This window comes from Moschus berezovskii, chromosome 21 (genome assembly GCF_049115385.1).
Source record: "Moschus berezovskii isolate FMDL1 chromosome 21, NW_MosBer_1.0, whole genome shotgun sequence".
In the NCBI taxonomy this organism is placed as follows: Eukaryota; Metazoa; Chordata; class Mammalia; order Artiodactyla; family Moschidae; genus Moschus; species Moschus berezovskii.
The window spans coordinates 57,960,857-58,032,945 of record NC_142480.1 but is presented as its reverse complement, the minus strand read 5'-3'; positions in this window follow the sequence as shown (position 1 = coordinate 58,032,945).

Below are 72,089 nucleotides of genomic sequence, written 5' to 3'. Positions count from 1 at the left end.
CCAACCTAGACAACATACTAAAAAGCAGAGACATTACTTTACCAGCAAAGGTCCATCTAGTCAAGGCTATGATTTTTTCAGTAGTCCTGTAATGGATGTGAGAGTTGGACTATAAAGAAAGTTAAACACCGAAGAGTTGATGCTTTTGAACTGTAGGGTTGGAGAGACTCTTGAGAGTCCCTTGGACTGCAAGGAGATCCAACCAGTCCATCCTAAAGGAAATCAGTCCTGAATGTTCATTGGAAGGACTGATGCTGAAGCTGAAACTCCAATACTTTGGCCACCTGATGCAAAGAACTGACTCATTCGAAAAGACTGAGAAAGATTGAAGGCAAGAGGAGAAGGGGACGACAGAGGATGAGATGGCTGGATGGCATTACCAACTCAATGGACTTGAGTTTGAGTAAACTCCGGGAGTTGGTGATGGACAGGGAAGCCTGGTGTGCTGCAGTCCATGGGGTCTCAACTGAGTGACTGAACTGACTGACCGAATGTGTACCATGCTTGTCTAATCTGTTGATTCTTTTCCTGGATAAAAAGAAATAAGAGTGAAGAATTAAGACATTAAAGAATGACTAGCTCTCTACTTCCAGTTCCCTCCTTCCGCTTAGCAATCCTGTAGGCAGATCACCCAGGCAAGATAACATCTGGAGAGTCCAGCCACTCTGCACACAATCGAGAAGGATGGAGAACCCAACCTCTTGCCTTGGTGACTCACAGAGACTATTCCCCATTCCCCTGATTCCCTGACATTTTTCCCTTTAAAAACTGTCTTTGCTGAGAGGATCTCTGGAGTTGGTCTCATGACATGAGTCCACCTTGTCCCCAGATTGTCAGATCTTCAGATTAAAGTGACTTTCCTTTCTACTGACACTTGCCTCTCAAATTGCTGGCTTTTGAGTGGCAAGCAGTAAAATCTGAGTTTGGTAGCAGTTGGATGAAGCACCGGATGTCAAGCCAAACCAAGTTCTGAAGCAGCATAAGTGACAAGTAAGTAGAAAAGATTGGGGCAGAGTAAAGGGACAATGCAGATGATTGAATAGCTAATCCCACTGTGCCGGGCTTTGTCGCTCAGTAGTGTCCAACTCTGTGACCCTACAAACTGTAGCTGCCAGGCTTCTCTGTCAGTGAGGATTCTCCAGGGAAGAACACTAGAGTGGGTAACTAGGCCCTCTTCCAGGGGATCTTCCCAACCCAGGAATTGAACCCAGGTCTCCCGCATTGCAAGCAGGTTCTTTATCTTTTTACCACTTGTGCCATCAGGGAAGCCCAGTTAATCCCCCACTGCTGCTGCTGCTAAGTCTCTTCTGTCGTGTGCAACTCTGTGCCACTCCATAGACATCAGCCCACCAGCCTCCCCCATCCCTGGGATTCTCCAGGCAAGAACACTGGAGTGGGTTGCCATTTCCTTCTCCAATGCATGAAAGTGAAAAGTGAAAGTGAAGTCACTCAGTCGTGTCTGACTCTTAGTGACCCCATGGACTGCAGCCCACCAAGCTCCCCCGTCCATGGGAGTTTCAAGGCAAGAGTACTGGAGTGGGGTGCCATTGCCTTTTCCGAATGCCCCACTAGGGAATTGTAAGTAGAAAAAATATGGAAGACCCCTAAAGTTAATGATTACTCAAGAAAGTGGGTTTGCTTAATCACAAAACCAAGCAAGCTTGCTTAGCAATAAAACCATGCAATGGAACCACAAGACATGCTCCCAAAAGATGAAACAGTGGTGGTATGAGGCCAACTTCCTGCCCAGTGAGCTCAGTGGGTTAATGATTCCTAGGACATGCTCGCCGCACACGTAAAAAACAATAATTTGTGGACCAAGCTGTACTAGACAGGGACAAGAAACTTCCTGCCCAACCTGGAGGAGGAACTGATGATGGAAGCATGATATCTACTCAAGAAAGACAAAGACGGTCTTCTCCCCCTCCCCCGTTCCTTTGATTATAAAAATACAACCCATTAAGTACGCAGGCTGCAGCACCCTCTCTCCTGCTCTCTTGTAACCCTCACAAGCTTCCTATTCTAGTAAATCACTTCTTATCTATCACTTTGCCTCTTGCTGAATTCTTTCTGTGCTGAGATATGAACTACCAGCGCTCTTCGGAACCCCTGAAACAACACCTAACCATTTCAGAAGTATATTTAGTGAAATCAGTGTTCCAGAGTGTTCTCAGTTGTATCCTAACCTTTTGAGTTTGCTTTCATCTTATTTATTTTCACCTACAGTCAATAAAGCTGCGGTGAACCTCTCCATGCAAGTAAAAAAAAAAAAAAATCAGTATATTAGCAAAGAGCAGAGAAAATGAACAAACCATAGGGTGGTGTGGCAGGGATTTCTGGCTATGCATCTCCTATTTCCCAGTCCTCTTTGCACAGAAATTGTGTGTGTGTTACCCGTGGACTGGCAAGTTTAGGATAAAAAGAGATTCTTCTCTTTCTCCTTTTACATAAGCTAGACTCAGAAGCAGAGAAGGCAATGGCAAGCCACTCCAGTACTCTTGCCTAGAAAATCCCATGGATTGAGGAGCCTGGTAGGCTGCTAAGGGTCGTGGGGTCGCTAAGGGTCGGACATGACTGAGCGACTTCACTTTCACTTTTCGCTTTCACACATTGGAGAAGGAAATGGCAACCCACTCCAGTGTTCTTGCCTGAAGAATCCCAGGGACGGGGGAGCCTGGAGGGCTTCCGTCTATGGGGTACAGAGTCGGACACGACTGAAGTGACTTAGCAGCAGCAGCAGACTCAGAAGATCGTAAGGCTCCAAAGAGCCACAAGACAGAAAGAGCCTGATCTCCTGCGTCACTAGGGGAGGACTGATGCTTGCTGCCTGTGACTGTTTCCTTGGTGAATAGCAAACTTCTGTTGTATTAAATAGCCTTAATTTTTACAGAAATGGAAATAACCTAGAACTCATCAGAATGAGTAGTAGAGAAATCATGTGATTATGATCAGGGTAAAAAAGCCAGGAAGGACAAGCATATCTGCCCCAAATAGGGGCTTACAGCCACAGATTCTAGGCCACATGCATCCCCAAAACACGTCTCTATTTAGCTGAGGTGACTTGAGACAATCCTCTCCAACCCTTATATCATAGATATATATACACTTAGAGGAGAATTACATTTTTAACATTTTATACACATTTCAAATTTTCTAACATGAGCATATGTTTCCTTTATAACAAATATGTGCGCACACACATACATACACAAACAACTACGGCATTATCTGGCACAGCAAGATGCTTTCTTATTTATTTATGCCCTAAAACTCCCCACTAGTGCCATGCATCATCTTGATCTTCTTTGATAGAATATTTACTGTATGAAAAATAGAACAAATAAGTGGTCAAAGAGTAGCCAACACTTCTGAAAAAAGCAGTGTTTTTCTATAGAATGAATGCCTAAAGTTAGAGTTTTTATTTTCTCTGGAGGTGGTCATATCAATGATATTCTGGGCAGCTTCAGATGGTTACTTACCATTGAATCATGACTAGAAGTGAGTCGTTTATCAAGCTATTGTTATTCCTTAATGATTTGAACAGGTCATTTTTACACTGAATTTTTTCTAGCATAAACCCAGGATTAAAAAAAGAACATTTGTCAATTGAAACTTCCAACACAGGAAAGAAAAAACATTTTTTTCCAGGTCAATTAGGAGTTTCAGGAACTAATTTTGTGTCAAGAGGTGTTTGAGATTGCTCATGTGGCTCAAAAATTTGTCAAGAACCTTAAAGAAAGAGAAGAAAAAGGAAAAAGAAAAGAGGAAGGGAAGAGAAATCAAAGGAGCAAAAATGCAGAGCGATATTTTCCCTTGACACCCAAGGTCGCAGTATACAGAAACAGAGACAAGTGAGTGTCAATTTCTGTTGTGGCTACAAGATACAATAGCAAGTGGGACAACCCTAATTCAAATCAATGAACATCACAGCCAACTTTGAGTGTCCTTTGAAAGTCAGTGGAAAAATATGCCATCATATATTTTGTATGTGCGCAAAAGAAGGAAATAGGCAGTATATAAGCATATTTGTTGTAGCCAATATTTATCAGCTATTTTCTAAATATCATTCAAACTTATGGCACAAAGGCATGAAACAAATGAATTGCAGAATCTTTATCAATTAATCTAGTTTTTATTTTTTGCCTTTGAAATGTGAATTGAAGACCTTTCAGAGTTAACAATCTCAGTCCAAATCACATGAAGCAATTGTAAGACCCCGTACCTATCATCTGTTCCAAGGTATTGAATCTTCTTTGTAACATGATGTTCCTAGAACTCTTTGCAACTTCGCAAGCATGGGCTGGAATGAAGCATATCTGCATAGCATAGAAGGCCTGAGGTGCTTAATTTTAACAAAATTTATATTTTTTTGACACAGGCAGATCTTGCTGTATTTGACAAATATGTTCTAGGAGGAAGCTCAATCTAGATGCTGTGTGTAACTTTATCTTATTCCCCTTAGAGCATGGCGGTTCTTACCAAATGATCTCTCCACTGCCCAAAGTCATTACACTCTTTCCCTTTCACATTGTCCCTCTGTAAATGTCAGGCATAACTACATTTTTATTTGCAGAGATACCACTGCTATGAATGAGTAAAAATTTTCTGCTCCCCCGCCTCTCTCTCTTTACCCTCTGTGCATTCTACTAATATGATTTGTTGAACAAATTGTTCCATTAATCTGGGGCTGTTTGACAGAGTGAGAAAATAAGTGCCAAAGTGAGAAGATTCACAAGAATCGGAAATCTCAGTGCCTCTTTCTCAAGGTAAATAGTTATTATATCAGGGTGTCAGACTGGCGAAATGGATGTGCTTTCATTCTCAGTTTGTAAATGTCACTTTTCCTCAGCCCATCAGGGTGACAAATGAGGTGTGGGTTACAGTAAGAGTTCATTCTTTGACAAAGTTCTTAACAGTCTATTTCAACAGAAAGCATCCAGCCTTCCTCACTTTCATAATCTAAACCCTGCACCGCTGCCAGAAACTTCTCAGGTCTCCTCTTACTGCTTTCTCACAATTCTCCAAAAGAAAAATCTCTGTACCACATTTAAAGTCTCAGATAAAATAAAAGCAGATAGATTAGAAAGAAGCATGTAAGCCATAACACTGATTTTTCAGAGAAATTCCATTTACTGGTTCTCAAGATTTCATGATCCCAGGAAAATTTATTACATCATGGTCTTTGTTTAAATTTTCTTGCAGTTTTTCTATATACATTTAATCTTGAGATTTTGGACAAGTTTTTACCATGAGTTAATGAATAGGTGTATTATATATAAATATTGATAATTCGAGTAAATACTTTGCCTCAAGAGTGAATGAATGAGTAATGAGTGGCTGAGTGAATGGTAACCGCATCAGACTAAAACTCTTCCCCTACAAAATATGCTTCTTTGAATAACCTAGGATATAATATTTGAAAAGGAACTGAGATAGATTGGTTTTATTAGTAAAAGTTTAAGATACTCTGTATAAATAGACAGAAAAATGTCTACTATGTCCAAACAGAAGAGGATGAAAAATCAGTGTAGTGTGTAGGTTGGTGCTGTTGCCCGAGACATCACATTTATTTTTCTTGAGCTGAATATTTTGCCAATGGGGCCCATTGTCACTGCAAAGCATCTATCAGCCAATTTGCTACCTCAGCACTTTGGTGATTAGGAATAAAACTAAAAGATTCAATTACTGATTCAAAGGGATCTACTTAGTTACATACCACTAGCCAATTCAGACCAAGTTAGTGGCCTTACACACACATCCACCTCACCCATATCTACCTTCAAAGGAGGGCCCCCATTTGTGACCGCCCCCAGGGTTTATGGGACTCTGAGGCATTTTCTGAAAGAAAATAAAAATGCCATGCTATTTCCTTAAGCAGCCATGGGATATTTAAATCAAAATTATGAAAACTTGCCAAATTCTGGTAGACCCTGGAGCTACACTCTCTACTTCAAACACTCCTCGGAGCCTGCAGATGGGATCCTGGGAAAACTGGCAGAAGCCAGTGAAGTGTAGAAATTTTTACAAGATTCTGCTCTCCAGAATCTCAGTCTGTGATGCTTGGGGGAGAGAGAAAAATAAAATTTCACATTGTTCTTTCCTTTTCAAATCCAAGCCCATTGGTTACCAATCTTTAGTCTCCCAGAGGACAGAAGTTACCTTTCTATTTGTCTTGCTTGGAGTCCTGAGAACTTGGCTCTCTAATCATCAGGTTAGGGGCCCCAATAAATGGCCGGCCAGAAATCTGAGTCTCACCCATTTGCAGCTGGGCCCTACCAAACTGATGCCAGCCATCAGGAAATTATCAAAGGTTTTTTTTTGTTGTTGTTTTGTTTTTTATTTTGGCTGTTTTGATGAGTGGCTCTTGGGAGGGTAATATCTTTTGCACCCACTCTGGGGATGTCTCTTAAATCCAAGGAGATTCATTCAAAAACTGCAGAATTATTTACTATTTGTCCCAGCTGAAATTTAACAAGATATTTAAAGGGTTTTGTTTTGTTTTTTATTATTTCTATGGGCAGAAATTGGCCAAGTTAGAAGCTGATATTCAGAGCCTGATGGGAATATTTTTGAGGCGGCGGGGGTGTGCTCCCTCCTTAACCTAAAATGAAACTATGTACCCAGAGGGAAGGAAAAACCTTCTGAGGCCTTCGTGGAGATGATCAACTGAAATATCCACAAGACAAAGCTCTCAGTCTAGAACATAAGAATTCTTTTGATTTCTATCTTAGTCAAAGATCTTCTTCCTGATATAAAAAAGCACACTGAGTATAATATAGTTTGATGAGTGTGTCAACCTCAATACCAATCAGCCTGAGTGTGTGCTAAGTCGCTTCAGTATCATTGTGACCCTATGGACCATAGCCTGTCAGGCTTCACTGCCCATGGGATTCTCAGGCAAGAATACTGGAGTGGATTGCCATGCCCTCCTCCAGGGGATTGTCCCTACCCGGGAATTGAACCCTCATCTTTTACGTCTCTTGCATTGGCAGGCAGGTTCTTTACCACTAGCTCTGCCTGGGAAGCCCCCAATAGCAATCAGATTGCAGCCCAATTGACTGAGAAATTAGAAGTAGCAGTCTTTGTCTTGCAAATCGAAACTTCATACAGCATTATGGGTGCTGCTTCAAAAACAATTCTAAATCCAACAATACTTTTGCCAATCCAGAAACCTCACCAATTCATTTTATCTCAAAAGACTTATTAATTATAAAAATTCTGGCCTCAAGAAACAAAAGTCCTTCTTGTAGGTACTGGCATCCTTCCCCTGTGCTTTGAGATATAGTTGTTCTAACTGGTCTTCCCCAGGAACTATTATCTAGGCCACTTCTTTGCTCCCACTTCTCTAGGGAGATAATTCTTATCAGAAGGCAAAAATAAGGTGAGGGGGAAGTTATTTAGAATTTAGGGAAGTGAAAACTCTCAAAGTGTCTTCTCCACAAATAGTAATAAAAAGTTTCAGGTAAACTTATTCCATCCATCAGAAATATGATTTAGATAAAGATATTAGAAAAGTTCCTGATGTTGGGAAGGATTGAGGGCAGAAAATGAAGTCAAGTGGGCCTTAGGAAGGATCACTATGAACAAAGCTAGTGGAGGTGATGGAATTCCAGTTGAGCTATTTCAAATCCTAAAAGATAATGCTGTTAAAGTGATACACTCTATGTGCCATCAAGTTTGGAAAACTCAGTAGTGGCCACTGGACTGGAAAAGGGTCAGTTTTCATTTCAGTCAAAGAAAGGCAATGCCAAAGAGTGTTCAAACCACCACACAATTGTACTCATCTCACACGCTAGCAAAGTAATGCTCAAAATTCTCCAAGCCAGGCTTCAACAGTACATGAACTGTAAACATCCAGATGTTCAAGCTGGATTTAGAAAAGGCAGAGGAACCAGAGATCAAATTGCCAACATCCATTGGATCATCAAAAAAACACAAGATTTCCAGAAAAGCATCTACTTTTGCTTTATTGGCTGTGACAAAGCCTTTGACTGTGTGGATCACAATAAACTGTGGGAAATTCTTCAAGAGATGGGAATACCAGACCACCTGACCTGCCTCCTGAGAAATCTATAGGCAGGTCAAGAAGCAACAGTTAGAACTGGACATGGAACAGACTGGTTCCAAATTGGGAAAGGAGTACGTCAAAGCTGTATATTGTCACCCTGCTTATTTAACTTCTATGAAGACTATATGTGAAATGCCAAGATGAAGCACAAGCTGGACTTAAGATTGCCAGGGGAAATATCAAGACCTCAGATATGCAGACGACACCACCCTTATGTCAGATAGTGGAGAACTAAAGATCCTCTTGATGAAAGAGAAAAAGGAGAGTGAAAAACTTGGCTTAAAATTCAACATTCCGAAAACTAAGATCATGGCATCCAGTGCCATCACCTCATGGCAAACAGATGGGGAAACAATGGCAACAGTGAGAGCCTTTATATTTTGGGGGCTCCAAAATCACTGCAGATGGTGACTGCAGCCATGAAACGAAAAAACGCTTGCTTCTTGGAAGAAAAGTTATGACGAATCTAGAGAGCATATTAAAAAACAGAGACATTACCTTGCCAACAAAAGTCCATCTAGTCAAAGCTATAGTTTTCCCAGTAGTCATGTATGGATGTGAGAGCTGGATTATAAAGAAAGCTGAGCACTAAAGAATTAATGCTTTTGAACTGTGGTGTTAGAGAAGACTCTTGAGAGTCCCTTGGATTTCAAGGAGATACAACCAATCAATCCTAAAGGAAATTAGTTCTGAATATTCATTGGAAGGACTGATGCTGAAGCTGAACTCCAGTACTTTGGCCACCTGATGCGAAGAACTGACTCATTGCAAAAGACCCTGACGCTGGGAAATACTGAAGGCAGAGGAAAAGGGGATGACAGGGGATAAGATGGTTGGATGACATCACTGTCTCGATGGATATGAGTGTGAGAAAGCTCTGGGAGTTGGTAATGGACAGGGAGGCCTGGTGTGCTGCAGTCCATGGGGTTGAAAAGAGTCAGACATGACTGAATGACTGAACTGAACTGAACTGAAGGCAGAAGGGAAAGAGGACATCAGAGGATGAGAAAAAATGGACGGTACCACCAATGCAATGGACATGAACTGGGGCAAACTTCAGGAGATGGTGAGGGACAAGGAGGCCTGGTGTGCTGCAGTCCATGGGGTTTCAAAGAGTAGGACATGATTGGGCAACTGAATAACCACAGCATTCTTTTATAAGAGTTCCTGGTGACTCAGACAGTAAAGAATCTGCCTGCAATGAGGATATCTGGGTTCATTTCCTGGGTCAGGAAGATTCCCTGGAGAAAGGAATGGCAACCCACTCCAGTATTCTTGCCTGGAGAATCCCATGGACAGAAGAGCCTGGCGGGCTACAGTCTGTGGGATTGCAAAGAATCGGACATGACTGAGCGACTAATACTTTCACTTTTATTCTTTTATAAGGGTTTCCCTGGTGGCTCAGCAGTGAAGAATCTGCCAGCAATAGAGGAGATGCAGGAGACTCGGGTTCCATTCCTTGGTCAAAAAGATCCCTTAGAGGAGAAAATGGCAATCTACTCCAGTATTCTTGCTAGGATAATCCCATGAACAGAGAAGCCTGGCGGGCTACAGTCCATGAGGTCACAAAAGAGTAAGACACGACTGAGCATCTAACACTTTCACTTTCAGAGCTACCAGAAATAATAAGGATGAAAGTAGATAAGGTCAGTAAAATGATTATTCTAAAATGAAAGAGAGAAAAGAAAATAGGACAAAATTTTAGAGGATTTGCAGAAAAGCAGTTTTTGGAAAAGAATATTGTGTGTGGTCAAGCTGGCTAAGATTGGAATAAATTTAAGATAAAAAATATAAATTTTGATATAAAAATACATTGGTGCAAAATTAGAATTGATTTTCTGTTAGAAGAACAGAAGTTGTTTTAGACTGTTGTTCTGCTCTTATTATGAGATTATGAAAGGTTTTTCTTAACCTTTTAAACTAACCTGTTAGAAAACATTCCACATTTTATCAAAATATTTTTTTTTGTTTCATGTTGTGTTTATCAGGTTTTTGATTAATTAAGAAAGCTAAATCTCTTCTACTAAAAGAGCTAAGTTTTTTGGTAGGAGTAAGGAGGAGGATTCACAGCTGTTTAGTGTTTTTATTTGCCTGCTGTAGCTTTTGGAGAAGGCAGTGGCACCCCACTCCAGTACTCTTGCCTGGAAAATCCCATGGATGGAGGAGCCTGGTAGGCTGCAGTCCATGGGGTCGCTAAGAGTCGGACAAGACTGAACGACTTCACTTTCACTTTTCACTTTCATTCATGGGAGAAGGAAATGGCAACCCACTCCAGTGTTCTTGCCTGGAGAATCCCAGGGACGGAGGAGTCTGGTGGGCTGCCGTCTATGGGGTCGCACAGAGTCAGACACGACTGAAGCGACTTAGCAGCAGCAGCAGCTGCGGTAGCTTTAATTGTCAAATGGTGTTCAAATGGATAACTATTTTTTGTTTCACAGGGACCTATGAATCCGTTTGACCAAGTGTTTTTAAAAACAGTTAATATTTTTTACAAACTTCCCCAATTCAGATTCTAAGTGAAGTCTTTTGAGCTTAAATTAACTTTGGGATTTTCCAACGGTTCCCTGGAACATCTCAAAAGATTTGTTCTCTCTCTGTTATAAAAAGACAGATGTTAAACTAATTAAGCTTATCTGTTATGTTAAATCACATGACATGGAAAGCATTGTTAAATAAGTAGTAATACTAAGCCTTCCTTATTCTGTATTTGTGTTTGTATAAGTGTCCCAGAAATTGTATGAAATTTCTGGCAATCTTCTATGCCCTGGTATAATGTTGTTAGTCGTATATTCCAGTTATTATGTTAAAATGTGTATCACAGAAATTACTATATTTTTTAATCAAATAAGGCCTCATTAGATCTTCAACAATGGACATTTTAAGTCTTGTCATTTTCAGATACTTTTTGTCTGACTCTGATGCTTTTGCAAAACCAGAGTGAGACCCATAGAAAGGAACTTAGCATGTGCTCTTGGCCACCAGCACTGTTGCAAAACTAGAAAGCCTTGAGCTTTGGGCACGTTTCTCACAACTGAAGAAGGCTCCATTTGGCATCTGGTCCTGTGAATACACTGGAGACCTCCAAACCCAACTGACTAGGAAAGGAAGTAGCCAACACTGAGGCATATTGTTTCCGCCAAGACAATAGATTAAGTCTTCATACTTTAACTAAACGTGAAACTCTTTCTTCTTTGGCTTCTCTGTTTCACTCTGGCATTGGCCAAGAAAGATAATGCCATCACTTATTATGCCCCAGACAGATGCCAAGGAAGGTAACCTTTCAGACGCCTAGATTTGTCATAGGAAACTGATTTACCCATGGTGTTAGAGGCCCCCTGATCTGCTCTGTGACCAGTTCTCTTCTTTGCCCAATGTCCCTGTCAACTACAATCAACCCTTCTTTGGCATCCCTTATAGAGTGACTTTTGTGTGTAAAATGCCCAGAGCCTTGAGTTTACCTTTCTCTGATTTTAATTGTACCTGCCCAATTAGACACAAAGACCTGTGCAAATAGTAGCGCCATTTGCTTGTCTTCATTCTATGATTATCTAAATCAGATCTGCCCCTATTCACAAATAGATCTCATGTTTGCAAGGAATTTATAACAATTTTCTTTTTTGGCTGTCCCACACAGCTGGTGGAATCTTAGTTCCCCAACCAAGGATTGAGCCCAGGCTTTCAGATGTGAAAGCATGGAGTCCTAACCACTGGACTGACAAGGTATTCCCAAAATGTTTTCATTTTAGGCTGGGAGATTTACTTTCTGAGTGTCCTGAAAACCTAACCAATCCCTGGCTTGAATGGGTAAATGCAACAATTCCTGTGAATGAATCCAGTAACAGTGCTGTCTTCGTAGGAGTGATCTGGTCCCTATAGGATTTATCTTTGCTGTGATTGTCATTCTTCTTAGATCCATAAATGCCTAGATGGACAATGTCTCTTAGGTTATCTAAGTGTGTCTCTACCTGTTCACAATTAAACTGAGATATGATTGCATATCATAAAGTTAGAAAGAATCTACAGGAGGAGTTCATGATTAGAATTTTCCTCCTTTGGCAGACCCCTACTTCCCTGCTTGGAAGAGAGTTCAGTTGAAGCTATGATCAGGAAGGGGTCCTTAATCCTTGAATGTATTATGGAATCTACTGCGAAAGAAATAACTGTCAAACAAAAATCCTTAGATTCGCTTCTCAAGGTTGTTCCTGATAATAGGAATAACCCTTGATTATCTTTCGGGTGTGCAAGGAGGTGTCTATGCTGTGGTAAACACCACTTGTGCCTGAAAGAACACTTCAGGGAAATTTAAAACACACCTACATAAACTCACTGAATAAGCCACTTGACTTTAAAAATAAAAAAGAAATAAAAAATGAGTCCTTCGGTGGGAACTTTCTTTGCATTATTTGATTTTGATTGATTTGGGTCTTAAGGTCCATGTTTCCAAAGTACACTCCAAACACTGGGGATCATCCTGCTTATAATAATAATAATAGTCTTCCTGGTGCACTGCATTTTCTCAAAGGTTTTAAATGCACGTTCACAGCCACTAACCACCAAGGAAATGATCTTCATAAAAGACTGGAACATCAGAACAGCTGCAAAGAGATGAACCCACTTTAAAAAATGAAGTTGTAAACTATGAATACCACACAAAAGTTCAGCAAAAACTGTGAAGAATTTGAGAGCAGTGGCTAGGAATGATCACATCTCTCAAACTGAAAGTCTGATCAAAGTATGGGGGAATTGTTGAAAAGAACACAGGCCCCAAATGGAGAAAATTTCTAGTAAATTCTAAGTCATCTAATTGAGACTTAATACCTAACTTTAGCTTCCCTGGTGGCTCAGATGGTAAAGCGTCTGCCTACAACGCGGGAGACCCGGGTTCAATCCTTGGGTTCGGAAGATCCCCTGTAGAAGGAAGTGGCAACCCACTCCAGTATTCCTGCCTGGAGAATCCCATGGACAGAGGAGCCTGGTGGACTACAGTCCATGGGGTTGCAAAGAGTCGGACACAACTGAGCGACTTCACTTTCACTTTATCTAACTTTATCACAAGTTTCGGCATTTCCCAGGAATGACATCTTAAACCAGTCAATCAGGAATTACCTGGTCAGGACTAGTGAAGCCATCTGCCTGATAGAATCCTGCCACACCTAAAGGAAGGTGACCTTGCCTCAACAGAACTGCCTTTTCCTGCATAACTGCCTTGTCCTCCTCCCTTTTGCCTATAAAAGTCTTGCATTTTGTACATCTGCTCAGAGGTCCTTCCTGTCTACTAGGTGAAAGGTTGCCCAACTTAGCAATTACTGAATAAAGCCAGTAAGGTTTTTAAAATTCCCTTGACTTTTTATAAAATAGGACTGAAACCATTTATCTTAGATTGGGACTTAAACCATATACTGGGACTCAAATTCAACCAAAACCCATTTTGGGACTTGAACCCACCTGGCTGGTACTCACTTCAGTTAAGTAACACAGTCACATCCAGCTTTTAGACCTCATGGACTGCAGCACACCAGGCCTCCCTGTCCGTCACCAACTCCTGGAGTTTACTCAAACTCATGTCCATTGAGTCGGTGATGCCATCCAACCATATCCTGTCATCACCTTCTCCTTCTGTTTTTAATCTTTCCCAGCATCAGGGTCTTTTCCAATGAGTCAGTTCTTCATATCAGGTGGCCAAAGTATTGGAGTTTCAGCTTCAGCATCAGTCCTTTCAATGGATATTCAGGACTGATTTCCTTTAGGACTGACTGGTTGGATCTCCTTGCAGTCCAAGGGACTCTCAAGAGTCTTCTCCAACACCACAGTTCAAAAGCATCAATTCTTTAGTGCTCAGCTTTCTTTATAATTCAACTCTCACATCCATACATGACTACTGGGAAAATCATAGCTTTGACTAGATGGACCTTTGCTGGCAAGGTAATGCTGCTTTTTAATATGCAGTCTAGGTTGGTCATAGCTTTTCTCCCAAGCAGCTAGCGTCTTTTCATTTCATGGCTGCAGTCACCATCTGCAGTGGTTTTGGAGCCCAAGAAAATAAAGTCTGTCACTGTTTCCATTGTTTCACCATCTATTTGCCATGAAGTGATGGGATTGGATGCTATGATCTTAGCTTTCTGAATGTTGAGTTTTAAGCCAATTTATTCACTCTCCTCTTTCACTTTCATCAAGAGCTCTTTAGTTCTTCACTTTCTGCCATAAGGGTGGTGTCATCTGCATATCTGAGGTTATTGATATTTCCCCTGGCAATCTTAATTCCAGCTTGTGCTTCATCTAGCCTGGCATTTTGCATGATGTACTCTGCATAGAAGTTAAGAAGCAAGATGACAAAATACAGCCTTGATGAACTCCTTTCCCAGTTTGGAACTAGTCTGTTGATTCATGTCCATTTCTCAATGTTGCTTCCTCACCTGCATGCAGATTTCTCAGGAGGCAGGTCAGGTGGTCTGGTACTTCCATCTCTTTAAGAATTTTCCACAGTTTATTGTGATCCACACAGTCAAAGCTTCAGTGTAGTCAATAAAGCAGAAATAGATATTTTTCTGGAACTCTCGTGTTTTTTCGATGATCCAACAGATGTTGGCAATTTGATCTCTGGTTCCTCTGCATTTTCTAAATCCATCTTGAACATCTGGAAGTTCACGGTTCATGTACTGTTGAAACCTGGCTTGGAGAATTTTGAGCATTACTTTGCTAGCATGTGAAATGAGTGGAATTGTGTGGTAGTTTGAACATTCTTTGGCATTGCCTTTCTTTGGGATTAGAATGACAACTGATCTTTTCCAGTCCTGTGGCCACTGTTGAGTTTTCCATATTTGCTGGCATATTGAATGCATTTACTTTAACAGCATCATCTTTTAGTACTTTAAATAGCTCAGCTGTAATTCCATTATCCCCACTAACTTTGTTAGTAGTAATTCTTCCTAAGGCCCACCTGACTTTAGACTCCAGGATGTCTGACTCAAGGTGAGTGATCACGGTTATCTGGTTAAGCTCTTTTTTGCATAGTTTCTATGTATTCTTGCTCTGACCCAGCCAAAGCACACAATACCTGGTTTCAGGACCTAAAGAAGCTCAGGTTCTTGATGGCTCATCGCAGAAAGAATTCAGTGAGAGATGAATGATATGTAAGAATTTGATGTATTCTGATTCAGAGAAAAGCACATTCCACAGACAGAGTGTGGGTCATCACAGAGGGCAAGTCTGGAGGTCCCGAAATTTGATGTGATCAGTTTTTATGAGCTGGGTAATTTCATATACTAATGAGTGGGAGCATTATTCCATCTATTTTGGGGAAAGAGTGGAAATTTCCAGGAATTGGGCCATTGCCCGTTCCTTGGCCTTTTGACAATGTCTTGGAATTGTCATGATGCCCTGGGTATGTCATTTAGCTTGTCTAGTCTTATCCACCTTCTTGGTCCAATTTGATTCTAATTGGTGTATGTTGTGTCCTTGAGTTATATCATTCTTTTAAGAGTTGTGCCCCACCCCTTTCCCTCCTATTACAAGACCAAATTTTACAATGGAAGCATACTCTCTGAAGTACTACGAAAAATAGTATTTATTTACAACGATGTATTTTTCAAGGGAAGAGAATCAGTACACTTCCAAAGGAGTTCATGTATCCCCCAAAATGTAAACCAGTGATATATAAGTTGTCAGATAAACTAGTAAGAAGATAGAGAAATCAGGCAATACTAGAAGCCGAGAGAGGAATGATACATTATTGATCAGTATTTTCAAACTCAGAGAAAGAAGACACCCATTAGATTTGGAAGCCAGGATTTAAAAAAGGAGAGGAGATAAAAATGATCAGCAGGTCCAAAAATTCCAAATGTAGATTTTTCAGGTACAGTGTGAAGATTCATGTAAACAACCAGCAGATTACTATGAGAAATTTAGTAAGGAAGGATAGACACAGAGGGACAAAGACACGGAGAGCCATCAGCCGAGGAGAGTGAGAATTCCTTCAGGGACCACCAGGCCTTGGAAGACAAGAGTGGTGATGTGATGAGCAAGAGACAAGTTCATGGTCACAAAGGCACAAGGGATAAAAACACAGACAAAGTAATTTTTCTGTTCCTTTTACATAGGATATGCAACTAAGCTTCTTAGCTAACACATACTTTCAAAACTTATCCATTTGTAACTAAAAAAAAACAAAAATTTAGAAAGCAGTCATCATAAAGGGAAATCTTACTACATTCAACCACATTACAATTGAATACTTCAATTCAGTTCAGTTCAGTTCAGTTGCTCAGTCGTGTCCGACTCTCCGCGACCCCATGAATCACAGCACACCAGGCCTCCCTGTCCATCACCAACTCCCGGAGTTCACTCAAACTCATGTCCAGAGTCGGTGATACCATCCAGCCATCTCATTCTCTGTCATCCCCTTCTCCTCACACCCCCAACCTTTCACAGCATCAGAGTCTTTTCCAGTGAGTCAACTCGTCGCATGAGGTGGCCAAAGTATTGCAGTTTCAGCTTTAGCATCAGTCCTTCCAAAGAACACCAAGGATTGATCTCCTTTAGAATGGACTGGTTGGATCTCCTTGCAGTCCAAGGGATTCTCAAGAGTCTTTTCCAACACCGCAGTTCAAAAGCATCAATTCTTTGGTGATCAGCTTTCTTCACAGTCCAACTCTCACATCCATACATGACCACTGGAAAAACCATAGCCTTGACCTTGGTTGGCAAAGTAATGTCTCTGCTTTTTAATATACTATCAAGGTTGGTCATAACTTTCCTTCCAAGGAGTAAGCGTCTTTTAATTTCATGGCTGCAATAAGCATCTGCAGTGATTTTGGAGCCCAAAAAAATAAAGTCTGACACTGTTTCCACTGTTTTTCCATCTATTTCCCATGAAGTGATGGGACCAGATGCCATGACCTTCTTTTTCTTAATGCTGAGCTTCAAACCAACCTTTTCACTCTCCTCTTTCACTTTCATCAAGAGGCTTTTGAGTTCCTCTTCACTTTCTGCCATAAGGGTAGTGTCATCTGCATATCTGAGGTTATTGATATTTCTCCCAGCAATCTTGATTCCAGCTTGTGCTTCTTCCAGCCCAGCGTTCCTCATGATGTGCTCTGCATATAAGTTAAATAAGCAAGGTGACAATATACAACCTTGATGTACTCCTTTTCCTATTTGCAACTAGTCTGTTCCATGTACAGTTCTGACTGTTGCTTCCTGACCTGCATACAGGTTTCTCAAGAGGCAGGTCAGGTGGTCTGGTATTCCCATCTCTTTCAGAATTTTCCACAGTTTATTGTGATCCACACAGTCAAAGGCTTTGGCATAGTCAATGAAGCAGAAATAGGTGCTCTTCTGGAACTCTCTTGCTTTCTCCATGATCCAGCGGATGTTGGCAATTTGATCTCTGGTGCCTCTGCCTTTTCTAAAACCTGCTTGAACATCTGGGAGTTCACGGTTCACATATTGCTGAAGCCTGGCTTGGAGAATTTTGAGCATGACTTTACTAGTGTGTGAGATGAGTGCAATTGTGTGGTAGTTTGAGCATTCTTTGGCATTGCCTTTCTTTGGGATTGGAATGAAGACTGACCTTTTCCAGTCCTGTGGCCACTGCTGAGTTTTCCAAATTTGCTGGCATATTGAGTGCAGCACTTTCACAGCATCATCTTTCAAGATTTGAAATGGCTAAACTGGAATTCCATCACCTCCACTAGCTTTGTTTGTAGTGATGCTTTCTAAGGCCCACTTGACTTCACATTCCAGGATGTCTGGCTCTAGGTCAGTGATCACGTTATCGTGACTATCTTGGTCGTGAAGATCTTTTTTGTACAGTTCTTCTGTGTATTCTTGCCACCTTTTCTTAATATCTTCTGCTTCTGTTAGGTCCATAATTTTTCTGTCCTTTATTGAGCCCATCTTTGCATGAAATGTTCCCTTGGAATCTCTAATTTTCTTGAAGAGATCTCTTGTTTTTCCTATTCTGTTGTTTTCCTCTATTTCTTTGCATTGATCACTTAGGAAGGCTTTCTTATCTCTCCTTGCTATTCTTTGGAACTCTGCATTCAGATGCTTCTATCTTTCCTTTTCTCTTTTGATTTTTGCTTCTCTTTTTCCACAACTATTTGTAAGGCCTCCTCAGACAGCCATTTCGCTCTTTTGCATTTCTTTTCCATGGGGATGGTCTTGGTCCCTGTCTCCTGTACAATGTCACGAACCTCCATCCAGAGTTCATCAGGCACTCTATCTATCAGATCTAGTCCCTTAAATCTATTTCTCACTTCCACTGTATAATCATAAGGGATTTGATTTAGGTCATATCTGAATGGTAAGTGGTTTTCCCTACTTTCTTCAATTCAAGCAGACGTGAGAGACTCTGGCCCTGGCGGCGCAGAGGCGAGAGACGCCGGCCCCGGAGCAACAGACCACAGAAAGAGGCGCGGCCATGAGAAGCTACCCCACGCCCAATAGGCGGTGGCTGCGCGGGCGCAGGAGGGCCGAGAGGAGCTACTCCACGTTCAAGGTCAGGAGGGGCAGCCTTGAGGCGATACCCCTCATCCAAGTTAAGGTGCAGTGGATGCGCTTTCTTGGAGCAGCTGTGAAGAGATATCCCACGCCCAAAGTAAGAGAAACCCAAATAAGATGGTAGGTATTGCGAGGGGGCATCAGAGGGCAGTCATACTGAAATCATAATCACAGGAAACTAGTCGATCTGATCACATGGACCACAGCCGAATGTGGTCCACTGGAGAAGGGAATGGCAAACCACTTCAGTATACTTGCCTTGGGAACCCCATGAATAGTATCAAAGGGCAAAATGATAGGATACTGAATGAGGAATTCCCCAGGTCGGTAGGTGCCCAGTATGCTACTGGAGATCAGTGGAGAAATAACTCTAGAAGGAATAAAGGGATGGAGCAAAAGCAAAACCAATACCCAGTTGTGGATGTGACTGGTGATAGAAGCAAGGTGCAGTGCTGTAAAGAGCAATATTGCATAGGAACCTGGAATGTTAGGTCCATGAATCAAGGCAAATTGGAAGTGGTCAAACAGGAGATGGCAAGAGTGAACATAGACATTCTAGAAATCAGTGAATTAAAGTGGACTGGAATGGGTGAATTTAACTCAGATGACCGTTATATCTACTACTGTGGGCAGGAATCCCTTAGAAGAAATGGAGTAGCCATCATGGTCAACAAAAGAGTCCGAAATGCAGTACTTGGATGTAATCTTAAAAATGACAGAATGATTTCTGTTCGTTTCCAAGGCAAACCATTCAGTATTACAGTAATCCAGGCCTATGCCCCAACCAGTAATGCTGAAGAAGCCGAAGTTGAACGGTTCTATGAAGACCTATAAGACCTTTTAGAACTAACACACAAAAAGATGTCCTTTTCATTATAGGGGACTGGAATGCAAAAGTAGGATGTCAAGAAACACCTGGAGTAACAGGCAAATTTGGCCTTGGAGCATGAAATGAAGCAGGGCAAAGGCTAATAGAGTTTTGCCAAGAGAACGCACTGGTCATAGCAAACACCCTCTTCCAACAACACAAGAGAATACTCTACACATGGACATCACCAGATGGTCAACACCGAAATCAGATTGATTATATTCTTTGCAGCCAAAGATGGAGAAGCTGTATACAGTTAGCAAAAACAAGACCAGGAGCTGACTGGGGCTCAGATCATGAACTCCTTTTTGCCAAATTCAGACTTAAATTGAATACTTAGGTTTATCAAAAGATACCACAAACAGTGGACAAAAAAAAAAGAACCACACACAGGCAGAACCTGTTGTAAATGCATAAAACGAGAATCTATTATCTAGAAAATATAGTTTAAAATGTCTACAAATCAAAATGAAAATGGCTTCCTACCCAAGAAAAATAAGGCAAAAGACTTCAGTAGTTATTAATACATACCAAAATAGAAAATCCAAATCACTAATGCACACAGGAAAAATGTGCTTAAAGTCAGCAGCATTCACGGAAATCTAAAAAAAATGCAATTGACAATTTGGGAAATTGGAAACAGATTGACAAAAATTTTAAAGGTTTGTCAATACCAAGTGCTGCTAGGCATGTGGATCAATGGAAACCCCAATATACTGTGAGAGGGAAAATATTTACAACCCTATTGGAAGACAGGCTTTATTAAAGCGGACCATAGACTCAGACATTTCGTACCAAAGTATATATCCCAGATGAATTTGCACAGATGTCTCAGGGTTCATATAAAAATGTTCATAGTAATATTTTTTGTAAATGCACAACTTTGAAACCACCAAATATACATTGTAGAGTAGGTAAAAAAAAAATTAATAAATCAGAAACAGAATGCTATAGATCAAAGACAATGAATGAACTAGAGCTTCATGCAATAGTATGGATAAATACTGTAAGAATGATGCTGGAAAGAAACTTCCATCTTTATTTCATATACATAAAATAAATAAATAATCAGTAAAAAAAAAATCAGTATTATGTTGGGATTGAAACCCCAAAACAAACTACAGCCACAGGCCAAGTCTGACCTATATCCTGTGAGCTATGAGCAATTCTTACATTTTTAAACATTTGTTAAAGAACTGAAGAAGAACAAAGAGGAAAAAAAAAAATAAGACAAGAGATCGTAAGTGGTCCCCAAATCCTAAAATATTTACTATCTGGGGTTTTTCAGAAAACACTTACTGGATTCCCCTGATGTAAGCTCTAAGTAAAAGCAAGAAAACTTTCATAACAGCGTGGCTGGTGGTTCCATCCTATAAGAAATTGGACTGTGATGGGAAGGATCACATGAAGAGACTCCCTGGGTGAGGTTCTTCATCTACTAAATTGTATCAGACTCTTTGTGATCCCATGAGCTGCTGCATGCCAGGCTTCCCTGTCCTTCGTTATCTCCCTGAGTTTGCTCAAACTCATGTCCATTGAGTCAGTGATGCCATCCAACAATCTCATCCTCTGCTGCCTGCTTCTCCTTTTGCCTCCAATCTTTCCCAGTATAAGGGTCTTTTTCAATGAGCTGGCTTTTCACATCAGGTGGCCAGTTGGAGCTTCAGCATTAGTCCGTCCAATGAATAGTCAGGGTTGATTTCCTTTAGGATTGACTGGCATGAACTCCTCACTGTCCAAGGGACTCTCAAGAGTCTTCTCCAGCACCACAGTTCAAAAGCATCAATTCTTCACCCCTCAGCCTTCTTTATGGTCTAACTCTTACATCCATATATGATGAGCAATATTAGATATATTCAATCAGGGAATAGTTACTTGGGTGTGTTTTTTAAATAACTATCTTCAACCCATTTAAATATCTGTACATTTAACTTTTATGTTATACATTTCTATTTCTATTTCTATCTCACAACTGAAATAGAAAAGGTACCTCTTTTCCACATAAGCTTATACTCAGTTCTCTATTGGAAGGCTGGTGTGAACCTAGTGGGAGTGGTGACCACAGGACTTACATTCACGTGGGTCTGGGGCCTGGGACACTAAGACCATGCATTTACTCAGGGCTGCTGAGACAGCAGAGAGACAGAGGCAAGGACTTTAACGTAGGAAAGAAGAAAAAGAAAGTGCTCATCAAGGATGAGAGTTGAATGAGGCAATGAGTAATGATGTCAGCAGCAGTTTAGGATGTAGACCCCAAAGTAGTTTGGCTGAGGCAGTTCAGGACGAATGTGTGAATGGTGAGATAATTTTAGAAATAAGCTAATTTGACGCTCCATCTCTGAGGGTGTGTCAGCCAGGCAAGACAAACAAGGGACAGAATTCAAATATCAATATGATAGTATTAGTTGATCAGTCATGTCTGACTCTTTGCCATGCCATGGACTGTAGCCCACCAGGCTGCTCTGTCCACAGAATTCTCCAGGCAACAATACTGGATTAGATAGCCATTCTCTTCTCCAGGGTATCTTCCTGACCCAGGGATCAAACGCAGGTCTCCCACATTGCAGGCAGATTTTTTACCATCCAAGTCACCAGGGAAGCCCCAATCAATAATAAGTAACATATAAATATTTGAGTCCTAAGTATAGACCAATGACTTACTTCACATAAGCAGAGACTGATGTCTAGGCCATGCATTTATTTGTACATAGGTACTTACATGTAAGTTATAGTAGTCTCAAAGTCCATGTCAGTTTCCCTCTCTTGCCCTTTACTCATAATTATTATCTGAAAGAAGCAGAAGAAGTATAAAAAGATAGCTTCTCACTATGCCTCTGGCCTGGTCTGGCTAGGAAAATCACATATAAATGTGCAAGTGGAGGCTTTGCAAAAAGACTCAGCCAACAGGAAATCAGTACTTGCTATGATGAAATAAAATCACTCTAAAAGTTATTGATAATCAACGTATTCCAGATTCCTTACCAACTGAGCCACTAGGGAAGCCCATTCTACCCAGATAAAGGCTATTAAAATTTAGTGAAACCTCTGAGTGACTCTAAATCTTTTTGTTTGGTTTTGGATCCATGTGCATTTTCCAACATTTTGAGTATTAAGGAAAGATGTTGATAGGCTTAGAGAATAGAAGACCATCCATGTGGTTATAATTCCACTAAAGAATGTTTTTAATGCATTCACATTGCATGATGTCATGTTCCTAGTCAACAAATAAAGTGAGCAAGACAGGTAGTACAGTGCTCAATTTACAAACGAGGAAACTGAGACTCATAGAAACTGAATTTTCTATTCCAGATCACAAGGGTAAAATGAAGAGCCATGATGTTGAAACTCAATCTTTCTAAGTCCAGCACTCTTTCAGTGATACCATACTGCTTCTGAAGCATTTTTCAAGGGCAAGTGTGAAGGTATGAATGCTACCTGAAAGAAAACTTCCATTTAGCATGTCCTTTTGGAGTCATTAATTGGGCTTGGACCTTGAGCCTTACAGCACTCGTGGAGGTAGCAGAGTGAAGAAGGCAGTGACTTACTGAAAACACAGAGCCTGAATAAGGTGTGATGGGGTGGATGGTAAGACTTAAATGAGAGACAGATTGAAAAAGGATTGGCCAGATTAAGGGTGACCTAGCTAAGAAGAGGTGGCAAGAATACACAGAAGAACTGTACAAAAAAGATCTTCATGACCAAGATAGTCACGATAATGTGATCACTGACCTAGAGCCAGACATCCTGGAATGTGAAGTCAAGTGGGCCTTAGAGAGCATCACTACGAAGAAAGCTAGTGGAGGTGATGGAATTCCCATTGAGCTATTTCAAATCCTGAAAGATGATGCTGTGAAAGTGCTACACTCAATATGCCAGCAAATTTGGAAAACTCAGCAGTGGCCACAGGACTGGAAAAGGTCAGTCTTCATTCCAATCCCAAAGAAACGGAATGCCAAAGAATGCTTAAACTACCACACAATTGCACTCATCTCACACGCTAGTAAAGTCATGCTCAAAATTCTCCAAGCCAGGCTTCAGCAACATGTGAACCGTGAACTTCCAGATGTTCAAGCAGGTTTTAGAAAAGGCAGAGGCACCAGAGATCAAATTGCCAACATCCGCTGGATCATGGAGAAAGCAAGAGAGTTCCAGAAAAACATCTATTTCTGCTTCATTGACTATGCCAAAGCCTTTGCCTGTATGGATCACAATAAACTGTAGAGAATTCTGAAAGAGATGGGAATCCCAGACCACCTGACCTGCCTCTTGAGAAAACTGTATGCTGGTCAGGAGGCAACAGTTAGAACTGGACATGGAACAACAGACTGGTTCCAAATAGGAAAAGGAGTATGTAAAGGTTGTATATTGTCACCCTGCTTATTTAACTTATATGCAGAGAACATCATGAGGAACGCTGGGCTGGAAGAAGCACAAGCTGGAATCAAGATTGCTGGCAGAAATATCAATAACCTCAGATGTGCAGATGACACCACCCTTATGGCAGAAAGTGAAGAGGAACTCAAAGGCCTCTTGATGAAAGTGAAAGAGGAGAGTGAAAAGTTTGGCTTGAAGCTCAACATTCAGAAAACAAAGATCATGGCATCTTGTCCCATCACTTCATGGGAAATAGATGGGGAAACAGTGGAAACAGTGTCAGACTTTATTTTTTGGGGCTCCAAAATCACTGTAGATGATGATTGCAGCCATGAAATTAAAAGACACTTACTCCTTGGAAGGAAAGTTATGACCAACCTAGATAGCATATTAAAAAGCAGAGACATTACTTTGCCAACAAAGGTCCGTCTAGTCAAGGCTATGGTTTTTCCCGTGGTCATGTATGGATGTGAGAGTTGGACTGTGAAGAAAGCTGAGCGCTGAAGAATTGATGCTTTTGAACTGTGGTGCTGGAGAAGACTCTTGAGAGTCCCTTGGACTGCAAGGAGATCCAACCAGTCCATTCTGAAGGAGATCAGTCCTGGGTGTTCATTGGAAGGACTGATGCTAAAGCTGAAACTGCAATACTTTGGCCACCTCATGCGACGAGTTGACTCACTGGAAAAGACTCTGATGCTAGGAAGGATTGGGGGTGGGAGGAGACGGGGACGACAGAGAATGAGATGGCTGGATGGCATCACTGACTTGATGGACATGAGTTTGAGTGAGCTCCAGGAGTTGGTGATGGACAGGGAGGCCTGGCGTGCTGTGATTCATGGGGTCACAAAGAGTCAGACGTGACTGAGCGACTGAACTGAACTGAGCAGTAGAGCTATCAAATCTAAATTGTAGCTCCTTAAGTTATTTGAGGCTGAGTTCTCTAAGGGGATTCAATACCTGTTTTCAAACCACATACTCAATATTCTTCATTTTCACAAAGAAAAATTAACATCTGTGTTCAGGGATGCAAATGTTAGGATTCTAACTTTGAAAGGGTCCCTATGTTTAGAAACCATTTATCAACATATTAAGTTTTTTTAGATTTTTTCTACCTATGTTCTTAGTGGTTTTGCCTGAGAAAAAATAAGGTGGAAAAATATTTGCTACACATGACTAATATTCTTCATCTACAAAGAGCTCTTTCAAACCAGAAAGTAAAGGAGGAATACCCATGAGAAAAAGTATAAAAAATGTGAATACCCAATTCTCAAAAGTATGCAAATGACCACAATAAATATATAAAATAATCTCTTCCCTGATCAAAGAAATTCAGATTAATATGAGATCATTTTCATTTAAAAATTTAATTATATTTCTTGGTGTTATGGAAGATATAGGGAAAGAGATGTTGTTATATATTGCTTTGGAAAGATAATTGGTATATGTTTTCTGGAGGGCTATTTGGTAATATGTTATCGAAAGCCTTAAAAACATTCATATAGAACTGATTCCTTAATTTTCATTTCCAGGAGGAAAAGTAAAATGAAAAGTGATTAACTATTTACTTGAAGCCAGCACTATTCTTATTCTAACCCTAGACAACTAGAGATCAATATTTCTCACTGATACAGATTTTCAAGTCCTTAACAAAACATTTGCAAGTTGAGTCCAGCTATATTAAAAAAAATATATATCGTCGCTTCCAACTGGAGTTTATTCCAAGGGTACAAGGTCAGTTTATCTTCAAGAATAAATTACTATAATTCTTAATATCTTTATAATAAAGAAAAATAGTACTTTAATAAATGTATTAATAGAAAAACATGCCTGACAAAAGTCAATGTTCATTCCTAATAAAGAACCTCTAGTTCTACTATCCTACTGTATAGCGCAGGAAACTATATTTAATGTCTTGTAATAAACTATAATTGAAAAGAATCTGAAAAGGGATAGGTATAGTCCTTAAATTGAACAATGCTTTTATTAAAAAAAAATAGAGTCTCTAAATACTTAGGAATAGAAAGAAACTTCTTCAATGTGGAAAGTGACATATATAATAAACCTATAGTTCTCATCACACTTTATGATGAGGAAAAAAATTTCCCCTTAAGTTGTGAACAAAGGAAGAATGTCTGTTCTTACCACTCATAATCAACATTGTATAGGAGGTCCTAATCAATGCAATAAGATAATAAAAAGGTAATAAAAAATAATTAAAAAGCATATATTGGAATCAGCTATTTTTGTTTTTAGATGAGGATATTATCCTATTTTAACCTGTTCATTTTCTTGGTCTCCAAAATCACTGCAGATGGTGAATATAGCCACGAAATTAAAAGACACTTGCTCCTTGGAAGAAAAGCTATGACAAACCTAGACAGCATATTAAAAAGCAGAGCTATAACTTTGCCAACAAAGTTCCAAATAGTCAAAGCTATGGCTTTTCTAGTAGTCATGTATGGGTGTGAGAGTTGGACCATAAAGAAGGCTGAATGCTGAAGAATTGATTCTTTTCACCTCTGGTGTTGAAGAAGACTCTTCAGAGTCCCTTGGACTGATAGGAGATCAAACCAGTCAATCCTAAAGGAAATCAATCCTAAATATTCATTAGAAAGACTGATGCTGAAGCTAAAGCTCCAATCCTTCAACCACCTGATGTGAAGAGCTGACTCATTAGAGAAGACCCTGATGCTGGGAAAGATTGAAGCAGGAGGACAAGGGGATGACAGAGGATGAGATGGTTGGATGGCTTCACTGACTCAATGGATATGAGTTTGAGCAAGCTCTGGGGAAGGGAGAGGGAGGCCTGGCCTGCTGTTGTCCATGGGGCCGCAAAGAGTTGGACAATACTGAGTAACTGAATAACAACAACAATTATCCTATGCTTTGAAATCCTAAGTAATTAAAAAGAAAGGAAGGAAGAAAGAAGGAAGGGAAGGAGAGAGGGAGAAAGGAAGGAAAGAAAGAAGCAGAGAAGAGGGAAGAAACAAAAAAGGTGGGAAAATTTTCTGTTCTTCAAATACAGGATTAAGAAATTGTAAAGTCAAACCATAAGTGAAAGAATATATTTATGACCTGTATTCAGAATGTTTAAATAATTCCAAGAATTCAATAATAAGGCTGATAACCCCCAAAAATATGGGACATAAAGTTGAACAGACACTTTACTGGATAAAAAAGAAATAGACAAAAAATATTTTAAAATACTCATTATCATTAGTCACAGGGAAATTCAAGTTTGAAACCATGAGACACCATTATATACTGAGTTGGTGATGAACAGGGAGGCCTGGCGTGCTGTGATTCATGGGGTCACAAAGAGTCGGACACAACTGAGCAACTGAACTGAACTGAACTGAACTGAGAATGGCTAAAATTAAAATGACTGACAATACCAAATGTTGGTGAGATGTGGAACAACCAGAATTCTAATTCACTGGTGGGCGTATAAATTGTGCATTCATTTTGGAAAACACTTTGACAGTTTCTTGCAAAGGTAAATGCATACTCAACATATGATGCAGCAATTCCACTTATAGATATTTTTCCACAAAAAAATGAAAACATGTCTACAAAATAGCTGATATAAATGTCTATAACTGTTTTATTTATATTATCAACACTAGAAATAATCCAATTGTCCATTAGCTGAAGAATGCATGAAGAGTTACTATATATTCATACAGTGGAATACCACTCAGCATTTAATAAAAATGAAGCACTGATACACACAGTGATGTGGAAGAATCTCAGAAACAGTTTTCTGAGTAAAATAAGTCACATTTGCATAAAAGACTGAACACCATATGAGTCTATCAATAGGAAATACTATTCAAAGATGAGAGAAAGAAGATCAGTGTTGCCTGAAATTGGAAGTGGGGATGGATGAATCACAATGGGCCATAGAAGAACTTTATGGAAGCATGGAAATGTTTTAATATCCTAACTGGGGGCCATAATTACCTGGGTATAAATGTTCATCAAAACTCATTGAACCATGTATTTAAAACGTGTATACTTTATTGTGTGTAAAGTATATTTTTAAAAATCTATCTTAAAAATGAGATTTTAACAGACACACACTATTATATATAAAATAGATAAAAAAATGTCCTACTGGACAGCACAGGGAATTGTATTCAATATCTTATAATAACTTTTAGTGAAAAAGAATCTGAAAAGTATATGTAAATATATAGTCTATGTTCAAACTGAATCACTTTGCTGTACACCAGAAATTAGCACATTATAAATCAACTATACTTCTAAATTTAAAATAAAAGAAAGAAAATAATGAGTTTTAAATGAGTGATTGGGTGTGGAGGGTGAGGGAGAAGGAATTTCCCATCTTGGAAGCGATGTTATAATTCACTGGGAAGGGAGAACAGAAGAAGAATGTTGGATGGTAGAAGCAGGAAGATGAGCACAGTTTTGAAGTTGATGAGTCTGAAGTGCCAGGATATCCAAACAGAGATGCTGAGGACACAGGTAAAAATACCTGTCTGGTCATTCAAAACATAGGAAAGAAATGTAAATGAAAAAATCATATGCATATCGGTGGATGGCATCACCGACTCGATGGACATGAGTTTGAGTGAACTCCGGGAGTTGGTGATGGACAGGGAGGCCTGGCGTGCTGTGATTCATGGGGTCGCAAAGAGTTGGACGTGACTGAGCGACTGAACTGATCTGAACTGAAGGCTGAATCTTGCCATAAAAGATGTCTATAACACCAAAGGCTTTGTTGCGAAGCTGAAAATGTGAAAGGGAGTTAGCAAAAGAGAAGTGACACCTGAGTAGAACGTCACATTTGATTTCAGAATCTCCAGTTTCTCATAAACTGGGTACCTGACAACTACTTGCCTAATAAACAAAGACTAGAGATGCCAGCAGGCTCTAGTTTCCATGTGGGGAAACGGTTATGCTGAAAGAGACAGTTAAAGTGGGCTCCTCCTGTGCGTTTTCCTTTTGGAACTATTTCACCATTCTTACATCGGTTCATTCATTCATTTAACAAGCAGTGAGCTTACCCAATTTTCCAGTCGTTGGAGACAAAGGAGATAGAAGACATAGATCGTGTCCTTAAGGAGCTTGAAATTTAATTAAGACATACACAAACACTTGAATGTAAGTACATTCATCAAGCATGGGAGACATGTCAGACCATGTGGAGGTCATATACAAAGGCATAGTGATTTCTGGATGGAGATTCAGATAAGGCTACAAGAGGAAAGTACAGTTGAAAGATGAACAGATATTTTACAGAAGTAGAGTGATGGTAAGGGAATTCTAGACAGCAGAGACAAGCTGAGCACAGCCTAAAGCCATCACATATCAAGGCAAATTCAGGGAAATGCCAAGAGATCTAGTTGACTAGAGTAGACTGATTAGTTGGAGGGTTGCGTGGCCTAATGGTAAAACCAGAATGGGAGGAAAAGAATAGATGTCAAAGCACATACAATTCTGTGGTAAGCATACAACACTCAGATTTAAGATGCATTTATTCTGTCTCCTTGTTAGCATACCCCTGCAAAGTGTTCCTAGCTGTTAACAAAAGGAATACAGTAAAAAATAGAATAGACTTACTTGGAAAAATGCTACATTTCAAACCCAACATCTTCCGAACACTTTTACATCCTTACCATGCATTCCATTGGATTTTGAGTGACTGATAGGGAATAAAAGCAAGAGAAGCAGCTATTTCTTTATATGTGCTTGGATTATTAAGACATTTATAAAAGGTCTAGAAGAAGTAGAAGCTGTTTAATAATTAGGAAAAAATTCACGTCTGATCAAAAGAATTCAGCAGGCAAACAGATGGAACCATCTATTGAGAGCTTCAGTGATGTTTTACTCCACTCAAGGACAATATTTTACTATTTTATGAATGAGCTGTAGTTAAGTGTCTTGCAATGATTATTCCTGCTTATATTAAAACTGAAAACAATCTGGAAAGCTTACTTCTATTTGACAATTACCTTTTTAAATTATGGTTTATAAATGACTTTTACATAGACTTATTTTGTTCTATGTAAGGGAAATAAAGTAGGTGTTATTATGCTAACTTTAAGGATAAAAAAAAAAATCAAAGTTCACAGAGTTGGAATAAGTGGCCAACAAGCACAAGGCAATTAACTATAGACCCACCAAGGCTATAACGTGTGTTTCCGGGCACAGATTCCCTAGGTTCTGGAGTGTGTGGCTCTTCACACTGAACAGCTGTAGAGCAAAGATCCATGTCCAAAAGCATTACATTTGACAGGCAGGCTAGACCTCCAGAGTCCTGGTCCAAGAGATCTTGAAAACAGAGAATGACAAACATCACCTTTCAAAAAGCCAAGGTCTAGGTAGGAAAGTTGTTCGCAAATTAAGAGTCAAGAAGATAAAAGGACAGTTAGGTGGATTTCTGGGGGGAGTTTGTGTTTTGTAATGCAGTCATGGAAGAGATGAAGAGAGCAAAGAGAAAGTGTACAGAGAATTCATTTTCTCTATTTGCAGCTGAGAAGTATGTAAGGGTTGAATAAGTCAGAGTGCTTGACTGAATTTGGCAGTGCTGTGGCATGTGTCTATCATGGTAGAATTAAGGCTGCATGCACTTATCACAAATACCTTGCATTTATCATTTCAGACCCACCTTCATCCCCATGTTTAGACTGAGAGGTTGACTCTCAGGCTGTTGTTGTTCAGTTGCTCAGTTGTGTCTGACTCTTTGTGACCTCATGCACTGAAGCACACCAGGCTTCCATGTCCTTCACCACCTCCCGGAGCTTGCTCAAACTCATCATCTGAGTCAATAATATCATCCAGCCATCTCATCCTCTATCATCCCCTTCTCCTCCTGCCTTCAATCTTTCCCAGCATCAGGGTCTTTTCTAATGAGTCGGCTCTTCATATCAGGTGGTCAAAGTATTGGCCAGCATCAGTCCTTCCAATGAATACTCAGGACTCATTTCATTTAGGATGGGTTGGTTTGATCTCCTTGCAGTCCAAGGGACTCTCAAGAGCCTTCTCCAGTACCACAGTTAAAAGCAGAAATTCTTCAGTGTTCAGCCTTTTTTATGGTCCAACTCTCACATCCATACATGACTACTGGAAAAACCATAGCTTTGACTAGATGGACCTTTGTTGGGAAAATAAAGTCTCTGCTTTTTAACATGCTGTCTAGGTTTGACTATCATGTAATATATAACAATGAGGCTCTCTAGCCTTCTGGTTTTCAACTGGGTTCAGACAATAAGAAACACAGATGGGAGATTGGAGGGAAGGAAAAGTATGAGAAATTAGAGTATCGAAGTCCCTGCCCTCAAGACAAAACTGTTCCCTCAACAAAAGCCCTCTCCACACAGCTTATCCTGTCTCTGTTTTCCAGTATCTCTTTTCTCCTCTTGCCCTTTAAAGCCTATGCATGGCAATGGCGAAATATTGCTCACCCAGAATAATTGATTATCCTTAAATCCTACTCATATGTGTGTAAATAGTTCCTATATTAAATTCTCCACAAACCATCCCTGCTGAGTCTGTGATTTGTTTCTTACTTTGACTGATAGTGAAAATTGGGGAGGATGCAGAAAGCATAAGAGACCATCTCTGAGAATATAAGGGAAATTTTCCTTTAGTCATTTTGCTTCAGCAAATGAAAACTCCACTTTAAAAAAAAAATCATACAATTTTATTTATGCTTTTATTTTACATGTGCACATAGAATATCTGAGACAAAATTTTATTCAGACATCCATACTGAGTACTCTCTAACTCCATTTTACTTCAACATCTTATTTAAATGCTGTGTCCATAATTGAAGATTAGCTTGCTTCTTCTCATTCAGGCTGAGCCCCTGTTTTATTCACTCAGGGCAAATGATACGAGGGACATGATCTTCCCCATCTCATTAAAATGTCAAAGTCTTCCTGGCTGCCCAAATATCAAAATGCTGCCCCTAGAAGGAAGAAAGGGAGAAGGCAATGGCAACCCACTCCAGTACTCTTGCCTGGAAAATCCCATGGGTGGAGGAGCCTGGTAGGCTATAGTCCATGGGGTTGCGAAGAGTCGGACATGACTGAGCGACTTCACTTTCACTTTTCACTTCATGCATTGGAGAAGGAAATGGCAGCCCACTCCAGTGTTCTTGCCTGGAGAATCCCAGGGACGAGGGAGCCTGGTGGGCTACCATCTATGGGGTCGCACAGAGTCGGACACGACTGAAGTGACTTAGCAGCAGCAGCAGCAGCAGAAGGAAGAAATACTAATCCTTTTAACTATGACGTCCTTAGTGCCCAGAAATACCTCTTTTCTTTGGACAGCAATTGTTTCTGACATTTAATCCCTTAAGAATATAAACCCAGGAAGTAACTGCAGCCCTGCACTCCCACTATGACATGGTTCCAAGATTCTCCTGTATATTTTTGGAAAGACTAATTGCTTATGAGTGACATGGTTTATCAGAAGATGTACTACTCCTGGAAGTTGTTAAAGGAACTTTCTCAATCTTTTCTATATCAATCGTTAGAATAGGATTCCTGTAGGTCATTTACCTGTCTGAACATAAACATTGATCAGATAAAGAGACTTCTATCTACCAATGAATGGCTCAAGATCTTCAAGTGTGTGTGTGTGTGTCTTGGGGGGAGGACCTCTTCAAAGTCCGAAGTAGTGCAATAAATACATATTTTATTCTAGAAATCCAGCGTACATTTTGTATAAGTGTGTATCTTCCTTCGCGTGTGCACTAAATCACTTCAGTCTTGTCCAACTCTACATGACCCTATGTACTGTAGCCCTCCAGGCTCCTCTGTCCGTGGAGATTCTCCAGGCAAGAATACTCGAGTGGATTGCCATGCCCTCCTCCATGGGATCTTCCCTACCCAGGGATAGAAACTGTATCTCACACCCCCTACACTGGTAGGTGGGTTCTTTACCACTAGCTTCACCTGGGAAGCCCAGGTCTCTAGCATTGCGGGTGGATTCTTTAGCAGCTGAGCCACCAGTGAAGCCCTATCTTCCTTTCCTATCATTATATTATCATGTACCAGCTTGGCATCTTTTTCTCACTTAGATAATTGAGTAGACGGGCTATTTTCAATTTTGCAAAAATTATAATTGTAAAAAATATATTCTCTGATTTAAAGTGAAAATGCCATTAAATGTTATAGTAACTTGAGGATAGGCACATGGAAAGTGCCAAATAAATATTTTTTGTCATATCAATTTTTTTAAAAACACCTTAAAATGATAATATATAGGATGTTGTTGTTCAGTCTCTGAATTGTTTTGGACTTTTTGCCACTCCGTGGACTGTAGCCAGCCAGTTTCCTCTCTCCACAGGATTTCTCAGGCAAGAATACTGGAGTGGGTTGCCTTTTCCTTCTTCAGGGGATCTTTCTGACCCGGGGATAGAATCTGCATTGGCAGGTGAATTCTTTACCTCTGAGCCACCAGGAAAACACATATAAGATATAGATATGCTAGACAGAAGGCCTACTCTTGTTCCAATATTTAGACTTTGGAGTAGAGCTTTCTATTAGCAAATTTTGGTCTCTCCTATCTATGAGAAAATGTTGGAATTTATATGCTCCTTTTCTTTTTCCTTGATCACAACCAGAACAGGATGGCCAAGCCAGTGAACAAAAGGGTATCAAGGACAAAGTCTATCATGCAAGAACACCCTTTTATTTGTAAACACCCTGCTTTACACATCGTTATCAGTGATTTATGTGCTTACCAAGCATATAGCTTTATTACTATAACGTGAGCAAATTGCCTGTAATTTGTGGTCCTGGGAACACATATCTATTATTTGGGTCAAAATATGTCTACTCTCTCTAATTTACAATAAATGCTTAATGTAGTTCCAGTCACAGTGGAAATTTCTGAGTTTTCCTCTTCACTGCTTACCCTTAAATCTATAAAAAGGAAAATAACTAGAGAATAGTTCTCAGCTTTGGATAAGACTGACTCAAGTAGGAGTTGTGGTGCTGTAGGGTATACTCAAAAATGATTATTTTTGCCTTTACCAGAATCAGGAAAGCATTGTATTCATTGTAGGAAAGGTCTAGAATTTGAAATAAGGAAGACCTGCGGGCATATCCTTGCTCAACTAAGTATTTATTATGTCCTTAGGTGCAAGACAAGGGCTTGCTTCAGTCTTCTCCTTGTAGCATTCATAAAGCCAACTTTGTGAGAATTACATGAACACATGTGATTTAGTGTCTGGCAAAGTACCTATTATATTGCGCGTGTGCTAAGTCTCTTCAGTTGTATCTGACTCTTTGCCACCCCATGGATTGTAGCCCACCAGGCTCCTCTGTCCAAGGGATTCTCCAGGCAAGAATACTGTAGTGGGTTGCCATGCCCTCCTCCAGGGGATCTTTTTGACCCAGGGATCAAATCTACATCTCCTATGTCTTCTGCTGGCTTCCTTTGTGGCTCAGATGGTAAAGAATCTGCTTGCAATGCAGAAGACCTGGGGTAGATCCCTGGGTTGGGAAGATCTCCTGGAGAAGGGAAAGGCTATCCACTCCAGTATTCTGGCCTGGAGAATTCCATGGACCGTATACATGAGGTTGCAAAGAGATAATACTGAATGAATTTCATTTTACTTCTTCATGTTTTCTGCATTGACAGGCAGGTTCTTTACCACTAGCACCACCTGGGAAGCCAAAATTTTATTTGTTTATTTGACTGTGCCAGGTTTTTTAATTGCAGCATGCAAATCCTTAGTTGGAGCATATGGGACCTATTTCCCTGAACAGGGATCAAACCCAGGCCCCCTGCACTGGAAGCTGAGTCTTAGCCACTGTACCACCAGGAAATCCATTCAGTTCAGTTCAGTCACTCAGTCATGTCTGACTCTTTGCGACTCCATGAATAACAGAAAGCCAGGCCTCCCTGTCCATCACCAACTCCCGGAGTTCACTGAAACTCACGTCCATCGAGTTGGTGATGCCATCCAGCCATCTCATTCTCTGTTGTCCCCTTCTCCTCCCGCCCCCAATACCTCCCAGCATCAGAGTCTTTTCCAGTGAGTCAACTCTTCACATGAGGTGGCCAAAATATTGGAGTTCCAGCTTTAGCATCAGTCCTTCCAATGAACAACCAGGGTTGATCTCCTTTAGAATGGACTGGTTGGATTTCCTTGCAGTCCAAGGGACTCTCAGTCTTCTCCAACACCACAGTTCAAAAGCATCAATTCTTCGGTGATCAGCTTTCTTCTTCACAGTCCAAGTCTCACATCCATACATGATCACAGGAAAAACCATAGCCTTGACAAGACAGATCTTGGTTGGCAAAGTAATGTCTCTGCTTTTTAATATGCTATCTAGGTTGATTATAACTTTCCTTCCAAGGGGTAAGCGTCTTTTAATTTCACGGCTGCAATCAGCATCTGCAGTGATTTTGGAGCCCAAAAAAATAAAGTCTGACACTGTTTCCACTGTTTACCCATCTATTTCCCATGAAGTGATGGGACCAGATGCCATGATCTTAGTTTTCTGAATGTTGAACTTCAAGCCAACTTTTTCACTCTCCTCTTTCACTTTCATCAAGAGGCTTTTGAGTTCCTTCACTTTCTGCCATAAGGGTGGTGTTATCTGCATATCTGAGGTTATTGATATTTCTCCCAGCAATCTTGATTCCAGCTTGTGCTTCATCCAGCCCAGCGTTCCTCATGATGTACTCTGCATATAAGTTAAATAAGCAGGGTGACAATATGCAACCTTTACATACTCCTTTTCCTGTTTGGAACCAGTCTGTTGTTCCATGTCCAGTTCTAACTGTTGCTTCCTGACCTGCATACAGGTTTCTCAAGAGGCAGGTCAGGTGGTCTGGTATTCCCATCTCTTTCAGAATGTTCCACAATTTATTGTGATCCACCCAGTCAAAGGCTTTGGCATAGTCAATGAAGCAGAAATAGAGGAAATCCACTAGGTGTTTATAAATTATGAGTTCCCCTCCTTCCTTGTGTCTCCTTGTGTCTCCTCTATCTTGTTTTTAGGGGGGAAGTTAATAGTCAATCATGGTAGAATATAAAAATGCCACAAATGCTTGCCCTGGTATCATCCATGCCATTGAATGTGACAATGCAGATTCTCTAAAGAAAAAGTGAACTCTATCTTCCTTCCTTCCCTTTGATGCTGAGTTGTTCACATGACTTAGTTTGGCCAATGGATATTAACAAACATGATATAAGCTTAAAGAACTTGTGCTTTGGTACTTGCTCTCTTGCCATACTTGAAACTGTGAGACCTCTATATGAATGAGTCAAAGAAGGGAATGGTTACCCACTCCAGTATTCTTGCCTAAAGCATTCCACAGATAGAGGAACCTGGCAGACTATAGTCCATAACATCTCAAGGAGTCGGACACAACTGAGTGACTAATACTTAACTAACCTGTCGGAAAACAAGATGCCCCATGGAAAAGAACTGAGGCACTCCATCCATCCTCTGGCCAGCTCAGTACTTGATAATCACCTGGTTACAAGAGTAGCATGTCATAGGCTCAGACCAGAAGAGCCACTCAAATGACCCACAAAATTAGGAGCTAACAAAAACTATTATTGTTTTAGCTACCAGGTTTTATGGTACACAGAAAAATCTAACTGGTATACCAATGAAATTTCTTATTATACTCAAAATTTTGACATGGAAAAAGTGGCTTTCTAATAATACATACTGCCTTTTTTTTGGGTGGGGTGGCTTTCCTGGTGGCTCAGACAGTAAGAATCCTCCTGCAATGTGAGAGACCTGTGTTCAGTTCCTGGGTTGGGATGATCCCCTGGAGGAGGGCATGGCAATCCACTCAAGTATTCATGCCTGGAGAATCTATGTGGACAGAGGTGCCTGGTAGGCTACAGTCCATGGGGTCTCAAAGAGTCAGACATGACTGAGCAAAAAGTACAGTACAGCCCTTTTTTTGGCTTCAGAGTTGTAAGTTTAGAAGAACTATAATTATGGTGGTCCTCTTAGCTCTGACTAGTTAAAGTATAAACATGGTGTATTCTCAGTATCCTAAGGCTAAAGGGAAGGGAAGACTTCCCAGGTGGCTCAGACAGTAAAGGATCTGCCCACGGTGTGGAAGACCCAGGTTCCATTCCAGGGTTGGGGAGATCCCCTGGAGAAGGTAATGGCAACCTACTCCATTATTCTTGCCTGGAGAATTCCATGGACAGAGGAGCTGGTGGGCTACAGTCCTTGGGTGGCAAAGAGTCAGACAGGACTGAGTAACTACCACACACACTTTCAAAGGGAAAAGAACTCTGGTTGGTGCTGAGAAATGGAATCAGTTCAGTTCAGTCACTCAGCCGTATCTGACTCTTTGTGACCCCAGAGACTGCAGCACGCCAGGAGGCCAGTATTCTGTGTCCATCATCCCAGAGTTTACTCAAACCCATGTCCATTGAGTGGGTGATGCCATCTAACCGTCTCATCCTCTGTTGTCCCCTTCTCCTCCTGCCCTCAATCTTTCCCAGCATCAGGGTCTTTTCAAATGAGACAACACTTTGCATCAGGTGGCCAAAGTTTCAGCTTCAAAATGAGTCCTTCCAATGAACATTCAGTCAGGACTGATCTCCTTTAAGATGGACTCATTGGATCTCCTTGCAGTCCAAGGGACTCTCAAGAGTCTTCTCCAACACCACAGTTCAAAAGCATCAATTCTTTGGTGCTCAGCTTTCTTTATAGTCCAACTCTCACATCCATACAAGACTACTGGGAAAACTATAGCCTTGACTAGATGGACCTTTGTTGGCAAAGTAATGTCTCTGCCATTTAATAAGCTGTCTAGGTTGGACACCGGCCCCGGCGAAACGAACCACGCAAAGAGGTGTGGCCGTGAGGCCAGGGCCGGCAGCTGAGAGGAGCTACCTCATGTCCAACAGGCGGTGGCTGTGCAGGCGCAGGAGGGCCGAGAGGAGCTACTCCACATTCAAGGTCAGGAGGGGCGGCCTTGAGGAGATACCCCTTGTCCAAGGTAAGGTACAGCGGCTGCACTTTGCTGGAGCGGCTGTGAAGAGATTTTCCACGACCAAGGTAAGAGAAACGCAAATAAGATGGTAGGTATTGCGAGGGGGCATCAGAGGGCAGACAAACTGAAATCATAATCACAGGAAACTAGCCGATCTGATCACATGGACCACAGCCGAATGTGGTCCACTGGAGAAGGGAATGGCAAACCACTTCAGTATACTTGCCTTGAGAACCCCATGAACAGTATCAAAGGGAAAAATGATAGGATACTGAATGAGGAATTCCCCAGGTCGGTAGGTGCCCAGTATGCTACTGGAGCTCAGTGGAGAAATAACTATAGAAGGAATAAAGGGATGGAGCAAAGCAAAACAAATATCCAGTTGTGGATGTGACCAGTGATAGAAGCAAGGTCCAGTGCTGTAAAGAGCAATATTGCATAGGAACCTGGAATGTTAGGTCCATGAATCAAGGCAAATTGGAAGTGGTCAAACAGGAGATGGAAAGAGTGAACATAGACATTCTAGGAATCATTGAACTAAAATGGTCTGGAATGGGTGAATTTAACTCGGATGACCATTATATTTACTACTGTGGGCAGGAATCCCTTAGAAGAAATGGAGTAGCCATCATGGTCAACAAAAGAGTCCGAAATGCAGTACTTGGATGCAATCTTAAAAACGACAGAATGATTTCTGTTCGTTTCCAAGGCAAACCATTCAATATTACAGTAATCCAGGCCTATGCCACAACCAGTAATGCTGAAGAAGCCGAAGTTGAACGGTTCTATGAAGACCTACAAGACCTTTTAGAACTAACACCCAAAAAAGATGTCCTTTTCATCATAGGGGACTGGAATGCAAAAGTAGGAAGTCAAGAAACACCTGGAGTATCAGGCAAATTTGACCTTGGAGCACAGAATGAAGCAGGGCAAAGGCTAATAGAGTTTTGTCAAGAGAATGCACTGGTCATAGCAAACACCCTCTTCCAACAACACAAGAGAAGACTCTACACATGGGCATCACCAGATGGTCAACACCGAAATCAGATTGATTATATTCTTTGCAGCCAAAGATGGAAAAGCTGTATACAGTTAGCGAAAACAAGACCAGGAGCTGACTGTGGCTCAGATCATGAACTCCTTATTGCCAAATTCAGACTTAAATTGAAGAAAGTAGGGAAAACCACTAGACCATTCAGATATGACCTCAATCAAATCCCTTATGATTATACAGTGGAAGTGAGAAATAGATTTAAGGGACTAGATCTGATTGATAGAGTGCCTGATGAACTCTGGACAGAGGTTCGTGACATTGTACAGGAGACAGGGATCAAGACAATCCAAATTGAAAAGAAATGCAAAAGAGCAAAATGGCTGTCTGAGGAGGCCTTACAAATAGCTATGAAAAGAAGAGAGGCGAAAAGCAAAGGAGAAAAGGAAAGATATAAGCATCTGAATGCAGAGTTCCAAAGAATAGCAAGGAGAGATAAGAAAGTCTTCCTCAGTGATCAATGCAAAGAAATAGAGGAAAACAACAGAATAGGAAAAACAAGAAACCTCTTCAAGAAATTAGAGATTCCAAGGGAACATTTCATGCAAAGATGGGCTCGATAAAGGAAAGAAATGGTATGGACCTAACAGAAGCAGAAGATATTAAGAAGAGGTTGTAAGAATACACAGAAGAACTGTACAAAAAAGATCTTCATGACCAAGAGAGTCACGATAACGTGATCACTGACCTAGAGCCAAACATCTTGGAATGTGAAGTCAAATGGGCTTTGGAAAGCATCACTACTAAAAAAGCTAGTGGAGATGATGGAATTCCAGTTGAGCTATTTCAAGTCTTGAAAGATGATGCTGTGAAAGTGCTGCACTCAATATGCCAGCAAATTTGGAAAGCTCAGCAGTGGCCACAGGACTGGAAGAGGTCAGTCTTCATTCCAATCCCAAAGAAAGGCAATGCCAAAGAATGCTCTAACTACCGCACAATCGCACTCATCTCACACGCTAGTAAAGTCATGCTCAAAATTCTCCAAGCCAGGCTTCAGCAGTATGTAAACCGTGAACTCCCAGATGTTCAAGCAGGTTTTAGAAAAGGCAGAGGCACCAGAGATCAAATTGCCAATATCCGCTGGATCATGGAGAAAGCAAGAGAGTTCCAGAAAAACATCTATTTCTGCTTCATTTACTATGCCAAAGCCTTTGACTGTGTGGATCACAATAAACTGTGGAAAATTCTGAAAGAGATGGGAATACCAGACCACCTGACCTGCCTCTTGAGAAACTTGTATGCAGGTCAGGAAGCAACAGTTAGAACTGTACATGGAACAACAGACTGGTTCCAAATAGGAAAAGGTGTACGTCAAGGTTGTATATTGTCACCTTGCTTATTTAACTTATATGCAGAATACATCATGAGGAACGCTGGGCTGGAAGAAGCACAAGCTGGAATCAAGATTGCCAGGAGAAATATCAATAACCTCAGATATGTAGATGACACTACCCTTATGGCAGAAAGTGAAGAGGAACTCAAAAGCCTCTTGATGAACGTGAAAGAGGAGAGTGAAAAGGTTGACTTGAAGCTCAACATTCAGAAAACAAAGATCATGGCATCTGGTCCCATCACTTCATGGGAAATAGATGGAAAAACAGTGGAAACAGTGTCAGACTTTATTTTTTTGGGCTCCAAAATCACTGCAGATGCTGATTGCAGCCATGAAATTAAAAGACGCTTGCTCCTTGGAAGGAAAGTTATGACCAACCTTGACAGTATATTAAAAAGCAGAGACATGACTTTGCCAACCAAGGTCCGTCTAGTCAAGGCAATGGTTTTTCCCGTGGTCATGTATGGATGTGAGAGTTGGACTGTGAAGAAAGCTGATCCCCGAAGAATCGATGCTTTTGAACTGTGGTGTTGGAGAAGACTCTTGAGAGTCCCTTATACTGCAAGGAGATCCAACCAGTCCATTCTAAAGGAGATCAATCCTGGGTGTTTATTGGAAGGACTGATGCTAAAGCTGAAACTGCAATACTTTGGCCACCTCATGCGACGAGTTGACTCACTGGAAAAGACTCTGATGCTGGGAAATGTTGGGGGCGGGAGGAGAAGGGGACGACAGAGAATGAGATGGCTGGATGGCATCACCGACTCTGTGGACATGAGTTTGAGTGAACTCTGGGAGTTGGTGATGGACAGGGAGGCCTGGCGTGCTGTGATTCATGGGGTCACGGAGAGTCGGACACGACTGAGCGACTGAACTGAACTGAACTGAACTGAGGTTGGACATAACTTTCCTTCCAAGGAGTAAGCATCTTTTCATTTCATGGCTGCAGTCACCATCTGCAAGGATTTTGGAGCCCCCAAAAATAAAGTCTGACACTGTTTCCACTGTTTCCCCATCTATTTTCCATGAAGTGATGGGATCAGAGCCATGATCTTCATCTTTTGAATGTTGAGTTTTAAGCCATCTTCTTCAGTCTCCTCTTTCACTTCATCGAGAGGATTTTAGTTCTTCACTTTCTGCCATAAGGGTGGTGTCATCTGCTTATCTGAGGTCATTGATATTTCTCCCAGCAATCTTGATTCCAGCTTGTGCTTCATCCAGCCCAGCGTTTTTCATGATGTTCTCTTCATTTAAGTTAAATAAGCAGGGTGACAATATACAGCCTTGACGTACTTCTTTTCCTATTTGGAACCAGTCTGTTGTTCCATGTCCACTTCTAACTGTTGCTTCTTGACCTGCATACAGATTTCTCAAGAGGCAGGTCAGATGGTCTGGTATTCCCATCTCTTTCAGAATTTTCCACAGTTTATCGTGATCCACAGAGTCAAAGGTTTTGGCATAGTCAATGAAGCAGAAATAGATGTTTTTCTGGAACTCTCTTGCTTTTTCAATAATCGAACAGATGCTGGCAATTTGATCTCTGGTTCCTCTGCCTTTTCTAAAACCAACTTGAACATCTGGAAGTTCACGGTTCACATATTGTTAAAACCTGGCTTGGAGAATTTTGAGCATTACTTTTCTAGTGCATGAGATGAGGGCAATTGTGTGGTAGTTTGAGTGTTCTTTGGCATTGCTTTTCTTTGGGATTAGAATGAAAACTGACCTTTCCCAGTCCTGTGGCCACTGCTGAATTTTCCAAATTTGCTGGCATATTAAGTGCAGCACTTTCACAGCATCATCTTTTTGCTTCAGCACTACGCAGCCTCGAAATGGAATATTCCCCCACCATATCAGTAAACCAGGATGTCACAATCATTAGCAATTCTAGCTCTCCAGGGCACTTTGGAAGAAGAAAACCTGCTATCCAACAGCCAACAGGCTATATGTAGCCTCTCCCTGCAATGAATTCAAGGGAGCTCAGAATGTGAAAAAAACATAGGATACTTGCCCAGGATGGCTGAGATGCATAAGAAAGGAATGATTTCAGTGAGCCCAGACTTTCATCTTCCCATAAGCACTAATTTCCTTAACTTGGGATATCTGGTTTTCTTTAATATTCATAACAATATTCTTTTGATGTTTAAACTACCTGCCTTTTGTTACAAAGCTTCTATACACCCTGGCACTTCCCCTCACCTCCTCAGAGCAGTTCCCTCAGGGTCACTTGAGATGTTGTCTCCTGGACTTGAAGCCCTAAAATTTCCTACCAAATACAGCATAACTTTCAACTTTTAGGTTGTGACTGTTTTTTAAGTCAATAGTGCTATAGAAAGAAGCACTCATTTAGGAGGAGAAGAGATACATAATGCTTAAAGGTGCTAATTTGCAGAAGAAGCTAAGTCAACCATCCTTAATGATCAAAGAGTGTGTAATGCTGCCAGTTGGGCTATACAATCAGAGCAATGGAGAAGTGCTACCAAAGTCATAGTGTGGTGACTGATTAAACCAAAGGAAGGAGAGCATCTCAGCAGAAATATTCTTATAAATAAAGCACCTGTGAAGGGAATGGAAGTAAAGGGATGGCATGGGAAACATGGTGTCTTGGGCTACCTGAGCACTTAGGACCTTACTCTTTGGGAAACAAACCTTGAACCTGGCACTAATGAGGGTGTGGTAGTCACTCAATTGTGTCCAACTCTTTGTGACCCCATGGACTGTAGCCCACCAGGCTCTTCTGTCCATGGAATTCTCCAGGCAAGAATTTTGGAGTGGGTTGCCATTTCCTTCTCCAACTAATGAGGGAGATGTGGAGAAATACAAGAGTAAGACTCCAACATTGAAAATTTAATGAGTGCTAGCTGTCACACTTTCTATATATTTCCTGCTTGTAGAATGATGAACCTATGGGGGATGGGCAGGAGTGAATTTGCTGTTGGAAGAAATGGGTGGAGTCAGTTCTGAGAAACTGGCAAGGAATCAGGCAGTGGGAACATGGAGAGGGATAATAGTGAGGATTTTGTAATAGGAACATTAATATAAAAGAGACATAAAACTTCTCTGTGTGTAGTAGGTCATCACTCAAGGACAAAAGGATATTGTCATTCTCCAACTAATCCAGTCTTCAGAGTTTAGGAGAAAATATTCTGATCATTTACATTTTCCCTTCAACTGTGGGACACACAAACCTTCAAGACTTCCAGCCTCAGTGCAGGGAAGGAGTCCCTACCTGAGCAGTGCATGTGCTGCTGGAACGCAGATTATTGAGACCAGTGCTCATTCATCTTATTAAACCATGGAGCACTTCTGCTATAACGCATTGGTGGAGAACCACGTGTGTTTGTGAGATTCGATGTTTGCTTTTCACTTAAACTTTCTTCTGTAGCCATTCAGCATTCAGATTTTTGGAAAATGTGGTAAGTTAAGAGAAATAGGAAATATATATTAAACAGGGAAAGATAAAGTGATTAGTAATTACATACCTTACATTCACATATCTGAAATTTCCAAGAGAATTGAACATTTGTTAAAATTATTACTACCAAAAGAGTATTGTAAGGTAGCCAGATATAAAGCATTAGGTTTCTTTTTTAAAATTAATAACCAGTTAAGAGGAGTAATTTTGAAAGTTCATGTCTAGGATAGCAACCAAGCTGTAAAATATCTAGAAATAACTAGAGAATATGTAAAGCTCATAAACAATAAAACCTTCCTGAAGGGTATAATATAGAACCTGAATTGCTGACAAAATACTGCCTTCCTGGATGGGATAACTAAAAATTGTAAAGATGTCAATTTCCACTAAATCATCTTGTAAACATGGTGCCACTCACATCAAAATCATTTTTTTTTCTAAAACCTTGACAACTTGATAATAACTTTTAACTGGAAGAATAAATACATGAAGATAGGCAAGAAAATTGTAAGAATAATGAGAAAGGACTTGGTCTGCCAGATATAAAAATTTACTGAAAGCTATAGTAATTAAAGTAGCATATTTCAGGTATAATAATCAACAGATAGATCATTAGAAAATAATAGAAATTTCCAAGATTTACCCATGTTTGTGTGAATTGCTTGTTTCTTAAAGATTGCATTTCCATCCAGAGAGGGAAAGATGGATTATTCAGCAATTGAGTTGGCATTTAGAAATAAAATTAGGAATAACCCACAACCTGTTAAGTGACATTAGACTCCAAAGTACACCTAACTAGATTCAGTTCAGTTCAGTTCAGTTCAGTCACTCAGTCGTGTCTGACTCATTGTGACCCCATGAATCACAGCACGCCAGATGCTTAAATTGGAGGAGAAGACCAGCAACTACAGCCCTTGGAGAATATTTATACTTTAACAGTCTTTGCTGCATCTGAATAATAAATATTCTCAAATATAAACAAATAAAGGAAAAATGGATAGATATGGGTAAATAAAAATGCTTAACTTCTAGTTTAAGACAAACACTAAAGTAGGAAAACATTTGCAAAGAAAATTCCAGACAAGAAGTTAATACGCATGATATATAAAGAATTCCTATCCATTAGCTTTTAAAGATTTGTTTTTTTAAGTGGCGGAGCATGAACCAGCACTCCCCAGAAAAAGAAATGTAACTAAATTGAATATATAAAAATCCTCTTGTTAGAAAATAAACACAAATTTTTGAAAAATCATATTACATTTTCTATCATATTAGCATACACACTTTAAAAGTGTGACTTGGTTAAAATTTTAACTGTTAATGTTTTTGGCATTGTGCTTTGTACCATTTATTAAATAAAAATTATTTTTTAAAAAGTGTGAGTTTATAAAAAAAAATGAAATAATCAGATACATCTCTTGATCTGTATACCTAATACTGTATGGCCTTCCTTTGTTGTAGTTACTCAATAGCTACTTGCTTTTGTAAATACCACCCACTCAAAAATGAGTTAACGCACATGCAGAAAGTAATGTAGCCATGATAATTGTCTAATTTGGATTTAAAAACATACAAATTACTTTGAAGTTTATAACTTTCAGTGAGCTAGCCCCTGAACTATTTGCAATGAGATAAACCCTCAAATAAAGAGAAGATATTTAGAAATATTTATAGCAACATAGCTAAGTAGATTTATGCATTTTTAAATCAACTAATCAATAATTGCAGCTTGTAATTTTAATTTCATTTCTTTTTTGTAATTAATTTTTTAATATTTTATATATGTATATTAGTACTAGAGCCCTTTCTTCCCAGTTTCCCTTCCTTTTCTTTGCTTTTATATCTTCCCTTCACATATCTTCCCTTACCTTTCAGTCTCCCCTCACTCCCTTTCCTTTCCCCAATGTAGGAACCTGTGTGGTGGATGAAATTGGGGAGAGGAGAGAGGAACAGAGCTATGCAGAGGCAAGGAAAAAATGTAGGAGCCATGATCATGGTGGGTGGAGGAAATGAACAGTATGGTTGAGACACTGGCTCCATTAAACAAGTGAGCATAATGGTTAAGCAAATCAGTAAACATATTGAAAATAGTGAAGACACATTTCTCATTGTCATAGAAGAAATTTACAACTACAGAAATGAGGGAAGGCTAGACAGAATCCTTTCATGTGGAATTCAAATGAGAGGTGTCAATATGAACACATATATTTTAAAACAAGTATATGTGCAGATAGATAATGTAACAGTGATATAAACATACACAGTAATGTAACATAACACACACATATATAACACCTACCTATGTCATCACTGTATACATGTATAGGCTTCCCAGGTGGCTCAGTGGTAATGAATTTGCCTGCCAAGCAGGAGACGTGGGTTCAGTCCCTGGGTTGGGAAAATCCTTTGGAAGAGGAAATGGCAACCCAGTCTAGTATTCTTACCTGGGAAAACCCATGCTCAGAGGAGCCTGGCAGGCTACAGTCCATAGGGTCACAAAAGAGTCACACATGACTCTTAGCACATACACACATGGGGATATATATGCATATATACGTACATATATGTATGTTCATTTATATGTATATGTATAATATAAATATTATAATATTTTATAGCTTTATCCACTGATGGGGCCTGTTACTGATAACAAGGAGGTACTCAGCTTAGTCTTCTCAGTCTAGCAAATAATGATGGAACAGATCTGCTTAACTGAAGGAGAGTCTAAAACTGACTGGCTGAGAGCAAGATACTATATCTAAGCCTCTGGATCCTTGTGAATACTCATGCACTTTACTTGGTTGTTGTTGTTCAGTTACTAAGCCATGACCAACTCTTTGTGACCCCATGGATAGGGGCGTCCAAGCATGCCAGGGTTTCCTATCCTTCACTATCTCCCTGAGTTTGTTTAGACTCATGTCCATTGAGTAGATGATGCTATCCAACCATCTCATCCTCTGTTGCCCCCTTCTCCTTTTGTCTTCAATCTTTCCCAGCATCAGGGTCTTATCCAATGTCAGCTCTTTGTATCAGGTAGCCAAAGAACTGGAGCTTCAGCTTCAGCATTAGTCCTTTCAATAGATATTCAAGGTTGATTTCCTTTAGGATTGACTAATTTGACCTCCTTCCAGCATAATAATTTGAAAGCATCAATTTTTTAAAAAAGCAAGGGTAAGAAGGTTTACCAAGAAGGGTCTTTGGAAAGACTCAGAACTAGAGAACCATGATCCACACAAAGCATTGAGGCAGAAACATCAGGGGAGAAGATAATGACTCAGCAGACCAAAACTCACTGTGCATGAGTTTATTAAAACGAAGATTCTATTAGTGTGAACACTGTGGCATGCTCTTGGGGGAAGGAACCCATACACCCACTCTTCAGGGTCCTGCCATTGTGAGGGGTGGGACTACAAAGAAATCCCTGCAATCAGAGTTTCAAGATTTTAAGTTTTAAACATTTGCTGTGTATTCAACTTCCTTCATTTGATGTCCACCTGATTAGTCTGAAGTCTCTTGCTGACTCCTAATACTGTTATGCTTGATCTGCACTAAATGAGTCAAACTTGCATCAGCATGGCTGTGGAAGAATAGGGTATGTGCCAGATACACTCAGGGAAGCAATTCCACAGCAGAAGAAAATCATCTGAAAATCATCATCATCAGTGTTAGGTTTGGATGCTTCAAAGCAGAGAAAACAAGAATGAACTGTGGCAGTCAGAGAGCCCAGGAGAGCTTCAGAAATCCTGTTTCTATGAGAACATTTGAAAATCTTTGAAGACATTTTATTTATCCCCTTTACTTCAGTTCAGTTCAGTTCAGTCGCTCAGTCGTGTCCGACTCTCCACGACCCCGTGAATCACAGCATGCCAGGCCTCCCCATCCATCACCAACTCCCAGAGTTCACTCAAACTCATGCCATCCAGCCATCTCATTCTCTGTCGTCCCCATCTCCTCCCGCCCCCAATTCCTCCCAGCATCAGAGTCTTTTCCAGTGAGTCAGTTTGTCGCATGAGGTGGCCAAAGTATTGGAGTTTCAGCTTTAGCATCAGTCCTTCCAATGAACACCTAGGATTGATCTTTAGAATGGACTGGTTGGATTTCCTTGCAGTCCACGGGACTCTCAAGAGTCTTCTCCGGCACCACCGTTCAAAAGCATCAATTCTTCGGCAATCAGCTTTCTTCACAATCCAACTCTCACATCCACACATGACCACGGAAAAAACCATAGCCTTGACTAGACGTGAGAAACATTGGCTCAGGAGGCGCCGAGGGAAGAGTCGCTGGCTCCGGCGCAACCGACCACGCGCAGAAGCGTGGCAGAGAGGAGCTACCCAGCATCCAAGGTAAGGTACAGCGACTGTGCTTTGCTGGAGCAGCTGTGAAGAGATATTCCACGACCAAGGTAAGAGAAACCCAAATAAGATGGTAGGTATTGCGAGGGGGCATCAGAGGGCAGACACACTGAAATCATAATCACAGAAAACTAGTTGATCTGATCACATGGAGCACAGCCCTGTCTAACTCAATGTAACTAAGCCATGCCATGTGGGGCCACCGAAGACGGATGGGTCATGGTGAAGAGGTCTGACAGAATGTGGTCCACTGGAGAACGAAATGGCAAATCACTTCAGTATACTTGCCTTGAGAACCCCATGAACCGTATGAAAAGGAAATGATAGGATACTGAATGAGGAATTCCCCAGGTCGGTAGGTGCCCAGTATGCTACTGGAGATCAGTGGAGAAATAACTCCAGAAAGAATGAAGGGATGGAGCCAAAGCAAAACCAATACCCAGTTGTGGATGTGACTGGTGATAGAAGAAAGGTCCGATGCTGTAAAGAGCAATATTGCATAGGAACCTGGAATGTTAGGTCCATGAATCAAGGCAAATTGGAAGTGGTCAAACAGGAGATGACAAGAGTGAACGTAGACATTCTAGAAATCAGTGAACTAAAATGGACTGGAATGGGTGAATTTAACTCAGATGACCGTTATATCTACTACTGTGGGCAGGAATCCCTTAGAAGAAATGGAGTAGCCATCATGGTCAACAAAAGAGTCCAAAATGCAGTACTTGGATGCAATCTTAAAAATGACAGAATGATTTATGTTCATTTCCAAGGCAAACCATTCAATATTACAGTAATCCAAGCCTATGCCACAACCAGTAATGCTGAAGAAGCCAAAGTTGAATGGTTCTATGAAGACCTATAAGACCTTTTAGAACTAACACCCAAAAAAGATGTCCTTTTCATTATAGGGGACTGGAATGCAAAAGTAGGAAGTCAAGAAATACCTGGAGTAACAGGCAAATTTGGCCTTGGAGCATGGAATGAAGCAGGGCAAAGGCTAATAGAGTTTTGTCAAGAGAGTGCACTGGTCATAGCAAACACCCTCTTCCAACAACACAAGAGAAGACTCTACACATGGACATCACCAGATGGTCAACACTGAAATCAGATTGATTATATTCTTTGCAGCCAAAGATGGAGAAGTTCTATCAGTTCAGTTCAGTTCAGTTCAGTCGCTCAGTCGTGTCCGACTCTCCGCGACCCCATGAATCACAGCACGCCAGGCCTCCCTGTCCATCACCAACTCCCGGAGTACACTCAAACTCATGTCCACAGAGTCGGTGATGCCATCCAGCCATCTCATTCTCCGTCGTCCCCTTCTCCTCCCGCCCCCAACCTTTCCCAGCATCAGAGTCTTTTCCAGTGAGTCAACTCGTCGCATGAGGTGGCCAAAGTATTGCAGTTTCAGCTTTAGCATCAGTCCCTCCAATGAACATCCAGGATTGATCTCCTTTAAAATGGACTGGTTGGATCTCCTTGCAGTATAAGGGACTCTCAAGAGTCTTCTCCAGCACCACAGTTCAAAAGCATCGATTCTTCGGCGATCAGCCTTCTTCACAGTCCAACTCTCACATCCATACATGACCACGGGAAAAACCATTGCCTTGACTAGACGGACCTTGGTTGGCAAAGTAATGTCTCTGCTTTTTAATATACTATCAAGGTTGGTCATAACTTTCCTTCCAAGGAGCAAGTGTCTTTTAATTTCATGGCTGCAATCAGCATCTGCAGTGATTTTGGAGCCCAAAAATACAAAGTCTGACACTGTTTCCACTGTTTTTCCATCTATTTCCCATGAAGTGATGGGACCAGATGCCATGATCTTTGTTTTCTGAATGTTGAGCTTCAAGTCAACCTTTTCACTCTCCTCTTTCACTTTCATCAAGAGGCTTTTGAGTTCCTCTTCACTTTCTGCCATAAGGGTAGTGTCATCTGCATATCTGAGGTTATTGATATTTCTCCCAGCAATCTTGATTCCAGCTTGTGCTTCTTCCAGCCCAGCGTTCCTCATGATGTACTCTGCATATAAGTTAAATAAGCAAGGTGACAATATACAACCTTGACGTACACCTTTTCCTATTTGGAACCAGTCTGTTGTTCCATGTCCAGTTCTAACTGTTGCTTCCTGACCTGCATACAGGTTTCTCAAGAGGCAGGTCAGGTGGTCTGGGATTCCCATCTCTTTCAGAATGTTCCACAGTTTATTGTGATCGACACAGTCAAAGGCTTTGGCATAGTCAATGAAGCAGAAATAGATGTTTTTCTGGAACTCTCTTGCTTTCTCCATGATCCAGCGGATGTTGGCAATTTGATCTCTGGTGCCTCTGCCTTTTCTAAAACCTGCTTGAACATCTGGGAGTTCACGGTTTACATATTGTTGAAGCCTGGCTTGGAGAATTTTGAGCATGACTTTGCTAGCGTGTGAGATGAGGGCAATTGTCCGGTAGTTTGAGCATTCTGTGGCACTGCCTTTCTTTGGGATTGGAATGAAGACTGACCTCTTCCAGTCCTGTGGCCACTGCTGAGTTTTCCAAATCTGCTGGCATATTGAGTGCAGCACTTTCACAGCATCATCTTTCAAGACTTGAAATAGCTCAACTGGAATTCCATCACCTCCACTAGCTTTTTTAGTAGTGATGCTTTCTAAGGCCCACTTGACTTCACATTCCAAGATGTCTAGCTCTAGGTCAGTGATCACGTTATCATGACTATCTTGGTCGTGAAGATCTTTTTTGTACAGTTCTTCTGTGTATTCTTGCCACCTCTTCTTAATATCTTCTGCTTCTGTTAGGTCCATACCATTTCTGTCCTTTATCGAGCCCATCTTTGCATGAAATGTTCCCTTGGAATCTCTAATTTTCTTGAAGAGGTCTCTTGTTTTTCCTATTCTGTTGTTTTCCTCTATTTCTTTGCATTGATCACTGAGGAAGGCTTTCTTATCTCTCCTTGCTATTCTTTGGAACTCTGCATTCAGATGCTTATATCTTTCGTTTTCTCCTTTGCTTTTCACTTCTCTTCTTTTCACAGCTATTTGTAAGGCCTCCTCAGACAGCCATTTCGCTCTTTTGCATTTCTTTTCCATGGGGATGGTCTTGGTCCCTGTCTCCTGTACAATGTCGCGAACCTCCGTCCAGAGTTCATCAGGCACTCTATCTATCAGATCTAGTCCCTTAAATCTATTTCTCACTTCCACTGTATAATCATAAGGGATTTGATTTAGGTCATACCTGAATGGTCTAGTGGTTTTCCCTACTTTCTTCAATTTAAGTCTGAACTTCGCAATAAGGAGTTCATGATCTGAGCCACAGTCAGCTCCTGGTCTTGTTTTTGCTAACTGTATACAGCTTCTCCATCTTTGGCTGCAAAGAATATAATCAATCTGATTTCGGTGTTGACCATCTGGTGATGTCCATGTGTAGAGTCTTCTCTTGTGTTGTTGGAAGAGGGTGTTTGCTATGACCAGTGAATTCTCTTGACAAAACTCTATTAGCCTTTGCCCTGCTTCATTCCGTGCTCCAAGGCCAAATTTGCCAGTTACTCCAGGTGTTTCTTGACTTCCTACTTTTGCATTCCAGTCCCCTATAATGAAAAGGACATCTTTTTTGGGTGTTAGTTCTAAAAGGTCTTGTAGGTCTTCATAGAACCGATTAACTTCATCTTCTTCAGCATTACTGGTTGGGGCATAGGCCTGGATTACTGTAATATTGAATGGTTTGCCTTGGAAACGAACAGAAATCATCCTGTCATTTTTAAGATTGCATCCAAGTACTGCATTTCGGACTCTTTTGTTGACCATGATGGCTACTCCATTTCTTCTAAGGGATTCCTGCCCACAGTAGTAGATATAATGGTCATCTGAGTTAAATTCACCCATTCCAGTCCATTTTAATTCACTGATTCCTAGAATGTCGACGTTCACTCTTGCCATCTCCTGTTTGACCACTTCCAATTTGCCTTGATTCATGGACCTAACATTCCAGGTTCCTATGCAATACTGCTCTTTACAGCACCGGACCTTGCTTCTATCACTGGTCACATCCACAACGGGGTATTGGTTTTGCTTTTGCTCCATCCCTTTATTCCTTCTATAATTATTTCTCCACTGAGCTCCAGTAGCATACTGGGCACCTACCGACCTGGGGAATTCCTCATTCATTATCCTATCATTTTGCCCTTTGTCACTGTTCATGGGGTTCTCAAGGCAAGTATACTGAAGTGGTTTGCCAGTCCCTTCTCCAGTGGACCACATTCGGCTGTGGTCCATGTGATCAGATCGGCTAGTTTCCTGTGATTATGATTTCAGTTTGTCTGCCCTCTGGTGCCCCCTGGCAATACCTACCGTCTTATTTGGGTTTCTCTTACCTTGGTCGTGGAAAATCTCTTCACAGCCGCCCCAGCAAAGTGCAGCTGCTGTACCTTACCTTGGACGAGGGGTATCTCCTCAAGGTCGCTATAGTTAGCAAAAACAAGACCAGGAGCTGACGGTGGCTCAGATCATGAACTCGTTATTGCCAAATTCAGACTTAAGAAAGTAGGGAAACCACTAGACCATTCAGATATGACCTAAATCAAATCCCCTTTACTTAGAGTTGTTGTTGGGTCCTGTTGGTGGGACAGGTATTCTGAAAATATTCAAGAATTCTACTTTTCCAGGCCTTATACATTTCTAAAAGGTTGACAATCTCTGTGATATCCACCATGATCTTCTCTGAGTTCCAAAGGGCAGATTCAAACAACTGTTAATCAAAGGAAGAGTGGCCAAGAAAGGCAAGATTAAAAGAACCAGAGAAGTTCATTAAAGTTAGGAAGCCATCTTAGATGAGATTAAAGGAATGCAAGCCCTGCACAGACCTTTATCTTATCAGCAATCCTATCCTTGAGCCAAAATCCTATCCTTGAGCCAAATCTCTTCATCAAACTTCCCTGGGTTAGGACACAGTTTTCCTCTGCCACTTTATCTCCCTTTGCCTGGCAAAGCAATAAAGCTATTATTTTCTACTTCATCCCAAACTCTGTCTGTGAGATTTGATTCAGTACTGGTGCACACGTGCTGAGCTTTCAGCATCTGTAGCAGAATACACCACCTCTCAATATGCTACTTGGACATAAGGACTGAAGGCAACTGAGCTGAAGGTGACTGAGAAGTTACAAAACTGGTCCCTGCCTGCCCTCCTTCTATTTGCCTAAAAACTGAAGTCACTCAGTTGTGTCCAACTCTTTGCAACCCCATTGATTGTAGCCTACCAGGATCCTCTGTCCATGGGATCTTCCAGGTAAGGGTACTGGAGTGGGTTGCCACTACCTTCTCCAGGGGATCTCCCCAACCCAGGGATCGAACCCAGGTCTACCACATTGCAGGCAGATGCTTTACCATCTGAGCCACCAGGGAGGCCCTATTTGCCTAAAAGCAGGTCATAAAGAAACAAAGGTGTCCCTCCTCCCCTCTCTATCAGGAAGGACAAGAATTAACTCCGGGAGACAGCTTTAGATCCTTATCAAGGGAGAATGCACCAACTTAAATCTGCATAACAAACCTCACTCTTGTTTACCTTGCTTTACCAGAAAACCTCCCTATTACTCCATACTTTTTTTCTTTCATATTTAGTTGAAATTTTATTTAGTTGGTATTTTAGCTGGAGTTCTAAGCCACTTCTTAGAGTTATTCATTTTTCCTTGGTATGTTTTGTGTGTATCTTCTGTTAATAAATTTTTATTTGATTTTCTCTTCTTATTTTGTGTTTCATTACAGGGGTTTCAGTCAAGAACTCAGGAAGGTAGAGGGAAAATTATTTTTCTTCCTTTACATGTATGAGTGAGTTTTTCTGTTTAAGTTGGATTTTAAAAGGTATGCTGTACTAAGAAAAAATATTTGCAAAATGTGTTCGAGGGGGAATTTAGGACTCACGTTTCTGCAAAAGGAAATATGCTATATACTATGATGTACCAAATTTCTGAATGAGGCCTCAAGTCACCCAAAACATGACTCTCTAAAATGTAATATGATGTCTTAATACCATAGATATATTTGACATATCTTTTGTTTAATATATTGATAGAATCCTTTTTTGCACAGCTTACGCTTTTTGAAAATATCTTCAACCAACAATAGTATACTGAAATTTACACAATTAATTTCTCTTGGAAAACAGAAATTTGGAATGATCTAGTTCATATATTCAATCTAGTTTCTATTTTCAGCATATAGATCCAAGGAGCAAGTATAAAAGTTTTGTAGTAATCCTTGACTTTTATCTAACACACATGTGTATAACGGCTGCTAAGTGCCAGGCCTTTTTCTAAGCACTTTATAAACATCAATTCCAGGAATTCTCTCATGGTCCAGTGGTTAGGACTCCCCTCCTCCACTGCTGGGGGCCCCAGTTCAGTCCCTGGTCAAGGATTCCACAAGCTGCATGGTAGAGCCAGAAATTTACATAAATAAATACAAATCCAGTAAATCACAATCCCATGAGATGGATGCTATTCTTATCTCCATTTGAAGCTTCACAATATTTAACCCAATCTGATTTTATAATGATTTTATTCTTGTAACCTTACTTAATATTTAATGAGTTAATGGATTTGAAAGACAATCACAAGAGAGGCACATAGCCCTTTGCTATTTCAACTTTTCTTCCAACTCTGGACAGAAGCAGGACTTGATAAATTAGTTACTCCACATTTTGACCACTAAACACTTCTGTAATTTCTTTGCATCATATTATTTTTGTTTTTTTAGACCTATAACAGATTTGCCTGTATTTTGAATTCAGGCATACTGGCTAAAGCCTTCTGAATAAATTATCAATTTAAACCTAAAAGAAAAAAAAAGTATGGAACAAATGTCCATTTTGAATCATCACAGAACAATTAGCTCTCTCATGAGATAAAGCAATTTGCAACATGTTGATGTAAACAGCAAAGGATGTCACCCTTGCTCATAATCCTTTCGTGACAGCACAAGAGGAAGAGAAGGCAGTATGAAACATCTAAGCTCAACAGCTTGTTAGCTAATTTCATCATTTTTGCGAAAAGAAAGTGAAAGAAAACAGAAACATTCACTCATGTAGAATAGCCCTAGAAATCTTGACAGGTGGTTGAAGAAGAAAAACTCCCTTACAGGCATACCTCATTTTGTCACTTCCAATTTATTGCACTTCAGAGACAATGTGCTTTTTACAAATTGAAGGTTTGTGGCAACCTGTATTGAACAAGTCTATTGATGCCATTTTTCCAATAGCACTTGTTCACATCATGTCTCTGTATCACATTTTGGTAATTCTTTAGAATTGCCAACTTACCAATTAGAAAAAGAATTATAAACTTTTTCATCATTATTGTATTTTTTGTGATTATCTGTGATTAGTACTCTTTGATGTGATGGTAATCTGTGATTAGTGATGTAACTGTGGCATTTTTAGCAATAAAGTATTTTAATTAAGATATAATGCTACTGCATGCTTAACAGACTGCTGCTGCTGCTGCTAAGTCACTTCAGTCGTGTCTGACTCTGTGCAACCCAATAGACGGCAGCCCACCAGGCTCCTCGGCCCATGGGATTTTCCAGGCAAGGGTACTGGAGTGGGTTGCTGTTGCCTTCTCCGGCTTAACAGACTAGAGTATAGTAAATATAACTTTTATATGCACTGGAAACCAAAAGATTCATGTGATTCACTTTATTGCAGTATTCACTTGTTAAGATGATCTAGAATCAAAAGTGCAATATCTCCGGGCCATTTCTGTATTTACAATTAACCAGGAGCTCAGAGATAGTGGGAAGATTTACAAAACAGAATAAAAAAAGGCTTTTGATATAAGCAAAACCAATAAATAGCATTGAAAATCTCCCTGCTGCTGCTGCTAAGTCAATTCAGTCATGTCCAACTCTGTGCTACCCCATAGACAGCAGCCCACCAGGCTCCGCCATCCCTGGGATTCTCCAGGCAAGAATACTGGAGTGGGCCACCATTTCCTTCTCCAAATCTCCCTAATATGAGCTAAAAAATCTGAAATTGGTAGGTGAGTGACCTTGGTATGTTAAAAGATTCATAGAACTTCCTCCTTTGATATGGAAGAGATCTTCATATTGCATCATCTCAGTTATTCATATTAAGTATTAATGTAATTATATCAGTAAAGTTTTCAACAAAATTGGTAGCTGGAGGTCTTCTGAAACAGTTGTTTCTATTCTATGCAACTTAAGAGAAGAGGACCTGGAAATAAGAGACAGATATGTGTGTTAGTCACTCAGTCGTATCTGACTCTTTGTGACACCATGGACTGTAGCCCACCAGGCGCCTCTGTCCATGGAATTTTCCAGGCAAAAGTCCTGGAGTAGGTTGCCATGCCCTCCTCCAGGGGATCTTCCCGACCCAGGGATCAAACCCAGGTCTCCCAAATTGTGCACAGATTCTTTACCATTTGAGTTACCCACAGTAAGAGAACAGACAGTGGAAGTCGCTCAGTTGTGTCCGATTCTTTGTCACTCCATGGACTGTAGCCTGCCAGCCTCCTCTGTCCATGGGATTCTCCAGATAAGAATACTGGAATGGGTTGCCATTCCCTTCTCTGGGGGATCTTCCTGACCCAGGGGTAAAACCTGGGTTTCTTACATTGCAGGCAGAGTCTTTACCATCTGAACCACCAGGGAACCCACAAGAGAACAGATAAGAGAACATAAAATGCTACCAATACCTACCTTTGTCAAATGAGTCCCATTTGATGGTTTCAGGATATTGAATATAATTCCCCTTGCTATTTATCCATTCATTTAATCCATTCATTTAATCAATAGGCTTTTATAAAGAATCTTCTACATGCAGGTTCTTGTTTTTCAGTAGATTTGAACTTTAGAAAGATATAAGATAAAATTTATGAAGTAAATCTTTCCAGAAGTTTCTTAATTACGTGCTGGGTCTTCCTAAAGTGAAAGAAAATAGATTTGATTATTTTCAGTAATATTGCTTAATGAGAGTAAACGTTCTATTACTTATCTTCTTGGGGAAAGCATTGTTCTTACTAATAAAATCATCCATTTCATAGGGATATTCATTCCTTTTAGGGACAATATTACTATATATACCTATACACACACACACACACACACATACACACACACACACACATATATGGCAAATTGGCCCGGGAATCAGAAGCAATCTGTTCTAGATCTGTCTCTGCCTAAGTTGCTCAAATGAGCACAGCCTTCATAAAACACTTAATTTCTCCTGGGGTTGTTTACTTTTTTTTCCTAAAATAGCCACAAAAAAGGGTATCTATAGAATTCTAACGTAGAGTCATAGAAAATGAAGTAATCTTCATAGATTATTTAAAACCTATGTCTTTAAGTGCAATTGTGCGGTAGTTTGAGCATTCTTTGGCATTGCCTTTCTTTGGGATTGGAATGAAGACTGACCTCTTCCAGTCCTGTGGCCACTGCTGAGTTTTCCAAATCTGCTGGCATATTGAGTGCAGCACTTTCACAGTATCATCTTTCAAGACTTGAAATAGCTCAACTGGAATTCCATCACCTCCACTAGCTTTGTTAGTAGTGATGCTTTCTAAGGCCCACTTGACTTCACATTCCAAGATGTCTGGCTCTAGGTCAGAACCAGTCCATTCTAAAGGAGATCAATCCTGGATGTTCATTGGAGGGACTGATGCTAAAGCTGAAACTGCAATACTTTGGCCACCTCATGCAACGAGTTGAGTCACTGGAAAAGACTCTGATGCTGGGAAAGGTTGGGGGCGGGAGGAGAAGGGGACGATGGAGAATGAGATGGCTGGATGGCATCACTGACTCTGTGGACATGAGTTTGAGTGTACTCCGGGAGTTGGTGATGGACAGGGAGGCCTGGCGTGCTGTGATTCATGGGGTCGTGGAGAGTCGGACACGACTGAGCAACTGAACTGAACTGATGTCTTTAAGTGAACTATCCACAGAATATAAGACTCACCTTCTATGATGGACTAACTGCTTTCCCCTCCAATGCGAATTTGCTGTATGACTCAGGGAACTCAAACAGGGGCTCTGTAACAACCTAGACTGCCAGGGGTGGCGGGGGGGGGGGGCGAGGAAGATGGGGAGGAAGATGGGAGAGAGGCTCAAGGGGGAGGGGATATATGTATACCTATGGCTGATTCATATTGATATTTGGCAGAAACCAACAAAATTCTATAAAGCAGTTATCCTTCAATTAAAACAACAACAACAAAAACCACTGGACTGTAAAAAAAAAAAAAAAAATGCTTTCCCCTCAAATTCCTATGCTGAAGTCCTGAGTGTGATTCCCTAGTGTGAGAGTGCAAGGGTGTGAGACCTTTGGGATGCGCTTAGGCCACGAGATCCTCCTAAATGGGATCCATGCTCTTGTAAAAGAGGCGTCTGAAAGCTCTCTTACCCTTCTGTCATGGAAGAACACAGCCAGAGAGTCATGAATCAGGAAATGACGTCACCAGATACCAACTCTGCCAGGACCTTGACCTTGCTTCCCAGCCTTCAGAACTGTGAGAAATAAATTGTTTATTGCTTATGTCACCCAGTCTACGGTAGTTTGTTAGAGCAGCTGAAAAGTCTAAGACATCCTGTGATATGCTCTTGGATTTGTGTTTCTTCTTTCCAGATGGATTGCACGGCAGCAGGCCTTTATCATATCTTGATTTGTTCACCTTTGAATTTAATCACTTTATGTTGAGGTCTGAAAACCTCACATACACACTCCAGCAACAACAGCAACTTAAAAAAAAAAAAAGACTAATTTGGAAGTAAATCAAGAGAAAGCTCATTTCTTTCTTTGAAACAAGAGATTTGGTCCCTGAAGGTGTTTATACTTTTAGGTGTTCTCTAACAGAAAACCTAAAAAAACAACCCCTCCCCGCAGATCACTGGGGTCATTTGAGATAAGCCCTGCATGCAAATAGCTCCTGGAGACGTTTTATGTCTCACAAAGGAAAGAAAAAAGCTGCCCTAAGTGGGGGCTCTTACCTTCAGTATCGTGAAACTCCTTCACCCTTTGATGTATTAAAATATTTAATCAAAATCAAATGCTGCTGCCCCTATTTATACAAGTGCTTTATTATCCTGTACATTATACCACAACCTGCCTGGTTCTTAATGTGACCTAAAGAGCTAGTCGGCATTTATTACAAATGCGAGGCAGTAAGCTTCTGGCTGAGCAATTAATCACTGACAGCAAGGAATTTCTTCTCTTCAGGTGGGGAACCCATCCAAAAACGAAGAAAAATAATCGGGCTAATTAATTCTTATCTGCAAAGAGCAATTAGATAAATGACCTCAAAGAAAGACTTGTCACCCCTAGTGAGACACTGACTTTCTAAATAGAATGTGTCTGAGCCTCTTTTCACAGAGCAAGTGATACTGTGAAATGGAGATGACAGAAAGGAGAGCGAGGGAAATGATAGGGGAGCAGGTTAATTAGAAGGAAGCCTGAGGAGAGAGGCAGAGACAGAGATAGCAATGGAGAGAGACGGAGAGATCCGGCTTGATCCTGTCTCCTGTCTCTGCGGGCAGATAGATGGGTAACAAGATGGAGGAAATGTTTGCGTTGCCAAATGCCGGGGACCTCCTGAGGCCAGGCTGCCGTCTGCTTTATTCTCTTGGACCATCTTGCTTCCTGCCGGTGAGCTGCACTTCCTCCCGGTACATACTGCTGCTCATGGAAGCTACAAAATGCTCTTAGCACTGACCTTTGGTTTCTTCCTTTCTAAGCCCCTTGTTTGGTTTTGATTCTCTGGTCATATTCATGCCTGGCAATGGAACCAAGCAAAGGAACAATTCAGCCTCCAAAACCAGCTACCCTAACTACCATTTTTGACTTCCAAAATACAACTTATGTGGTTTCGATGAACACCGTTTGGGCTGTGTTTTTTCTTTCTTTTTTTTTTCTCTCCTCAAGAAAACTGGGGAAATGTACCTCTTCTTGGTGAGTTGATTTCTTCCTTTTCTTTCTCCTCTTCCAGTCCTTCCTCCCTTTTTTACTCTCCCTCTTCTCTCTTTTCTTTTTCTTTAGGCAAATTAATGTCAACCACAAGGAACATTTATAGGGGTAATCCTTCTATTAGCATTGCCTGCTACCAGCGATCTTAAAAACTAAATCCACTGAAGGTCTCAAGTCTTGCATGGTCCAGTCTTAAGAAGACAACTAATCTGGAGAACTTGGCCTTGAAGGAAGTCAGGCTCATCATAAGTACACCCCCAAATTCTTGGCTCACCTGTATCTTGGTTTTACTGTTTTAAATGTGAGGACCTCAACTCCTCGTCTTTAAAGAAATCTCGATATAAGACTATACTTTCCTATTTTTCATTCCTGCAAAGATATCAGAAATAATTTTGTTACAGAAATAAAGTAGATATAAAACCCAGGCTAACTGGAGCCTGGGTAAGAGCACCATTGACATGATTGGGAAATGTTACCATTCTCTACTGAAACTACATGCTCTGTATCCAAAAACTTCTTTCAAAATAACTTTACCTTTGGCTCTGACATGTGGTCTAAACAATGTCTTTACCTGAGTAAAACCTTTTTTCTCCTTTAGTATCTCTTCTTTTTTATATACATACAATAAACTTTATTTTTAGAGTCACTTTAGATTTACAGAAAAAAAGGCAAAAATAGTACATAGGGTCCCCATACATCTTGCACTGAGTTTTCCAAATTACTAACATTTTATATTACTATGACACATTTGTTAAAATTACTGAGCCAATACTGATACATTCAAGCCCATACATTGTTCATATCTTTGTCTCAGTTTTTACCTAATGTCTTTTCTATTGCAGGATGTCGTCCAGGATGCCCCATTATAGGTAGCTGTCATGCTTCCTTAGGCTTTTCTTGGCTCTGACAGTTTCTCAGTCTTCCCTTGTTTTTGATGACCGAGACCATTTGAAGATTTTGAAGGATACTCCTTAACTGAAATTTTTGAGCTGACTCAAAGCAGGTATAATCTCAGGTAGCTAGATGATGGACTGATAGATAGACTGGGGTTCCTGTGACCAGCTAATGAACTGGCATTTTATGTGTTGAGCATGAGGACAAGTGTATGAGCTACAAGTAATCAGTTAATGTCAGTCCCCTTTGAAAATCTGGTTGTCTGGTACACTGACCTGTCCATTCAAGTATCTGCTTCACCAATTTTGGTGGACACCAGCATCAGAGCATTATATGTGTATGCAAATTATGCTGAAAACAAAGGAGGTCTTTGAAACACTGGGTCATGTTCAAAGCCTCTTGAGTGCTAACATATCTCTTTGACTATATTGATCCATAAAGTCACAAGGGAATGGAGTTGTATATTCACAAAAGTGAATGGCACTTGAAAACCTCTAAAATTCACTAAATTTTATAAACACCTTCTCTGGTTACAATTCTAATATGAAATGATCAATATCTACCACTTCTCTAGAATAGATGCCTCTTCTAACTCAGCCATCCAATTGGCAAGGACATCTTGCTACTAGAAATAAATAAATAATAAATCATTAGAAATAAAGAGTAAGATTGGAACATTGTTAGGAAAGCCCAGGTATAATTTTAAGGATCACGTGTTCTTTCTAAATGGGAGATACTTTACACTTGATATATAGGAGAAATTTTACAATTAAGAAAAAATAAGAAAAAATGGAAAATGTCTTCACATACAGTTGCCTGTATTGTATATCCTGCTAATTTTAAACAAACTAACAAAATTTAGATAGCCATAAATTGACAATTCTTACTATCAACAATTCAATAATCAATATATAGTCATCCTTTGATATCTGTGGGGAATTGTCTCCAGGAGTCCCTGTGTAGGCTCAACCCCTTGTATAAAACAACATATGACAATGAACACATACAGTTCATCCTTAATATCCAAGGATGCAAAACCTGTGGATTCAATGAACCTACTGTAATTTCAAAATCTGAGATATTAGCTAACAGTTAGAAATCTTTTAAATCTGCTAAACTAGCCCCCAAAGACCCATGGTTGGCTCCTTTTCTTTAAGAGCCATTTTGATTCCAGCCAAGGTAAACATTTAGTGGAAACAAAACTTCTCCTTGTATGAATATTTCATATTTTATAATCCTTGTGAGATGAGGCCAATAGGGAAAAGATGAAAAGAAATGAGATATATTTCAAAAATTAGTTTAAGGTTTATTTCGGGCCAAAGACAAAATACAAGGTTAATTTAGCAGATATTTCCAGCACTACCCTAATATGTATATATTAGAAAAAGAATCAAAGCCCCAAAATGATGCAATTTATACATTAGCTCAGAGAACTAACAAGCATCTGGAATCGGTAGGAGTTTCTTATCTGCTGTACACTAACATGGGAGTGTGTGGTAAGAGCCTTGCAATGGAAGTGATTCATTTCTATTAAGATGAGTTGCTAACAAAGGACTGCACCTCTGCAGGACTCCAATCAGGTTATAAGAAAACTAAGGCTGTTTTTCAGTTTGGAGGGAAATGTACCTGAAAATGAGCTGCTTATTAGCCTGAATCCTCCTCCATAAAACTCCACTGGTGAATAGTGCGTGTTAACAGCAAAACGTAGGACATAATATTAATCCAAGATCCCCTAGTCCCATTACAGACAACTTTTCCCCCTGCAGACTTACTACCAGTGGATCATATGCTCTCTCTTGTTTAGCAAAACGTATGTCTCTCTGAATGCTTCTAAAATGTATGTTGAATACTGAAACTTTCACATCCAGAAAAATAATTTTCTTGCATTCATAAAATACGTTGGGACATGAGGGGAGAAGGTGATGAAATGTAGATGATGGTAATGATGATGACAGCTTTCATTTCCTACTTTGTCAAGTTCATTACCAGGCCTTTACAAATACTGACTTACCTATGTAGTCTAGTTTCTAAAAAATTTAACCACTATTAGAATTACAATTTATGTATGCATGTGTGACATGCATGCTTAGTCGCTCATTTGTGTCTGACTCTTTGCAACCATACGACCTATAGCAGGCCAGGCTCCTCTGTCCATGGGATTTCCCAGGCAAGAATATTGGCATGGGTTGCCATTTCTTCCTCCAGAAGATCTTCCCGACCCAGGGATCGAACCCTCATCTCTTGTGTTGCAGGAAGATTCTTTACCAACTATCTGAGTCACGCTCCTTGGCTTAAATAAGAGAGGTTTAGAATAGTTTTCCAGACTTTCCTTTATAAATCAGAAATTTATGCAACATTGATGTGAAACCAATAAAATCTCATTGAAAGAGATCTCTGGCAATATTGCACACTGCTAAAATTACTGGATTTTAAATTATGATATTACATGTAATATTTTAATTTTATATACCACCTAAAATATACTTTTTATTATATTACATATAAAATGTGAAACATATGAAATACTGAACACACAGAAAAATATATTCATTTAATCCTTTTAAGTGCTTTCATGAACTAAAAAAAAAAATAAAGGCTATTCACAAGCTAATATCTAATGGAAGTCCAAAGAAATAAAGTTCTGGGAATTTCCCAGAGGTCCAGCAGTTAGGACTCTTGTGGGCATGGGTTCAATCCCTGGTCAGTCAGGGAACTGAGATACCACAAGCCATGCAGCATAGCCAAAAAAAAGAGGTTCTGTCCTGGCCTCAAACTTTGAGGTTAGGTATTCAGTTCAGTTCAGTTCAGTCGCTCAATCGTGTCCGACTCTCCGTGACCCCGTGAATCACAGCACGCCAGGCCTCCCTGTCCATCACCAACTCCCAGAGTTCACTCAAGTTCATGTCCACAGAGTCGGTGATGCCATCCAGCCATCTCATTCTCTGTCGTCCCCTTCTCCTCCCTCCCCCAACCTTTCCCAGCATCGAAGCTCAACATTCAGAAAACAAAGATCATGGCATCTGGTCCCATCACTTCATGGGAAATAGATGGAAAAACAGTGGAAACAGTGTCAGACTTTATTTTTGGGTGCTCCAAAATCACTGCAGATGCTGATTGCAGCCAGGAAATTAAAAGACGCTTACTCCTTGGAAGGAAAGTTATGACCAAACTTGATAGTATATTAAAAAGCAGAGACATTACTTTGCCAACAAAGGTCCGTCTAGTCAAGGCTATGGTTTTTCCCATGGTCATGTATGGATGTGAGAGTTGGACTGTGAAGAAAGCTGATCGCCGAAGAATTGATGCTTTTGAACTGTGGTGCTGGAGAAGACTCTTGAGAGTCCCTTGGACTGCAAGGAGATCCAACCAGTCCATTCTAAAGGAGATCAATCCTGGGTGTTCATTGGAAGGACTGATGCTAAAGCTGAAACTCCAATACTTTGGCCACCTCATGTGATGAGTTGACTCACTGGAAAAGACTCTGATGCTGGGAAAGAGGTTAGGTATAAAACCTGGTAAATTTGAATTCAAGATTGCAGAGACTCATAGTGTGTGTGAAGAACAAGATATAAATCCCAGAGCCCAACCAAGGAGAAGAGTCTAATAAAACACTTATATAGGAAGCTGGGACTCCAGTGACTTATGTTTCAGTTAGAGTAAGAAAGAAATAAAATTATAATAAAGACCCCTCAGTAAGGAAAATTGTCAAAAATTAGCACTAAAGGGGAAAAAGAATAACTGTTAGCTGACCCTTGTATAGATTTGAAGACTGAATTCATGATACCCAAGTAATATGAAATATCTCAAGCTGAGGATACATTTTAATGTGCTTCTGGTTGTGTGATGCATGTAGGCACTCTGTAGGAACAAAGTCAAACCAAATCAAAACAACAAAATCTCTCCCTAGAAGATCTCCCAGTCAAACCAAGTTTAAAAGAATTCACACTGGAAAAGTTCAAAAAAATATGAATTGGCAGTCAGAAAATGCAAAGAACCTAAATTCACCAGGAGCTAAAGAATAGAATTAGTCTGCAAAAGTCTTCTGATTTGAGTATCATCTGCCACAAAGTATAAAATAAATATGCAAAATATGCTTAAAGTAATAAAAGTTTGAAAACATGAGAAAGGAAGGATAATAAAAGAACCATGCATATATGAAAAATGGCCAAATGTTAATTCTAGAAATGAAAGCTATAACAAGCAAAATTAAAATTCAGTAGAATACTTTAACATCAGAGAAGATACAGCTACAGAGAGAATTATTAAAAAGAAGAGAAAACTGAAGAAAGCATCCAGAAGGCAGTACAGAGAAATAAAAAGAGGGAGATAAAAGAAAAATAAATTTAAAAACACAGAAGAGTAAGAAGATCTAATAAATATATAAAGTGAATGCCAGAAAGAAAGGAGAGAAAGAATGAGAAGGATGCAATGTCTGAAGAAATGTCTATAATTTTCTAGAAGTAGTAAAATATACCAATTCACAAATTCAGGAAGCCCAAGTGGCAAGACAAACAAACCAAAAAAAAAAAAAAAAATCCAAGTTTAGATCCATAACGGTGAAACTGCAGAACATGAAAGGCAAAGCCAAAATCTTAAGTGCATCCACAGAGAAAGGAGAGATTACTTTCAAGAAGACAATAATAAGGCTGCCAACTAAGTTCTGAACAGCCAGATGGAAGCCAGAGTGGAAGAAAAAATGTTAAATAATGAATTTCTTCAGGTTACAAAAATGATGCCAGAAGGAAATTCTGAAATGAAAAAGGTATTATAGGCATATAAAATACTTGTAACATGCATATTATATTATAAATAAATATTAGATGTAAAACAAAAACAATGATGTATAATTTGTGGAGTTAAAAGACAAGATCCCTGGAGAAGGAAGTGGCAACCAACTCCAGTTTTCTTATCTGGACAAACCATGGTCAGAGAAGCCTTGTGGACTACAGTCGATAGGGTCACAAAGAATCAGACATGACTAAGCATGTAATGGCTACAAAAGACAAGATAAAATTATTACTGGACAAAATAGAGTTTGAATTAGGAGAAAATTAATCAAAATTAAACTGTTTAAAGAGTTTTTAATTATTCATGGAAAAGTTATATGTGTTGATGAATTTACACTTTGATAATTTAAGTTTGGATGGTAAATTCTAAAATAACCAATAACAAATAGACATTGTATCTGTAACTTCTTTTCTGGTTCAGAGAATGAGAAAAAATAGTGAATTAATACAGAAGGCAAGAAATGAGGAAAAAAATATATATATAACAAGGTCAGGATAAGAAGTCTTAAAATATGAAAATAGAAATAAATCCAAATATATCAATCAAATAATTGCAAATAGACAATGCTTTAGTTAAAATATGAAGACTTAATTTTTTTAATTTCAAACTTTATGCTGGTAATAAAGGAAACATTTAAACATCAGGATACAGAAATGATAGAAGTAAAAAGATGGCTGGTATAGCTATATTAAAATCAGAAAAAGAAGAACAGAATATCATTTTAAAAAGCTTCATAGAAATTAAAGGATTTTCACAATTTACATACTGGTAAAACCAGACATTGCCCCAAAGAAAGTACTCTATAACATATGCTCTATGTAATTAAGATGGATAGATCCATAGGAAACAAAAGACACGTTCACCTTCTTATTGGGTGATAGGATGTCATATAGACAAAAATACCTGCTAAGTCTAAAGACAATTTGAATAGAACAATTAAGAACCATCCAATGTACATATATTTAAAAATCTACCTCCAATAACTGTTATATAGCTTGTCTTTTCAGGTACACCATAAAACAAGTCTCAATGAATTGCAGAGAACTGCTATCAGAAAGACCACATTCTCTTTGTTATAGACATTTAAGCATATGAAATTATTATGAACAAGTTTATGCTGATAAACTTGAGAACATAGCTTCAATTGTTTCTCTAGGTGCTTATTCTAAACAGGTCTATATTTGTGCTATACATTAAAAATAACAAAAATGTCTATACAAACAAATAATTCCTTTTTTATTGGTACATTGAAATACTACACAGCAATGAAAACAAATGAGTTACAACCATGCTTCACATATGAAACAACATGGAATATTGTGAAGATTGTAATTTGGGACAAAAGCCCCAATAGTAACAAATTGCACATATAATTCCATCATATATATATATATATATACACACATATATGATAAATGGCAAGGGAATAACAAAAAAAGGCAGAGAAATACCCAGCAAATAAAGGATCAGGATAAATGCCCACCAACCCAAACAAAAGAGGAAGAGATAGGGAATCTACCCGATAAAGAATTCCAAATGATCGTGAAATTGATCCAAAATCTTGAAAGCAAATTGGAGTTACAGATAAATAATCTGGAGATGAGGATTGAGAAGATGCAAGAAAGGTTTAATAAGGATCTAGAAGAAATAAAAAAGAGACAATATACAATGAATAATGCAATAGAGGAAATCAAAAACACTCTGGAGGGAACCAATAGTAGAATAACGGAGGCAGAAAATAGAATAAGTGAGTTAGAAGATAGAATGGTAGTAATAAATGAAGCAGAGAGGAAAAAAGAAAAACGAATTAAAAGAAATGAGGACAATCTCAGAGACCTCTGGGACAATTTTAAATGCCCCAATATCCGAATCATAGGAGTCCGAGAAGAAGAAGACAAGAAGAAAGACCATGAGAAAATACTTGAGGAGATAATAGTTGAAAATTTCCCTAAAATGGAGAAGGAAATAATCACCCAAGTCCAAGAATCCCAGAGAGTCCTAAACAGGATAAACCCAAGGCGAAATACCCCAAGACACATATTAATCGAATTAACAAAGATCAAACACAAAGAACAAATATTAAAAGCAGCAAGGGAAAGGCAACAAATAACACACAAGGGGATTCCCCATAAGGATAACAGCTGACCTTTCAATAGAAACTCTTCAGGCCAGGAGGGAATGGCAGGGCATACTTAAAGTGATAAAAGAAAATAACATACAGCCCAGATTACTGTACCCAGCAAGGATCTCATTCAAATGTGAAGGCGAAATCAAAAGCTTTACAGACAAGCAAAAGCTGAGAGAATTCAGCATCACCAAACCAGCTCTCCAACAAATGCTAAAGGATCTTCTCTAGACAGGAAACACAGAAAGAGTGTATTAACTCGAACCCAAAACAATAAAGAAAATGGCAACAGGATCATACTTATCAATAATTACCTTAAATGTAAATGGGTTGAACACCCCAACCAAAAGACAAAGGCTGGCTGAATGGATACAAAAACAAGACCCGTATATATGTTGTCTGCAAGAGACCCACCTCAAAATGAGGGACACATACAGACTGAAAGTGAAGGGCTGGAAAAATATATTCCACGCAAATAGAGACCAAAAGAAAGCAGGAGTAACAATACTCATATCAGATAAAATAGACTTTAAGAGAAAGGCTGTGAAAAGAGACAATGAAGGACACTATATAATGATCAAAGGCTCAATCCAAGAAGAAGACATAACAATTATAAATATATATGCACCCAACATAGGAGCACCGCAATATGTAAGACTAATGCTAACAAGTATGAAAGGGGAAATCAACAATAACACAATATAGTGGGAGACTTTAATACCCCACTCACACCTATGGATAGATCAACTAAACAGAAAATTAACAAGGAAACACAAAAGTTAAACGATACAATAGACCAGTTAGACCTAATAGATATCTATAGGACATTTCACCCCAAAATAATAAATTTCACCTTCTTCTCAAGTGCACACGGAACATTTTCTGGGATAGATCACATCCTGGGCCATAAATCTAGCCTTGGTAAATTCATAATTCCATCATATATCTATATATATATATGTACACATACATGATAAATGGCAAGGGAATAATAAAATTAGAAATTTAGAAGATTGTTTACCTCTAAGGGGAATGAGAAAGGGTGAGGCTGAATAAAGACACATAGAGAACTCCAAGGGTAATGACGATATTCTAATGTTTTATTTCTTTCACTGAGTTGTAATAATCACCATTTTTATACCATAAATCTACTTTTAAATATTTTCAGTATTTAATAAAATTGAATTGCACCAATTTTCAGTATCAAGTTCTGGACTGAGATATTTATGAATCAGATTAAATCAAAATGAACTTTTCATAACTCGTTCATGATGTAATTGAAGCCAAGTTACATGATTCATTTCTTTGTATAATTCAGAAATAATGGGAATTTTCCCCTTAGACATTTTGTTTTAGAAAGTTTCCAACATAGAGAAAAGTTGAAAGAATAATACAAAGAATATGTTTAACCTCCCCGTAAATAACATTTGTTGATATTCTCTGTCTCTGACATCACTTTGGATTTTTATTATAAGATGTTAAATTGAATACGTTCTAATGCAAACAGTCTCAAATTTGCACAGCAGTAGCCCTCCAAACTGTTGTGTTCTTTTGGTCTGAGACCATTAATATTCAAGTCCTTCCTTCTTTTCTGGCATAGCACGATGTCCTGGGCTTACTGTGCTTTCTTTAACCAATAGAAAAAATTCCAGCTACTAACTTTCCCTGAGAGCAGGTATACACCTCTGGTGCCAATACCAGTGTTTGCTAATAATCATTATGTTTGGAAATTGTCTTCTGATTTGGTGGATACATCACGTCTCTTGTATCTATTACCAAAGGCTCTTTCTAGAGGAATTTACTTACAAATAAGATCTGTGTGTGTTGCTGCTGCTGCTGGTGCTGCTAAGTCACTTTAGTCGTGTCCGACTCTGTGTGACCCCATAGACGGAAGCCCACCAGGCTCCCCCGTCCCTGGGATTCTCCAGGCAAGAACACTGGAGTGGGTTGCCATTTCCTTCTCCAAAGTGTGAAAGTGAAAAGTGAAAGTGAAGTTGCTCAGTCGGCTACCAGGCTCCTCCATCCATGGGATTTTCCAGGCAAGAGTACTGGAGTGGCTTGCCATTGCCTTCTCCATGTGTGTGTTAGTTCTAACTAATTTGAATTCACAATCGACCCTTTAAACTTGAGTACACACACTATGTCTTCCTCCTCCTGAGTCTGGCAAATAGGGATGCTCAATGGATATTCGTCAAATGGCAGTAAATACCAGGCAACTATGTGAGTGTGTGTGTGTTTGAAAGTGTGTGACTGCGTGTATATGAGAGTGTGTGTGAGAAAGACAGGGTATGTGTATGAGAGTGTGTGTGTGTGTGTGTGTGATAGCGTGTGTGTGAGAGAGAGACTCTGTGTGTGTGTATGAGTGTGCATGAACTGAACTGAGATAATCTAGAAGGAGAACGGGTGGGGGTCTGCACATTAACCGAAACCACATTTCATCTTTATCTCCCCACTTAAAAGTTGATTGGCCTCGGTTTTTCAAGGTTATCACCCTTGTCTAGGAACTGACAAGGCTCAAAAAGCTCCTCGCAAACGCAGCTGTTGATGTTCAAGCAAGAATCTTCTCCCCTGCGCCCACTCCTGTTTTCCAGCCCTCCTAGAAACCAGTTTTTGAGCGACTTCTGCTTCAATGGCTGAAATGATTGGAGCTGACTGGAACACTCCAGGCTGGCCTGCTGGCCACACGCTCAGCCGAACTTATGTAAACATGGTGCCGATGACAGCCTTCTCCTACCCCATCTGCAGCTGCAAGGGAATCCATTATTTTTCCCATCCCAGGGGAAGGGAAAGTTCTCGGGCATCATTACTCCCAGGCAAATGTAACTGACTCTACCACATACCCTAATTTGCTTGCCATAATTGTAGGTCGCTCACCCGTTTTGTCATTTCCAATTCCCCCCTTTTTTTGTTCTTATCAATAATAAATGGAGCCCGTGAATCATGCTGCTGTAATATTTGGATATTATGAAAATGCTAATAATAATAAGGTGGCGTCAGCAACACCCTGGTTTTATCAGCTGGTCAGATGCTCTATTAGGCAGCCAGTGAGGAGTTCAAGCAAATTGGTTATGTTAATGTCCTGTAGTACTTGGAAAAGATGAGGAGTTGGCAATTAATTTTTTCCAAGCTGCAGGCCGACAGGCAAATTTATATTCCTCCCTCTCCATGGGATCAAGCTAAGAGAAGGTGAGGTAGAAAAGTGAGCTTCGAGTAGCTTTTTAGGATCTAATTGAACGATGCTAAATAAAGCCTGGAGAGGAGAGAGGAGAGGGGAAAGGTGCATCCAACAATGGGCGATTGATGCTCCCCTCCATTCATTCCACTGACAGGGCTTTTGCAACTTAAACCTGTTTTATTAATTATGTTTGACATTTCCTTAATTAGTTTCATTTACATCCCATCAGCCCCTACCAGACGATTGCTCCATACATCATTTTACTAGAGGAGCGTGATGCCTACAGAATTATAACAACAACAGACAATTTTATGTAACTTACAGAAAATGTGGACAGTCTTGTCCATTCTCAAAGGTTTTATAGAAAGCAGGAAAATTTTACCTCACATTTTTTTTTTACTTCTGAATTTTGAAGAACACTAATATGTTTATAAACTTAAAGATATCCCAAAGCATATATTGGTATATTCTCCAGCTTAGGATAATATTAAACTTTCAAAATTATTCTTAAGCATTAAAAGATATAAGCCTGAATAAAACAGACGGTCTTAGTCGTTACAAACTAATGTCACCTGCTGTCACCAGCCAAGTGTACCCACTTGTGTCTTCTCAGAGAATTCAGCCCACATTTCGATACAGCATCCTCAGGCTTCCCAAGCCCTTAGGTACAAGGTTGAACAAAATTAAATGGATTCAACAAATGGATTGATGAATGAATAAATTAGGAGCCCAAGTCCTGATCTTATCTACTAAAATTTACTTTGTGACAGTGAGTTACCTAACCCTCTGGCTTTGCTATAAGGGTATCAAATGATAGAAAATAAGTGGCAGACACGTGTAAGCATGAAGCACTGTATTCATGTAAGGCACTATTTTTGTTTTATTGTTCTTGGCAGTTATAGAAATGCCTTTCAGAACCCCTGATGCCTGTGACTGTGTATTTGTACTTTCAGAGTCTGAATTCCATTTCACAGGTCTTTCATTGAGACCCTGAAGCCCTTATTTCAGGGTCCCTGGCTAAGGTCCTGATTTCGAGACATTGGGCTTGTTGCCTGCAAAAACAAATGATTCCTTCCCACTGTCCATTCACTTGGTTCAATTTCTCACATAAAATCTGGCCTTACAGCACTTTCCTTATCCCTCCCATTGATTGCTGCCTTCTTAGAGCTTGACTACATGACACCAACCAACCTTCCTCTTTGCCCTGCTTCCCTGAGCATGTTGACCTATTAC